The sequence below is a fragment of the Ranitomeya variabilis genome, chromosome 4, assembly GCF_051348905.1.
Source record: "Ranitomeya variabilis isolate aRanVar5 chromosome 4, aRanVar5.hap1, whole genome shotgun sequence".
In the NCBI taxonomy this organism is placed as follows: Eukaryota; Metazoa; Chordata; class Amphibia; order Anura; family Dendrobatidae; genus Ranitomeya; species Ranitomeya variabilis.
Genome location: NC_135235.1, coordinates 407,403,628 through 407,475,716, shown reverse-complemented (window position 1 = coordinate 407,475,716; position 72,089 = coordinate 407,403,628). Strand labels below are relative to the sequence as shown.

The 72,089-nt window shown below is 45.0% G+C and overlaps 1 protein-coding gene across 2 annotated transcripts; it reads left to right on the top strand.

Moving 5' to 3' along the window:
• Positions 1-25,472: 25,472 nt before the first annotated feature.
• On the top strand, positions 25,473-64,257 carry LOC143764970 (uncharacterized). Of its 2 annotated transcripts, none has more exons than XM_077251135.1 (7): positions 25,473-25,625; positions 36,353-36,592; positions 44,951-45,064; positions 45,934-45,990; positions 46,743-46,982; positions 53,078-53,194; positions 62,823-64,257. In XM_077251135.1, the coding sequence occupies exons 1-7, from the start codon at positions 25,527-25,529 to the stop codon at positions 62,883-62,885; spliced, it is 930 nt and encodes a 309-aa protein (XP_077107250.1). In that variant the 5' UTR covers positions 25,473-25,526; the 3' UTR covers positions 62,886-64,257. The 2 variants fall into 2 exon arrangements, with proteins under 2 accessions (XP_077107250.1, XP_077107251.1); XM_077251136.1 differs by lacking the exon at positions 25,473-25,625 and adding an exon at positions 31,275-31,348.
• Positions 64,258-72,089: the final 7,832 nt, after the last annotated feature.

Sequence of the window (72,089 nt, the reverse complement as noted above, 5' to 3'; positions counted from 1 at the left end):
TGGTATATGCAACTCTTCTCTTCTGCTTTATTTATATCCTAGAATATAACACCCCCCCCCCCCTTTTTTTCAGACACTAATTAATAGGGTATGGGGTGTATGTATATTCTGTGTAGATCAAACCATAATGGTGGGTACTTAGATAACATCCCCCATATTTATGTATATGCTGTTAAGTCCTTTTCAGTCCCTGGCTTACTGGAGGTAAGCTTCCAGGTAAATGACACGCAAACAAAGTATTGTGTGATCATAACAGGGAAAGCTCAGGAGCCCGTCTGACTCACCGGGTGCTCACCCATCCTTTATACAGAAAAGAGTTATACATTTTAAGACATGCGCACAAGCGCTCATATTCTCTTACAAAGCTTATCTATACTGTGAAATTTACGACCTCTAGTATGTAGGTACAAGGTTACAGCAAAGAAGAGGAATGCGTTCATAAAAGGAAATGTCAACTTGCTCAAGTTTCTTGATATGAGCCAGATGAGTCCAGGAGAAAGATACAATGGATTCTTTCAGTCTAATCTCTACAATTCCCCCCTTTGACATATTCCTTTTATTTATTACCATAGGGCTAAAGACAAAGCCTTTATTTTTGGTATTACACATGTACACGCTTATATTATCAAATCTAGTATTAATTCTTCTATTGCAAATTATTTTCTTCTTTAGCAGTATACTAAAATATAAAAACAAAAATTAGTACAGTAATATTAATTAGAATCACTAGAGGATAACATAAGAATAAAGAAGAAAATTTATACTCTTGCATCTATTACACAAAGTTTATCTGTGCATACTGAGATACCCTTGAGCACAATCTGGAATAGTACGTATATGACTACAATAATCATAACTATATGTATTATGCTCTGCATGATCCCAGCAACCCACCCACCGATTCCTCTGAACCAGTTGGCTGGGTTAAGAAAAGAAAAGGTATCTGACCACCAGCTATCCTTATTCTGGTCATTATCTTTGTCATACTGATCTCTGAGTCGTTGTACGTCCTTTAATTTAAATGTCATGTACTAATTTTCTATGATGTTGTACGAATCTATTGTTCAAAGGGGTTAGAGAATTTAGTCTATCCCATGCCTCCGTTGAGGTTAACACTATTAACATCAATATTCTGAGTTTTATACTGCTCTTTTGCAATGGCTTGCATGTATCCATGATGCCTTTCCTTCAAGCTTGACTGATGTAGGTGTTGTCAACAGGACTTGGAAGGGTCCGTCAAATCTTGGTTCAAGAGCCTTTCTGGTGTGTCTTTTTACATAGACTTGATCACCTGGTTCCAACTTGTGACTTCCTTCAATGTTGTCAGGATCTGGAAGAGAAGCAAAAACTTGTGCATGCACCTTAGTTAATTGTTTCTGAAGATTTTGCACATAAGAAGTCAATGACTCAATATTTAACACAAGTTGCTGTGGAAAATAACATCCTAAATTGGCAGTCCTGCCAAACAAAATTTCATATGGAGACAGTTTAGTCTTACCCCTTGGGGTATTGCGTATTGAGTAAAGGGCCAGTGGAAGGCATTCTGTCCAAGGCTTTCCTGTTTCAGCCATGGCTTTCTGTATTTTTAATTTTAAAGTTCCATTCATGCGTTCCACCTTACCAGAACTTTGAGGATGGTACGGAGTGTGTAACTGACTTTCAACACCCAACATTTTCAGTACATTTTGAAATATTTCTCCAGTGAAATGAGTACCCCTATCTGACTCGATCACTTCAGGGAGACCGTAACGGGGTATCAGTTCGGCAACTAGCTTTACAGCAGTGTTTTTAGCTGAAGCCTTCCGAACTGGATAGGCCTCTGGCCACCCTGAGAACATGTCCACACACACCAACACATACTCATACCCATTACTTTTTGGCAGCTGGATAAAGTCTATTTGTAATCGCTGAAACGGATAGAGAGGTCGGACGTGGTGCTTCATAGGGGTCTTTGTTGTCTGTCCGGGATTATGTGTTAGGCATATAACGCATGCAGCACAATAGTCTCTTGCGTAGTTGCCAAAACCTGGAGCCAACCAGACTTGCTTTGCCAGTAGTGTCATTGCATTTGCAGACACATGAGTAGGGTGGTGTAGTCCACCAACTACAATAGGGTACCAGGCTCTAGGTAGACATATTAGTCCATCTTTCTTCCAAATTCCTGCTTGTTCTTCTGCCCCTTCCTTTTTCCACCTGTCCCTCTCCTCTTCTCCTGCATCTTCCTGTGCTTGTCTCAGTCTATCTTCAGTATTTTCTGTGGGGTTTACAGTATGAACCTGCTGTAAGGGTTTGACTGCTGCTGCTTTGGCTGCTTTGTCAGCCCTATCATTTCCCCTAGATTCCCTAGTGTCGAGTCTCACATGTGCAGCTACCTTAATTACTGCTACTTCTTTTGTTTCTTGTGCAGCCTCTAAGATCTGTTTGATCAGAGAAGCATGTTTTACAGGTTGTCCTGACGCTGTCATGTAACCTCTAGCTCTCCAGATTACTCCAAAATCAAACACAATACCATGTGCATACCTAGAATCAGTGTATATATTAGCTGTCTGATTCTCAGCTATTTTTAGCGCTTCAATCAATGCTGTTAGTTCTGCTTCTTGTGCAGACTGTTTCGGTGGAAGTGGCTCAGCTTTGAGAGTTTCAGATTCTGACACAACTGCATACCCTATATGGAAGTTACCTGTGTCATCTGCAAACCTACTACCATCTATAAACAGCTCTAAATCTGGATTTTGAAGTGGTGTTTCGGATACATTGGGTAAGCCTGCTGTTTCTTGTAAAATGAGCTCTGTACAATCATGTGTGTCTGTAGGGAAAAAATTTGCGTGTGGATCAGTGTCCTTATTCCCCCCTTCAGACTCGAGAGGTAGCAGTGTTGCTAAATTGAGAGTCTGAAGCCTAGCAAATGTGATAGTAGAGGGGAGCAGCAAAGAACACTGTAGCTGCAAATGTCTGGCCATGGAAATGTGTTTTGGTTGGACCTGGTTTAATATCCCATAAACATCATGTGTAGTTTGAACTGTGAGTGGATGCTCTAGGACAATTTCTGATGCTTTGTCCAACAATAGTGAGACAGCAACAACTACACGTACACAGGTTGGCGCTGCTCTAGCTACGGGATCTAACCTTGCTGAAAGATATGCAATTGGTCTTTGTTTCCCTGCATGCTTCTGGGTAAGAACTCCTGTAGCATGAGAATCAACTTCTGCAGCCATAAGCTGAAATGGTTTGGTGTAGTCTGGTAGCCCTAACGCTGGAGCTGAAACAAGGGCATCTTTTAATTGTTGGAACAAAATCTGACCTTCTTTTGTCAACAAATAAGGTTCACTTTTTACACAGTCATACAGTGGTTGCATTAGTTGACTGGCATGTATAATCCATTGTCTACAATGAGACACTATTCCTAAAAATGCTCGTAGCTGTTTATGATTTCTAGGCTCATTCATCTGTCTTATTGCTTCAGTTCTTTGAGGTGTAAGATGCTTTTTACCTTGAGAAATGCAATGACCTAGAAAGACCACTTTGGTCTGACAAACTTGTAGCTTTTGTCTATTCACTTTACACCCTTCTTTTCCTAGAAAACATAGTAAACTTACAGTGGACCTTTCTGCAGTTTCTAGATCTGGGCAGCAAAGTAGTAGGTCATCCACATACTGCAAAATTACTACCTGTGATTCAGGTTCAAACCTTTGAAGAACTGTTTGTAGGGCATTTGAATAAAGAGTAGGGGAGTGTATCATTCCCTGTGGAAGGCGTGTCCACGCCAACTGTTTGCCCTTAAATGTAAATGCAAACAAATGCCAACTATCTTGGTGTAAAGGAACCGAGAAAAATGCATTCGAAAGATCTATTACAGTAAATATTTGAGAACTAGCTGGTATCTGTGATAATAACGTATGAGGATTGGGTACAACTGGGGTGATTGGATCTAGAACTTTGTTTATTTCTCTTAGATCATGTACCATACGATATTTGGGCATAGAACTAAAAGAGTTCTCTTCTTGACTGGATACAGAGGAGTGTTAGCAGGTGATTGTATCTCTACCAAAACTCCTTTCTCTCTATATCCCTCTATCTGTTTTGTAATCGCTAATTCCTGCTGGGCACTCACAGGGTATTGTCTGAGCTGTGGGAGAACAGTTCCTGGTTGCACAGATAATTTTACAGGAGAGATATGCAATAATCCCACATCAGTGTCACCCTGTGCCCACAGTGTTTCTGGGATCATTGAGAGGTCTAGATCTGTGGTGTACTCTTTTTCTTCAGCATAATCCTCAAAAGCCTGAATTCTGACATATTGTTCTAATGATTCTGCATCATCAGGGATAGTCAGCATAACTGTGCCATCTTCCCTAAATTTGATGTTAGCTTCTAATTTCTTTAGTACATCAGTTCCTAACAGACATGTTGGGGCACCTCTGGCATACAAAAATCTGGATGCAAAACATTTAGGTCCTAATGAGACCTCTAGGGGCACAGTATATGGCAGTGTTCGAATTACCCCATCATAACCCTCAGCAAAAGTTGTTTGTTCTGAAATATCTTCCGGATTCGGAAGAAAATCTTGATTCAAAATTGAGGAAGTTGCACCTGTATCTATCAAAAATGGAATCTCTCTCCCCCCCACATTCACCTGAATCATAGGTCTTCTAGCTGGTAGGGAAGTTTGTAACACATCGAGTCAATCTGAATCTGGTATGGGACCATCTATGATGGTAGATTTCTGCTGATTGTCCGTTTGGAGAGGGTTATTTCTGGGAACAAATTTGCCTGACTTTATATCTGCCAACTTTTTCCTGCACTCTCTTTGGAAATGACCTGGCTTTTTACAGTAGTGGCAAGGAAAATTGTGTCTCACTCTTCCTCCTGTATTAGCTTGTGCTATTCTAACAGGCTTATGATTCTCTCTCATATCCATGGCTATTCCTAAACATCGTTGTTTCACAATATTTGGTTGTTCAATTGTTCTCCAATCTGGAGTAGAGGATTTAAATTTTTCTCTGATTTTCGGATCTAGCCCCTCTATTAATTGTTTTGTAAAAAGTCTCCTTACTGAAGCATCAGTCATATCCAATCCTTCATCCCTAAAGCTATTTTCTAGTTCTTGACTATATTCTTCAATACTTTGCCCAAATTTCTGCATAATCACACCTGTAGACCCCCTTTCCCTCTGTTTTCCTCTCATGAAAATTATTAATGCCTCTGTGAACTGGGTACCTGATGCTTCTGTCTGTAAGGCACCCCCTTCTGCCACTGGTCTATTGGGCTGTAAGTGTGTCAATAATTCCTGAAAAAGTCCGGGGGACATTTTCATTCTACATAATTCTTCCCCGTCCGCCCAGACCCCAGCATGAGTCTGCATGATTTGTTGTATATATTGTGCAAATCTAACTGGAAACTGGACAGGATCTGGTGCGTTATGTAAGAGGGACATACCCTCGGCAGGGGACCAAGGGAAGTATTGCCGTGTGTTATGGTAGTGGGTTGCCATTACTCCATTGGCGCCAGCTTCTCTAAAAGGTCTAGGCACTACCCTAACAGGGGCAAGTACAGCGCCATATCTAGGTGTACCACAGGCTAGGCAATCATTTCTCCAATCTGGATTTTGTTGTCCACAGTGTGAACATTCCCATCCTCCTACCCCACCAAGATTGGGATACAAGGCTGGAAATTGTTTTCCTCCTTCTGCTCTTCCAGATGGTACAAATGATTGGGCTTTTGGATCTAGGTAAGGTGGTGGGATTATATCACAACTTTTTCCCTTTCCCATGATCCATTTGGAAGTGTCTGGATCATACTTCCAATTCTCCTCTTTAGCTGTTTTTGAGACCTCTATCATACAATGTATGATTTCTTCCCACCCATTGTCTTTGATAATTCCACCTCGTTCTTTACTCAGTCTTTCCCATTCTGTACTGAACATAAGTGCTTCTGAAATTCCCAATTTTCCTCTTACCCTTCTAATCTGCTTTCTGACTGCCTTTCCACATCTTTCCTGTATGATATCTGCTGCTTCCACTTGTCCTAAGACAGTTTTGGTCTGTTTATTTCCCATTTTTCTTTTTCAATATTAGCTATGACTACCCTAGGTGACGTTTGGACAATCACTCACTCCATGGTGATGTCTCGTTGCCTTCTCTCCTAGGGAGCTAAAATATTGAAAGGCTCGTCTGCTCCGTTTCTTCTAATATGCAGGACGTACTTAAGTGCTATTATGCACACAGACCCAGCAACACCATACAGATCACAAAACTTTCTGTGTCAGTTAGCATACTTGTCCCAGGCTCATGAAAACCGCGTCCTGGGCTCATTCTATCACACCTTATCCAGGGAATGTAGAAACAAGTTCTATAGGAGAGTCAAGCATGGGCAGAGGTCTCCCCAAAAGGACGCAAACACATGACCCAGTTAGGCTGACTTCACCAATAACCTTGTTCTAACAATCGTGGCTTATTGTTCTACGTACTTCTATTCTTCTTTCACAACATGTCACAACCTTCACACTGCTCACACACTGTTCACACACTGTTCACACACTGCCAGGGACAGGACTCATAAGTCTATACAATATGGTAACCCGAGTTTTATAGGTATCTACTCACTACTAGACTAACCCAGCGTGACACGGCTCATAGAGATCTTTCGGATAATACAGGGCAGATAAAAGAGAACTAATAATGTCTCTTACCTGGCCAGGTATTTCAGTTCATTTGCCGTCCATTATCCCAGATCTCCGTTGTCCGTATCCGCAGGTGAATCTTGAGTAAATACTCTCGTCTCGGGTCCCTGTTCGGGCGCCAAGAAATGTTAAGTCCTTTTCAGTCCCTGGCTTACTGGAGGTAAGCTTCCAGGTAAATGACACGCAAACAAAGTATTGTGTGATCATAACAGGGAAAGCTCAGGAGCCCGTCTGACTCACCGGGTGCTCACCCATCCTTTATACAGAAAAGAGTTATACATTTTAAGACATGCGCACAAGCGCTCATATTCTCTTACAAAGCTTATCTATACTGTGAAATTTACGACCTCTAGTATGTAGGTACAAGGTTACAGCAAAGAAGAGGAATGCGTTCATAAAAGGAAATGTCAACTTGCTCAAGTTTCTTGATATGAGCCAGATGAGTCCAGGAGAAAGATACAATGGATTCTTTCAGTCTAATCTCTACAATGCAAAGAGAAAAAAATTGCGGCAGCACTCACCAGGTGGCGTGGTTCATTCCTTTATTGAAGATACGAATTCCATTAGAGTAAATGCACGGCTCGGGGGAGTGCGGACATGGTGGAAGTGAGCAGGGAAGGACAACAGCTGTTTCGCGCTATACCAGCGCTTCTACAGATCCCCCATATTTATACTACCTCGATATAAAGAATAGTCAAAAAGCACTCACTACTGCATAAAATTGGTATGTATATCACAGAGCCATATTGTTTATCTAGGAGTGCGACTCTTTATGGTTTAGGGACCTTAAACATCTCTTTGGTCCAACATTACTCCACAAACAAGACCCTATCAACCAGCCAATATCGGGGTCCGGAAGAAAACTGGGTCCACAAGTGTTACATGTGCCAAACCTAGGGACGGTACTACTCAGTAATGTCACTCTTTCAGAGTCTATATACCTCTTGCAATAGCTACCATCTTTCCCTTTATTTTAAATCATATATAGATCAAGGGGTTGGCACATGGAACAATGCGCATCTTATAGGCAAAATTGGAAAGGTGTCACCCGCATTCATGTCACCACGGACATAACCTTCATCTGAAATGTGCTGGCGGACCACTTCATAAGCCCCCCACCCGACGCGTTTCGCTACTGCTCTTCAGGGGATATATTGGGTTCAAGCATACTCATGCCGTAAAACAGACGCTGTCATAGTGTGTGGGCAAATGAAAGTTATCCAAACTTATAGTCGCACCCTGCAATCAAAAACCGCCGCCTCACCTCCGGTCATTACGTCACGTCCGCTCTCTGGATCCGGCGCAGATACCGGAAGTGCTCTGTATGGAGCGCAGACCCTCCCCGGAAGCAAAAGACCATGTTTCCGGGTCCGTCGTATCGTGCAAGCGCTGCATGGAATGCAAGCTCTATCGGTATACTCATGCATGCGTAGAGTACATACCGCTCCTTGTAAGAGCCGCTCACCAGGCCGAGCGGCCCGCTGCCCGCCATCTCATCAGCTGTCAGGTATAAATCTACTGCGAACCTAAACAAATATCGATCCGCATCAGTACCACTTAAACAGATGTACAGGTTTCAATCCTAGGAAGTCTAGCACCAAGCACCTTTTTCAGGACTATTTGTTGATTAACGGCTATATTAAAGGTTACTTTTTATCCAAGATTAGATTTATATGTTACGAGAGTTGGATTTCACCACTAGTGCTTAGTTATCAGCAGAGTCCTAGCCTTTTCACAGAACTGCACCTGCTCCATGCCGGCTTGTAACCATGGCAACTGGGCCCCAGCATCTGATATCATCAGACAAATGCGCCAGACTGGGCAGTCCCGTGTACGGTCCCCAGAAGCATGTCATGACAGGGCCCGTGTTCTACAGTATGAGGCCGCCCTACTCTGCGGCACAACAATGGCAGGCCGTGCATGGAATGACTAGTACGGAGAGTGATAACCTCCGCCGTCCGCACGTACCCACCGCTACCTCCTCACCTCATTCAGCACTGCAGGGTAAATGCTAGAGTGTATCGGCGCCTTCCAGGTGTGACGTCATTTCCGGGGGCGTGTCCTATCGGGAGGGGGGCGTGTTCTCTATTTACCAAGGCGGCAAAGGAAAGCAGCACGATAGCTTGTGGACGCCATGGAGGTTAGTGGTTTCAGGGTGAAAAAATGCTACTTGCTGATGTTTATTGGGGGGAGGCCCTGTGGTGGGCGACCTACTTGTCTGTGTGGGGAGCGACCTGTGGTGGGATTTTGGGGGGCTCCGCTGCTGGCTGGCTATTGTGGGGGACCCCGTGGTGGGATTTTGGGGGGGCTCCGCTGCTGCTGGCTATTGTGGGGGACCCCTGCTGTGGGATTTTGGGGGCTCCGCTGCTGCTGGCTATTGTGGAGGACCCCTGTGGTGGGATTTTGGGGGGCTCCGCTGCTGCTGGCTATTGTGGGGGACCCCTGTGGTGGGATTTTGGGGGGCTCCGCTGCTGCTGGCTATATTGTGGGGGACCCCTGTGGTGGGATTTTGGGGGGCTCCGCTGCTGCTGGCTATATTGTGTGGGACCCCTGCGGTGGGATTTTGGGGGGGCTCCGCTGCTGCTGGCTATATTGTGGGGGACCCCTGTGGTGGGATTTTGGGGGGCTCCGCTGCTGCTGGCTATATTGTGGGGGACCCCTGTGGTGGGATTTTGGGGGGCTCCGCTGCTGCTGGCTATTGTGGGGGACCCCTGTGGTGGGATTTTGGGGGGCTCCGCTGCTGCTGGCTATATTGTGGTGGACCCCTGCGGTGGGATTTTGGGGGGGCTCCGCTGCTGGCTATATTGTGGTGGACCCCTGCAGTGGAATTTTGGGGGGCTCCGCTGCTGCTGGCTATTGTGGGGGACCCTTGTGGTGTGATTTGGGGGACCTGCTGCTGGCTGTTGTGGGGGACCCCTGTGGTGGGATTTTTTGGGGGACTGCTGCAGCTGGCTGTTGTGGGGGACCCCTGTGGTGGGATTTTGGGGGGAACCCCTGTGGTGGGATTTTGGTGGAGGCTGCTACTGGATGTTGTGGGGGACCCCTGTGGTGGGATTTCGGGGGGGCACCTGATGCTGGCTATTGTGGGGGACCAATGTGGTGGGATTTTGGGGGGGCTCCGCTGCTGCTGGCTATTGTGGGGGACCGCTGCGGTGGGATTTGGGGGGCTCCGCTGCTGCTGGCTATATTGTGGGGGACCCCTGTGGTGGGATTTTGGGGGCTCCGCTGCAGCTGGCTGTTGTGGGGAACCCTGTGGTGGGATTTTGGGGGGAACCCCTGTGGTGGAATTTTGGTGGGGGCTGCTACTGGCTGTTGTGGGGGACCCCTGTGGTGGGATTTCGGGGGGGCACCTGATGCTGGCTATTGTGGGGGACCCCTGCGGTGGGATTTTGGGGGCTCCGCTGCTGCTGGCTATTGTGGGGCCCCCCTGCGGTGGGATTTTGGGGGGCTCCGCTGCTGCTGGCTGTTGGGGACCCCTGTGGTGGGATTTTTGGGGGGACTGCTGCAGCTGGCTGTTGTGGGGGACCCCTGTGGTGGAATTTTGGTGGGTGCGGCTACTGGCTGTTGTGGGGGACCCCTGTGGTGGGATTTGGGGGGGCACCTGATGCTGGCTATTGTGGGGGACCGCTGTGGTGGGATTTTGGGGGGACCTGCTGCTGCTGGCTATTGTGGGATTTTGTGGGGGGGGGGACTGCTGCTGGCTGTTGTGGTGGACCCCTGTGGTATGCGACCTGCTTGTGTGAGGGGGGCGACCTGCATGCTATTGGGGGACCCCTGACCTGCTTGTGGGTGGCGACCTGCATGCTATTGGGGGTGACCCATTTTAGTGGGGGGGCGACCTGCTTGTGGGGGGGGGGGTGACCTGCTGCTGGCAATTGGGGGGGACCCCTGTGGTGGGATTTAGGGGTGACCTGCTGCTTATGGGGTGACCTGTTTGGGGTGGGAGACCTGCTGCTGGCTATTGGGGTGACCCCTATGGTGGGACCCTTGTGGTGTGATTTGGGGGCGACCTGCCTGTGGGGGACCCCTTTTAGTGAGGGTGACCTGCTTATGGCTGGGTTTGGGGAGGCGACCTGCTTGTTGCGGGACCCCTTTTAGTGGGGGCGACCTGCTTGTGGAGGGGTGACCTGCTGATGGCTATTGATGGGCCCCTGTGGTAGGGTTTGGGGGTGACCTGCTGGCTATTGGGGGGGACCCCTGTGGTGGGGTTTGGAAGTGACGTGCTGCTTACAGGGTGGACCCCTTTTAGTGGGGGCGACCTGCTGCTGTCTATTGGGGAGACCCTGGTGGTGGGGTTTGAGGGCGACATGCTTGTGGTTGGGTTTTGGGAGGGCGTGACCTGCTGTCTATTGCGGGGGACCCTTGTGGTGGATGTGGGGGGAGACCTGCTGCAAGTTATTGGGGGACCCCTGTGGCGGGATGTGGGGGTGACCTCCTTGTGGTGGGATGTGGGGAGGGGACCTGCATGTGAGGGGTGACCTGCTGTAGGCTATTGGGGGGACCCCTGTGGTGAGATTTGAGGGTGACCTGCTTGTGGGGAGGCGACCTGCTTGTCGTTGAATGTGGGGAGGCGACCTGCTTGTCGTTGAATGTGGGGAGGCGACCTGCTTGTCGTTGAATGTGGGGAGGCGACCTGCTTGTCGTTGAATGTGGGGAGGCGACCTGCTTGTCGTTGAATGTGGGGAGGCGACCTGCTTGTCGTTGAATGTGGGGAGGCGACCTGCTTGTCGTTGAATGTGGGGAGGCGACCTGCTTGTCGTTGAATGTGGGGAGGCGACCTGCTTGTCGTTGAATGTGGGGAGGCGACCTGCTGCTGGATATTGGGGGGGATCCTGTGGTGGGATTTGGGGACGACCTGCTGCTTACGGATGGAACCCTTTTATTGGGGGGTGACCTGCTGCTTACTGGGGGATCCCTTTTATTGGGGGGCTACCTGCTTATGGGTTGGGTTTGGGGGGGGCTGAAGAGGGTTTAAGCTGGGTGGGGGGTGGACATCGAAGGGGGGGTGTGCTGGGTGGGGGGGGTTGGACGTCCGATGGGGGTTTGTGGGGGTTGGACGTCCGAAGGGGGGGGTGCTGGATTGGGGGGGTCCACGTCTGATGGGGGTTTGTGCTGGGTGGGGGGGTCTGCATCTGGGGGTTCCACGTCCGGTGGGGGTTGGATGTCCGATGGGGGTTTGTGGGGGTTGGACGTCCGATGGGGGTTTGTGGGGGTTGTACATCTGATGAGAGTTTAAGCTGGGGTGGCGTTCGATTGGGGGGGGTGTCTGATGGGATTTATGGTTGGGGCAGGGGGCGTCATATTTGGATTTACGCTTGAGGGGAGGGAATGTCTGGTGGGCTTTGGATTTATCCTGTGTGGCCCGCTGGTTAATGTGACGTGGAGGTTTCTGACTGGGGGAGCAAGGTTATGCTGTGTGGCCATCTGGTTGATGTGGGGGGGCTAATGCTTCAATGGGGTACACAAAAAAAATATGGGTGTATGCTGCTTATGCTATGCAAAAAAAAAAAATTTAGGTATTTCCCTGTAGAGTAGGCTACACCACCAACTGGCAGGAAGCTAATCCTTTTTAGCTTAATGTCAGTAGGAGGCAGACATGGGTCTGGACCACCCAGCCCAGTTTCTGACTTAGGTTTTGGGGGTTTTTTTATTAACAATTTTCCTTTTTCTTTTTAATTTTTTTTTTTCAGATACGGCTTTTGAGGGCGACAGTGGAATTGTCACTCTAATCTCCCACCTAGAATTGTCATTACCGTATCATCTGTGGTCTACGAGGCAAGGCCCTAACACATCAAGAGTGTTTGTGGTTCCCCAGAGGACGGTCCATGCCACGAATCCCCCTACCCTCTGGCCCCCCCAGAGCCAGATAGAGTAGGGAGGGAAGACGAATCCGTTATGTGCCAGCCGCCGAAAGGTCTGCGTCCAGGTTATTCCATGCCCATCTTCATCATCGGTCTGCGAAGAATGATGTGTGATCTTCAGGACAGGTATATCCTACCAGGCAGTGAGGGGGCTACTTTAAAAAAAAAAAAAATGGAATGGACAGGACTTTGCCCCTGAGCAATATGGACATCTCCTGGGAAACCTTCCTATTCATGCAGCCTCCATGTTTTCCAGAGGCTCCTGTGACCCTGCTCTTAAAATATCCAGGCTTCGGTCTAGGCCCTCTCTGGTGGCCGGTCCACACCGCCAGTGCCATGAACAATCATGCACGCCAACTTTCTAGTGCGTCCTACTCTGTGCCTATCAGTTTGAGTACTTCGCTTCTGCAACAGAGGATTAAAGTCTGCCTCCCAAGAGATCTGCTGTTCAATTTTGGTTGTTTTGGAAATGTTCTGTCCAAAAAACCGACGGGACAACTCTCCGACCCGCCAGGAAAAGACGAGACCTTACTTTAGGTCAACCCCCTCCTGGCATCCATGAACCCACCAGCACTGGTCTGCTAGGCCTGGATCTAGCAGACTCTCTTCGACATGATGGGGCGTTCCCACCTTGGATGTTTCTCAGGGTTGGCTGCCGTGTCCTTCACTATTCAAGGCCGTTATTATGATCTCTGGTCCGGGACACCGAAACCTCAGACACCGGAGGCAGGCCTGGGGGGGTGGGGGCAGAGCCACATACCAAACAGACAGTCCTGCCCGCATGCACCAACAGCATATTACAGTTTTACAATACTTTAGAAATGCATAAAATGAAACAAGCAAAGGCATACAGTTATTCAATGCAAAAAAAGGCAGTTTTATAAAATTAGAAATGTTTCTGTATCTAATGCTAAAATGATATTTATCCAGTATTTCTATAAGTAAAAGTCTGAGATTTGTGGGAAATGGTAATTTGTTCCTCTTAAACCAGTTCTGAATGTAAATAAAACATTGCTCTGATGAAGTCTCCACATTGTATTTTAGCCTTTCATTTCATGCGTAGGGCAGGACAAGCCCATGATGTATCTGTGTAACACATGTAAGGTGCTATAATAACAGCCTTAGGCTGGTTTCACACCAACGTTCGGCAGGGCTGCGGATGGCAGCCTTCTTCCTCCGTTAAGGCTACCTTCACATTAGCGTCATGTGACGCACGTCTCAATGCGTCGTTTTGGAGAAAAAGCGCATCCTGCAAAGTTGCCCGCAGGATGTTTTTTTTTTTTTTTCTCCATAGACTTTCATTAGCGACGCATTGCCACACGTCGCATCCGTCGTGTTTTGGCGGACCGTCGGCACAAAAAAACGTTCCATGTAACTTTTTTTGTGCATCGAGTCCGCCATTTTCAACAGTGCATGCACGACCGAAACTCCGCCCCCCCCTCCCCGAAACTCACAATGGGCCACAGATGCGTTGTAAAACTGCATCCGCTGCCCACGTTGTGCTACATAAAACACACTGTCCGTCGGGCCGACGGTTTGCGACAGCCCGTACCGAAGGACTAGTGTGAAAGTAGCCTAAGCCCCGCTCACTGCCACAACTCTTCATTCAGTTCCGCCTACGTCTGCATGCGTCCTGCATACCCTATCTTTAACATTGGGTACGCAGGCCAAGCGGATGCCTCCGCATGCGTTGTTTTAACGCTGCGCCGACCGCAATAAAATGCAACATGTTGCGTTCGACGCAGTTCAGCGCATCGTCAAAATGAGGCATGCCTGCGTACCCAATGTTAAAGATAGGGGACACATGCAGACTTAGGCGGAGCTGAAGGAAGAGGCGCAGCAGTGGGCGGGGCTTAACGGAGGAAGAAGGCTGCCGAACGCTGGTGTGAAACCTGCCTTAGACAGGCAAACCACTTTTGAAACAATGTTCACTTGTACAAGCACTTAGCCCCCTTAGTGGCGGGGCCAATTTTTTAAAATCTGACCAGTGTCACTTTATATAGTAATAACTCTGGAATGCTTCAACATCCCATTGATTTTGAGATTTTTTTTTTTTTTTTTCCTGACATATTAGATTTTATGATAATGGTAAACTTGGGTTGATATGTTTTGCTTTATTTTGTAAAAAAATCAAATTTTACAAATTTAAAAAACAAAAAATTTTGAATGATTTTCCCTTTAAGGCCGGAGTCACACTAGAGAGGAATACGGACGAGTGCTATGCGAGAAAAAAAATCGCATAGCACTCAGACCAATGTTAATCTACCATCGCTTTTTTTATTTTTTTTTCACGGCCATATTATATGTGCGAGTGAAATTGCAGTATGCTGTGATTTGCACCATATATCAGCCGAGACTCGCCAATGAAAGTCTATTTGTGCAAGAAAAACTCGCACCACACGGGCCATCAGTGTGACTTGTGAGAAATACACAACGGTGTCCTTTGAAAGGCCGACAATTCAGGTGCAGTGTACAGTAAAATCACACTGACAGGTTACAATAGAATAGATATATACACACAGTATAGGTGTATATAAAATCTAAAGAGATACACTACAGACCAAAAGTTCTGTGCTTTGGTCAGATGAGTCCAAATTTGAGATCTTTGGTTCCAACCACCGTGTCTTTGTGCGACGCAGAAAAGGTGAACGGATGGACTCTATATGCCTGGTTCCCCCGTGAAGCATGGAGGAGGAGGTGTGATGGTGCTTTGCTGGTGACACTGTTGGGGATTTATTCAAAATTGAAGGCATACTGAACCAGCATGGCTACCACAGCATCTTGCAGCGGCATGCTATTCCATCCGGTTTGCGTTTAGTTGGACCATCATTTATTTTTCAACAGGACAATGACCCCAAACACACCTCCAGGCTGTGTAAGGGCTATTTGACCAAGGAGAGTGATGCGGTGCTACGCCAGATGACCTGGCCTCCACAGTCACCAGACCTGAACCCAAACCAGATGGTTTGGGGTGAGCTGGACCGCAGAGTGAAGGCAAAAGGGCCAACAAGTGCTAAGCATCTCTGGGAACACCTTCAAGATTGTTGGAAGACCATTCCCGGTGACTACCTCAAGAGTGTGCAAAGCAGTCATCAAAGCAAAAGGTGGCTACTTTGAAGAACCTAGAATATAAGACATAACAAAAAAAGTGTAAGACAACTGAAATTAAGTATATAATTCCACATAGTTTTGATGCCTTCAGTGTGAATGTACAATTTTCATAGTCATGAAAATACAGAAAAATCTTTAAATGAGGTGTGTCCAAACATTTGGTCTGTACTGTGTGTGTGTATGTGCATATGATGACACAGATATATACAGGGGAGATGACACAGATATATACTATATACAGGAGGAGATGACATAAAGGTATATACAGGGGAGATGACACACATGTACTATATACAGGAGGAGATGACTCACAGGTATATACTATATACAGGAGGAGATGACTTACAGGTATATACTGTATACAGGAGGAGATGACATACAGTTATATACTATATATAGGAGGAGTTATATACTATATATAGGAGGAGATGACATACAGGTATATACTATATATAGGAGGAGATGACATACAGGTATATACTATATACAGGAGGAGATGACATGTATATACTATATACAGGAGGAGATGACATACAGCAGGTATATACTATATAAAAGAGGAGATGACTCCGGTATATAGAGGAGGCGATGACTATATGACACACAGATATATACAGGAGAGATGACACACATATATACTATATACAGGGGAGATGACATACAGGTATATACTATATATAGGAGGAGATGACATACAGGTATATACAGAAGAGATGACACAGGTATATACTATATACAGGAGGAGATGACACAGGTATATGCAATATACAGGAGGAGATGACATACAGCAGGTACAGTCATGGCCAAAAGTATTCACACCCCTGCAATTCTGTCAGATAATACTCAGTTTCTTCCTGAAAATGATTGCAAACACAAATTCTTTGGTATTATCTTCATTTAATTTGTCTTAAATGAAAAAACACAAAAGAGAATGAAGCAAAATGCAAAACATTGATCATTTCACAGTCATTTCACACAAAACTCCAAAAATGGCCCAGACAAAAGTATTGGCACCCTCAGCCTAATATTTGGTTGCACAACCTTTAGCCAAAATAACTGACCAACCGCTTCCAGTAACCATCTATGAGTTTCTTACAATGCTCTGCTGGAATTTTAGACCATTCTTCTTTGGCAAACTGCTCCAGGTCCCTGATATTTGAAGAGTGCCTTCTCCAAACTGCCATTTTTAGATCTCTCCACAGGTGTTCTATGGGATTCAGGTCTGGACTCATTACTGGCCACCTTAGAAGTCTCCAGTGCTTTCTCTCAAACCATTTTCTAGTGCTTTTTGAAGTGTGTTTTGGGTCATTGTCCATGACCTCTGAGGGCGACCCAGCTTTCTCACACTGGGCCCTACATTATGCTGCAAAATTTGTTGGTAGTCTTCAGACTTCATAATGCCATGCACACGGTCAAGCAGTCCAGTGCCAGAGGCAGCAAAGCCACCCCAAAACATCAGGGAACCTCCGCCATGTTTGACTGTAGGGACCATGTTCTTTTCTTTGAATGCCTCTTTTTTTCTCCTGTAAACTCTATGTTGATGCCTTTGCCCAAAAAGCTCTACTTTTGTCTCATCAGACCAGAGAACATTCTTCCAAAACGTTTTAGGCTTTTTCAGGTAAATTTTGGCAAACTCCAGCCAGGCTTTTTTATGTCTCGGGGTAAGAAGTGGGGTCTTCCTGGGTCTCCTACCATGCAGTCCCTTTTCATTCAGACGCCGACGGATAGTAAGGGTTGACACTGTTGTACCCTCGGACTGCAGGGCAGCTTGAACTTGTTTGGATGTTAGTCGAGGTTCTTTATCTAACATCCGCACAATCTTGTGTTGAAATATCTTGTCAATTTTTCTTTTCTGTCCACATCTTGGGTGGTTAGCCACAGTGCCATGGGCTTTAAACTTCTTGATGACACTGCGCACGATAGACGCAGGAACATTCAGGTCTTTGGAGATGGACTTGTAGCCTTGAGATTGCTCATGCTTCCTCACAATTTGGTTTCTCAAGTCCTCAGACAGTTCTTTGGTCTTCTTTCTTTTCTCCATGCTCAATGTGGTACACACAAGGACACAGGACAGAGGTTGAGTCAACTTTAATCCATGTCAACTGGCTGCAAGTGTGATTTAGTTATTGCCAACACCTGTTAGGTGCCACAGGTAAGTTACAGGTGCTGTTAATTACACTAATTAGAGAAGCATCACATGATTTTTTTATGTTTGGTGTGGAATTATATCCAATTTGGCTTTAGAACAATTCTTTTTGTGTTTTTTCATTTACGACAAATTAAATGAAGATAATAATACCAAAGAATTTGTGTTTGCAATCATTTTCCGGAAGAAACTGAGTATTATCTGACAGAATTGCAGGGGTGTGAATAGTTTTGGCCATGACTGTATATACTATTTACAGGGGAGATGACATGCAGGTATATACTATATACAGGGGAGATGACATACAGGTGTATACTATATATAAGGGATATGACAAACATGTATATACTGAGAGGAAAATGAGGTGTGAGGTGAAAATGAAAAGGTGTGAGTGCAAAATGAGAGGAGTGAGGGAAAATAGTGGAGTGATCAGAAAATGACAGATGTGAGGTCGAAATGACAAGTGTTCTTGGGGAATGAGAGGAGTGAGGGGAAAATGAAAGATGTGAGGGGGAAAATGAGAGAAGTGAGGTGCTATAACCACAGATATTTACTATGCCCAGGCAACGCCGGGCTCTTCAGCTAGTAATATATATACCTGACAGGGGCCCATACATTCTGATATCATCACTAATATATACCTGACAGGAGCCCGTACAGTCTATCTACAGTAATATATACCTGACAGGAGCCCTGTACAGTCTGTATCTACAATAATATACACCTGACAGGAGCCCGTACAGTCTATACCTACAATAATATACACCTGACAGGAGCCCATACAGTCTATATCTACAATACTATATACCTGACAGGAGCCTGTACCGTCTGTATCTACAATAATTATACCTGACAGGAGCCCATACAGTCTGTATCTACAATAATATATACCTGACAGGAGCCTGTACCGTCTATCTACAATAATATATACCTGACAGGAGCCCGTACAGTCTATATCTACAATAATATATACCTGACAGGAGCCCGTACAGTCTATATCTACAATAATATATACCTGACAGGAGCCCGTACAGTCTATATCTACAGTAATATATACCTGACAGGAGTCTGTACAGTCTATATCTACAATAATATATACCTGACAGGAGCCCGTACAGTCTATATCTACAATAATATATACCTGACAGGCAGAGGCGTAGCTGGGGGTTCAGCTCAGGGGGGGTGAAACATGTGAGTGGGCCCCTAACAGCCGGACATATCATAAGTGCAAACTATGCGGCAGCACATGGGCCGAAGAGTTAAGGGGGCCCATTTCTACCTCTAAATAAGGTGCAATTTTGTATTTTTAGAAGTTCTTGGGCTGCAAAGGGCCCATATATTGTTCTTGCACATGGGCCCTTTTCTGTCTGTGTCCACCTGTGGCCCTTAACCAGGTAACCATGATTGTAACTACGGTGGGTATAGGGGAACCTCAGGAGATGACCGCACTGTTATTGAAAATAAACCTCTATACAATAACCAGCACTGATATTACCGCCATACGGTGACATATAGTGGTAGATACCAGTCCTGCATGACACACAGTTATAGATGGTGACTTACAGAGGACGTTCTTTCCGGTGGAGCCATTCACTTTTCCCATCTTTCCCACCTGGCCCAGACTGACAAGCTGTGTATACTATTACTTCAACATTTTTCAGTCACCGCTCTGTGTATAGAGAGTGGCGGCTGTAACTGATACCCCGGGACAGACTGACAGCCGGTACAGCACTACCTGCCACCTAGTAGTTAGGCTTCAATGCTTTGTAAGTGCCTACTTAATATTTAGGAGTCCCCCTATGTACAGTAATAATGGCCCCAGCATCACTGATGAGAGCAGGAGGTCATGTGACGATTTTCTTCTATTGAGAGAAGTCAAACTTGTCTAGTCAACATGTGCAAATAGCAAACGTGGTCGCATGACCGCCTGATCACAACAGTGGTCTTGGGGTCTCATGATGGCAGGTGCACCCCATCATGATTTGGCAGTCTGTAGAGTGACTGCAGACACTTATCCCAAGCCTTTAATAACTTAAAGGGAACCTGTCACCCCCCCCCCCCCAGGGCCTATTAAGGTAAAAGAGCCCCCTTCTTCAGCACTAAGGCTGCATTCTGTGAAGGTGGCTCTTATGATTTTTATCCCTAATAACGCTGAAATATTCACTTTTATAAATTGTGCGCCATATCTGTATTGAGTCCGGGGGGTAAAGTCTTTTCCCCCTGACTCAGCCGCCTCGCAGCCGTTCATCCTCCCACCGAGCACCGCCTCCTTCCTTGTCTTGTGCCGTCACCAGCGCTCTGCAATTATTTCTTGGGCATGCGCAGTGTGCGCTGCCCTGGAACTTATATCAAGTGATGTAAGTAGATCGCACCTGCGCACAGCGCCAGATTCCCAGCCCCGCAGTGTGAATAAATCATAACACACGGCGGGGCGGGATCTCGGTCCTCCGCTACACGCAGGCGCGATATCAGTACATCAGCTGATGTGCGTTCCAGGGCAGCGCACATAACCCATGCCCGAAAAATGAGAGCACAGCGCAGGCATCGGCGCCCAGTAGGATGATGGACGGCTGGGAGGTGGTTGTGCCGGGGACAAAAGACGTGCCGGGGACAAAAGACGTACCCCCCAGACTCAATACAGGTATGGCACGCAATTTATAAAAGTGAATATTTCAGAGTTATTAGGGATCAAAAACATAAGGGCCACCTTCACAGAATGCAGCCTTAGTGCTGCTGAAGGTGGCTGGCTCTATTACTTTAATAGGCCCTGGGGGGGGTGACAGGTTCCCATTAATAATTTAATTATAAGCAATTTATTCTTATAACATAGAATGCAGCCCGTGGTTACTGTATTGTTATGCTTGTTAGGGGGCAGACAGACGGACGTATTTCTCATGTGAGGATCGCATCGCAGTCCTCGGACTGACCGTCGGCTCTCCTGACCTGAGGCTGACAGTTGCATAGCAATTTATCGCGCTGTCAAGCTTATGTCAGGAGAGGTGTCAGGGCCAGTCCGAGGAATGCAATGCGATCATCGCATGAGTTATACAGTGTCTGTCTGCGCCCTTATGCTAATACTTATCCTTGTTATAGTAATATTAATCTTCTTTGCTATGCTTGTTTTACTAATACTTACGCGGCCATCTTCCTGAGGCCGCGCGTTCGCAGATGGAGCTCTAGTGCCCGGGGCTTCAGGAAAATGGCCGCCGCGATCCCCATCTGCGCACGCGCGGCATCTCGCGGCCATTTTCCTAAAGCCCCGGGCACTAGAGCTCCATCTGCGAACGCGCGGCCTCAGGAAGATGGCCGCGCGCACCGATAACAACAGGATTCACCCGGCTCTGTGCATTACCGGGGCTGCAGCATCAACTCACCGGGGAAAGGGACCCCGCTCACTGCGCCTCCTCATCTCCACCGCCACACCTCTGCCGCCGCACCTCTGCCGCCGCACCTCTGCCGCCACGGTCCACGGTAAGCCTGCATTGCGCATATAAGACGCACCCCCCATTTTCCCCCCTTTTTTTGGGGGGAAAAAGTGCGTCTTATATGCCAAAAAATACGGTATTGCTTGGGTTTTTGCTGGGGATTGGACGCTGTGTACATCCGCAGCGTCGAAACCGCAGCTTCCAGATGTTACAGCATAGTGGAGGGGATTTTATGAAATCCCATCTCCACTATGTGTACATAGACGCAGGTGGCAGACCTGCGTAACCGGACATGTGGCGCGTCTTTCTAGATAGCAGCGTGTCTATTTATCTTGTGGAGATGCTCCTTCTCCACAAGATAAATAAAACAGTCTATGAATAGGATGCGGTGATTCCACCTGTGTTCAATGAATATATGCGGAATCACCGCGCGTACAACAGGGGGCAGCGCTTTGGCCGGAGCGGGGTATCTGCTGCGTCCAAAGCGCTGCCAATACACCTCGAGGGCACATACCTTCACATATGATGGAGTGAATATGTCAGAACATTAAACAGCATAATAATAAACAGCCCCCAGTGCCCCCTCACCCACGTCAGCCCTCACAATACCCTCAAACTCTCCCATTCACTCCCAGTACCCTGTCGCCCTCCCACAATACCACCATCCTCTCATTCACCCCCACAGTGCCCTGTCCCCCTGCACACCCACAATAACCCCCATCATTTCACATTTACCCCACAGTGCCCTGTCCTCCTCTCCCACTTCAGCCCCTACAATACCACAATCCTCTCATTCAACCCCACAGTGACCATGATATGCCTGAATTACTCTAATAAATTCCATCCCCACTAACTGATGTTTTCAGGCAGGCAGTGATGAGAACCAGGAAGTGAGTGTGACCAGACAGATGCAGGGAGGGCACTAGGACCCAGCGTGCCTCAGCCAAACCAAGCGTGCACACACTGCACAGCCAGAAAGTACCTGCAGCTGCTGCTGCCAGCCAGGAACAGACTCCTCCGGTGATACCACACTGCACTCAGCATGGAGGGAGGCTCTGCAGCCGGCATTGTGCTGCTCTCTCCCTGACACCTCAGACTCGGCAGTGGATCTCCCGGAGGGCCCCTTCAGGTGACTGGGCCCGGGGCAACGGCCCCCTCTGCCCCCCCAGTAGCTACGCTACTGCTGACAGGAGTCTGTACAGTCTGTATCTACAATAATATATACCTGACAGGAGCCCGTACAGTCTGTATCTACAATAATATATACCTGACAGGAGCCCGTACAGTCTGTATCTACAATAATATATACCTGACAGGAGCCTGTACAGTCTATATCTACAATAATATATACCTGACAGGAGTCCGTACAGTCTGTATCTACAATAATATATACCTGACAGGAGCCCGTACAGTCTGTATCTACAATAATATATACCTGACAGGAGCCCGTACAGTCTGTATCTACAATAATATATACCTGACAGGAGCCCGTACAGTCTGTATCTACAATAATATATATCTGACAGGAGCCTGTACAGTCTATATCTACAATAATATATACCTGACAGGAGCCCGTACAGTCTATATCTACAATAATATATACCTGACAGGAGCCCGTACAGTCTGTATCTACAATAATATATACCTGACAGGAGCCCGTACAGTCTGTATCTACAATAATATATATCTGACAGGAGCCTGTACAGTCTATATCTACAATAATATATACCTGACAGGAGCCCGTACAGTCTATATCTACAATAATATATACCTGACAGGAGCCTGTACAGTCTGTATCTACAATAATATGTACCTGACAGGAGCCCGTACAGTCTGTATCTACAATAATATGTACCTGACAGGAGCCCGTACAGTCTATATCTACAATAATATTTACCTGACAGGAGCCCGTACAGTCTATATCTACAATAATATATGCCTGACAGGAGCCCGTACAGTCTGTAGCTACAATAATATATACCTGACAGGAGCCCGTACAGTCTGTATCTACAATAATATATACCTGACAGGAGCCCGTACAGTCTATATCTACAATAATGTATACCTGACAGGAGCCTGTACAGTCTGTATCTACAATAATATATACCTGACAGGAGCCCGTACAGTCTATATCTACAATAATATATGCCTGACAGGAGCCCGTACAGTCTATATCTACAATAATATATACCTGACAGGAGCCCGTACAGTCTATATCTACAATAATATATACCTGACAGGAGTCCGTACAGTCTATATCTACAATAATATATACCTGACAGGAGCCTGTACAGTCTGTATCTACAATAATATATACCTGACAGGAGCCCGTACAGTCTATATCTACAATAATGTATACCTGACAGGAGCCTGTACCGTCTGTATCTACAATAATGTATACCTGACAGGAGCCTGTACCGTCTGTATCTACAATAATATATACCTGACAGGAGCCCGTACAGTCTATATCTACAATAATGTATACCTGACAGGAGCCCGTACAGTCTATATCTACAATAATGTATACCTGACAGGAGCCTGTACCGTCTGTATCTACAATAATGTATACCTGACAGGAGCCCGTACCGTCTGTATCTACAATAATATATACCTGACAGGAGCCCGTACAGTCTGTATCTACAATACTATATACCTGACAGGAGCCCGTACAGTCTGTATCTACAATAATATATACCTGACAGGAGTCCGTACAGTCTGTATCTACAATAATGTATACCTGACAGGAGCCTGTACTGTCTGTATCTACAATAATATATACCTGACAGGAGCCTGTACCGTCTGTATCTACAATAATATATACCTGACAGGAGCCCGTACAGTCTGTATCTACAATAATATATACCTGACAGGAGCCTGTACAGTCTATATCTACAATAATATATACCTGACAGGAGCCCGTACAGTCTATATCTACAATAATATATACCTGACAGGAGCCCGTACAGTCTATATCTACAATAATATATACCTGACAGGAGCCCGTACAGTCTGTATCTACAATAATATATATCTGACAGGAGTCTGTACAGTCTATATCTACAATAATATATATACCTGACAGGAGCCCGTACAGTCTGTATCTACAATAATATATACCTGACAGGAGCCCGTACAGTCTGTATCTACAATAATATATACCTGACAGGAGTCCGTACAGTCTGTATCTACAATAATATACACCTGACAGGAGCCCGTACAGTCTGTATCTACAATAATATATGCCTGACAGGAGCCCGTACAGTCTGTATCTACAATAATATATACCTGACAGGAGCCCGTACAGTCTGTATCTACAATAATATACACCTGACAGGAGCCCGTACAGTCTGTATCTACAATAATATATGCCTGACAGGAGTCCGTACAGTCTGTATCTACAATAATATATACCTGACAGGAGTCCGTACAGTCTGTATCTACAATAATATATACCTGACAGGAGTCCGTACAGTCTGTATCTACAATAATATATACCTGACAGGAGCCCGTACAGTCTATATCTACAATAATATATACCTGACAGGAGTCCGTACAGTCTATATCTACAATATTATATACCTGACAGGAGCCCGTACAGTCTATATCTACAATAATATATACCTGACAGGAGCCCGTACAGTCTATATCTACAATAATATATATCTGACAGGAGCCCGTACAGTCTGTATCTACAATAATATATGCCTGACAGGAGCCCATACAGTCTGTATCTACAATAATATATACCTGACAGGAGCCCGTACAGTCTGTATCTACAATAATATATACCTGGAAGGAGCCCATACAGTCTAGTGTCTTCACCAGTGAGCTGGCTAGACTGTATGGGCTGCAGTCAGGACCTGGCAGGAGCCCATATATTCTGCTGGCTTTAATAATTTATACCTTAAAGGAGCACATACATTCTTGTGTTATGTATGGGCTGCAGCCAGGGCCAGGCAGCAGCCCATAAAATCTGCTATCTTCAAAAATATATACCTAGAAGGAGCCCGTACAGTCTAGCATCTTCAGCAGTGAGCCGGCTAGAGTGTATGGGCTGCAGTCAGGACCTGGAAGGAGCCCATACACTCTAGGCTCAACCCATTCAGCAGCCTCTCTCCGGTAACTTCCGCTTTCTGCTGTCACGTGGGGCAGGAGCCAATCATCGAGCGTCGTGTCACTCCATTTCTGTCTCAAGGCGTAATACAAGACATATCCGCTAGGGGTCGCTAAGAATACATTCTCAGAGACGATTTCTGATAAAAAAAAAAATGTCCCGGGAAATTCCCTGATAACTCCGCCCCAATATGTCACTGAGTCATGTGACCCAGGACTATATAGACCGCTGCACAGGATGTTTAGTCGTTGCGCAGTTTTGTGAAGAAGAAGAGAGGGCGAGTTGGCAGGTACTGAGGCGCCATAGCGGGGGGCCCATCTGTACAGTGTGGGCTGGAGGGAGGGCAGGTGTTCAGCTCCATGGCTGCGAGTGGAGTTAAAGGGGTTGTCTATTATTAGGGTGAAATCAGAACAGCAGCTAGTCCTCTGCATGGCTCTGTCTCCTGGTGCTTGTCACATTCTGTTACGTTAACGCTGCAGCCAGTCATGGTCACTGACAGGCTGCAGCTCATCAATACTTGTCAGAATAGATGTTCTCTCTAAATGGGGTCTGCAGCCCATCCCTGGCCACTGATCGTTGTCATGTGAGCGCCACGGGCAATGCAGTCAACATGGCCGGGGCGAGGGAGTGTAATGTGGGTGGTTGTAATCTTACAGAAATGGGGTCTGCAGCCCATCCCTGGCCACTGATCGTTGTCATGTGAGCGCCATGGGCAATGCAGCCAACATGGCCGGGGCGAGGGAGTGTAATGTGGGGGGTGTAATCTTACAAAAATGGGGTCTGCAGCCCATCCCTGGCCACTGATCGTTGTCATGTGAGCGCCACGGGCAATGCAGTCAACATGGCCGGGGCGAGGGAGTGTAATGTGGGTGGTTGTAATCTTACAGAAATGGGGTCTGCAGCCCATCCCTGGCCACTGATCGTTGTCATGTGAGCGCCACGGGCAATGCAGCCAACATGGCCGGGGCGAGGGAGTGTAATGTGGGGGGTGTAATCTTACAAAAATGGGGTCTGCAGCCCATCCCTGGCCACTGATCGTTGTCATGTGAGCGCCATGGGCAATGCAGCCAACATGGCCGGGGCGAGGGAGTGTAATGTGGGGGGTGTAATCTTACAAAAATGGGGTCTGCAGCCCATCCCTGGCCACTGATCGTTGTCATGTGAGCGCCACGGGCAATGCAGCCAACATGGCCGGGGTGAGGGAGGTTAATGTGGGGGGTGTAATCTTACAAAAATGGGGTCTGCAGCCCATCCCTGGCCACTGATCGTTGTCATGTGAGCGCCATGGGCAATGCAGCCAACATAGCCGGGGCGAGGGAGTGTAATCTTACAAATGTGACACTGCTTACCAAAGCTGTATTAGGCAGCGCACCCGCAGTCAGTATTACTGGTGGACGATCGCAGCGTCCATAACGCTACATTGCACAGTGGATGGGATTATTAGGAATCCATGCCCAGTCTGTTTCCTTTTTACGCTGCATAAAATCTCCTGTGGTGCGAGTTTCCGAGCAGCAGTAGCAGCTCAACTTCTCTTGTGAGAACGCTCGGTCTTCTGTGCAGATACCAGGCGTCGGGAAGAGGCGGGCAAAGGGCCAGAATTGGTGCATCTGATGTGGGGCGGCGGCCGGCTGGGAAGGACCCAATGACCATAGACCTTTCCAACCTGATAATATAAGCCCCCAGCTGTGTGCTTTACCTTGGCTGGTTGTCAAGAATAGATCATTTATTGGGTTAATACAAGTATGTAAGGCACTAATTAATCTCACAAATATCTATCTATACTTTACAAAAACACAAGTGAGCGGAGGTGCCCTTATTCTCATTGCTGTCCTTTCAGGAAATGTTCACGAGTCTGATTATCACCCGAGGCAGCATTACAGGAAGGTAATGTTCATTAGACAGGATCCAGCAGTGATGTCACTGGGGTGCGGACTCCACTCCCCCTCCCGTCACAATGACCTTTGCCCAGGCTCAATATACACTGCAATATAAAAGATGGTGTCAGAGTCTGCATTATTGCTCTGTGCGTGTGCTGTAACCGGAGTAAAACAATAAGTCATTGATTACACAGTTCCCTTTTAATTTCCCTACTTCCTTGATGAATATATTGATAAAGCCGGAGGGAGCGGCCCAGATGCCAATAAAAAAGGTTTTTCATTGTTGAACAACCATTAATTTTTCAAAGGGAGCGGCAGCTGCACCCATAAAATGAAGCTACAGATCGTAAGGGTAGAACCAAACATGTGGTTGGGAAAAAACAAATGTCCCATTAGGGCGACTGGTGCAGATCTCCATGGTCAGCTCCTTACCAAAAAAAAGTTATCACCTATTAAGTGGATAGGTGAAACATTTCCTGAAACTGGAATACCCCTGTAAATGCTTCTGCACCATAATAATAAGAATTTGAACTTAGATGTTGTGATGCCAAATACGCACACACCCACAATTGTGCTGAAGCGATGGTGAAGGACACCTCTGTCTGACTACTTGCATGTCATGCTCCTTGTTCAGCTTGGCATCCAGTGTGTTAAACTGCAGCGATCTGCACCAGCTCCAATCTTAAACAGTGGTACATGTCTGGTGTAGGAGCTGGGAGCCAGCCTTAATGTCTGGTGTAGGAGCTGGGAGCCAGCCTTAATGTCTGGTGTAGGAGCTGGGAGCCAGCCTTAATGTCTGGTGTAGGAGCTGGGAGCCAGCCTTAATGTCTGGTGTAGGAGCTGGGAGCCAGCCTTAATGTCTGGTGTAGGAGCTGGGAGCCAGCCTTAATGTCTGGTGTAGGAGCTGGGAGCCAGCCTTAATGTCTGGTGTAGGAGCTGGGAGCCAGCCTTAATGCCTGGTGTAGGAGCTGGGAGCCAGCCTTAATGCCTGGTGTAGGAGCTGGGAGCCAGCCTTAATGCCTGGTGTAGGAGCTGGGAGCCAGCCCTAATGCCTGGTGTAGGAGCTGGGAGCCAGCCCTAATGCCTGGTGTAGGAGCTGGGAGCCAGCCCTAATGCCTGGTGTAGGAGCTGGGAGCCAGCCCTAATGCCTGGTGTAGGAGCTGGGAGCCAGCCCTAATGCCTGGTGTAGGAGCTGGGAGCCAGCCCTAATGCCTGGTGTAGGAGCTGGGAGCCAGCCCTAATGCCTGGTGTAGGAGCTGGGAGCCAGCCCTAATGCCTGGTGTAGGAGCTGGGAGCCAGCCCTAATGCCTGGTGTAGGAGCTGGGAGCCAGCCCTAATGCCTGGTGTAGGAGCTGGGAGCCAGCCCTAATGCCTGGTGTAGGAGCTGGGAGCCAGCCCTAATGCCTGGTGTAGGAGCTGGGAGCCAGCCCTAATGCCTGGTGTAGGAGCTGGGAGCCAGCCCTAATGCCTGGTGTAGGAGCTGGGAGCCAGCCCTAATGCCTGGTGTAGGAGCTGGGAGCCAGCCCTAATGCCTGGTGTAGGAGCTGGGAGCCAGCCCTAATGCCTGGTGTAGGAGCTGGGAGCCAGCCTTAATGTCTGGTGTAGGAGCTGGGAGCCAGCCCTAATGCCTGGTGTAGGAGCTGGGAGCCAGCCCTAATGCCTGGTGTAGGAGCTGGGAGCCAGCCTTAATGCCTGGTGTAGGAGCTGGGAGCCAGCCCTAATGCCTGGTGTAGGAGCTGGGAGCCAGCCCTAATGCCTGGTGTAGGAGCTGGGAGCCAGCCTTAATGTCTGGTTCCTGCTGGAACCGTCATGATCGGAGAACTCTGTAACCCCTTAAATCCTGTTTTCACTAGTGTCTGTAGCGTTTTGGTGGTCTTAGTAAGGAGAGGGCTATGGCTGATTCCATTCAAGGGGTTTTTCTTGTTTGTTTTAGGAGCACACCGCCCCCAGCCTCACGGCTTCCTGCTTGCCAGGGGGGCAGTGTGCTCCTGATTAATGGTTTTCTCTAGCTCGATCTTTGCCCAAACTGTGAACTATGCATCTGCCGCGTCGGAGTAGTGGAGTAGCACTGAAGCTTGCCAGATCCAGTCAGCTACAGAGCAGCTCTTACAAGCTCTACAGCAAAGATCTTGTAAGCGCCGGACTTCTTGCCTAGGGGATCAGCCACAGCTGATGGATTGTATTGGTGGCCGGTAACCTAGGCAACCAGCAATAATGAAAAATACTTATGTTCTTAAAAGCACTGAGAATTTTTATTATCAGGGAAACTGAAAAGTTGATTCTTTTTACAAGCACATTGCAGTTTTACCCCTGTGGCACCACAGAGAAAGCCTGATCCAAAAATGATTCGGTGCCTAACAATTAGCATTAAAATAGAATTTTTTGCTTAAAAGGGGTTGTCCACTACTCAGATAACATTTTTCTTAATTACTATATTCTACCTTGTAAAATGAAATCGCCTTCTACTCACCTCCCATACCAGTGCCATTCCTGCAGTATCTGCTCCGGTTCTCCTGAGACTTGCGTGATGTTACACCATATAAGCCCTGCAGCCAAACAGTCAGTGGCCGCCGATGGGCTGCAGTGCTCACACCTTCCTGGTTAGTCTATAGGAAGTGGATATAGCAGCCCAATACCGGCTGCTGATTGGCTGCAGGGCTCGCGTAGCATAATGATGTCACGCAAGCCTCGGGAGGTTTGCTGACGTCAATGGGACAGCGCTGGGATGGGAGGTGTTTTAGTGGATCGTCCCTTTGCCTGTAAAAATTTTAAAAAAAATGTAAATCTGCCCATAATTGGTAAAGGTCAGGTCAGTAATGACCTGAACTATAAGAAAAAAAAAAATACAATGTTATTTGCTCATGTTGACCATCGCTAAGAAAAAAAAAATAGTATTTTTTTTTTTTTTTGTTCAAATAGGGGAACATAGCAAATAGATAATGGCTGCACTCAATTTTACTGTGCTAAAGCAAGGAAATGTGCGATACATGAAATGTGAATAGCATAATGGCTTGTGAAATTACCTTGACGTTTGGTGGATGGGCTCACAATTTTTGGCCAAATCTTGTGCTATGCATCTCGTGTTTTTTCATAGATTTCACAAGCCATTATGCTATTCACATTTCATGTATCGCACATTTCCAAATAGGGGAACAAGTAGTCTGTAAAACATCAGACTGAACTTCTGTGTCTGTGGCACGTTCAGACATGTCTCCACATGCACAGAAAGCTCATCTCTCTAAGCGCTCATGCTCATCTGCAAGGAATGCTGAGGAGTGCAGTCCGAGAAATCAGATTGCTCCATGGCCAATGTTAACCCCTTCATGAACCCAACTTTTTTCGCTCCCCTCCTTCCCAGAGCCATATCTTTTTTATTTCTCAATCAATATGGCCATGTAAGGGCTTGTTTTTTGCAGGACGAGTTGTACTTTTGAGGCACATCATTGGTTTTACCATGTCATGTACTAGAAAACGGGAAAAAAATTCCAAGTGCAGTGAAATTGCTAAAAAAGTGCAATCCCACAGTTGTTTTTTGGTTGGCTTTTTCGCTAGGTTCACTAAATGCTAAAACTGACCTGCCATTTTGATTCTCCAGGTCATTACGAGTTCATAGACACCTAACATGTTTGTTATTTTTTTATCTAAGTGGTAAAAACAAATTCCAAACTTTGCTTAAAAAAAAAAAAAATTGCGCAATTTTCCGATACCCGTAGTGTCTCCATTTTTCGTGATCTGGGGTTAGGTGAGGGCTTATTTTTTGCACGCCGAGCTGACGTTTTTAATGATACCTTTTTGGTGCAGATACGTTTTTGATCGCTTGTTATTGCAATTTTAACCCCTTTCTACCATTGGACGTACTATTCCGTCCATGTAACCCGGGCCCTAATTCCCATGAATGGAATAGTACGTCCAGTGGTAGAAAGCGATTAAAACAACGTATCTCTAAAAATATATATATATAATTTTTAATCAGATCATTTTTATTGATTGATTTTATAAACAGTTACATACATTATAGTACAAACACAATAAGTTTAACCCTTAAATTTTATATAGTTCTATACCTGCCAAGGTCGTCATTGCCAAACAGTTATCAATCTTGAAGATTTTCCCAAAGACACATTATTAAATACAGGTATTGTACCAAAACTAGTATTGGTTGTATGTTTACTAACAAAATGTTTACTGACAGAAAATAATTGGTATCTATATGTCCTCAACATACCATATTTAAAAAGCCGAAATAGCCAAATGGTCTAGTACAGTTATTGTGAGTAGGTCCGCAGATGCCACTCCGGGGGTGACCAGACACCATTCCCATATATTTCTAAATGTTTTTGAGTTCCTGTTAATGCAAGTACCTCTCTCCAGGCATATAGTATCATTCATTTTAATTTTCAATAACTCCAATGTTGGGAGATTACAATCTAATCAGTGCAGTTTTTACTATTTCCTGGCCAGAAACAGCAGGCTGATATTAACCCCTTCACCACCAAGGGTGGTTTGCACGTTAATGACCAGGCCAATTTTTACAATTCTGACCACTGTCCCTTTATGAGGTTATAACTCTAGAACGCTTCAACGGATCTTGGCGATTCTGACATTGTTTTCTCGTGACATATTGTACTTTATGATAGTGGTAAAATTTCTTCGATATAACTTGCATTTATTTGTTAAAAATACGGATATTTGGCAAAAATTTTGAAAATTTCGCAATTTTCCAACTTTGAATTTTTATGCCCTTAAATCACAGACATATGTCACGCAAAATACTTAATAAGTAACATTTCCCACATGTCTACTTTACATCAGCACAATTTTGGAACCAATTTTTTTTTTTTTTGTTATTGAGTTATAAGGGTTAAAAATTGACCAGCAATTTCTCATTTTTACAACACCATTTTTTTTCAGGGACCACATCTCATTTGAAGTCATTTTGAGGGGTCTATATGACAGAAAATACCCAAGTGTGACACCATTCTAAAAACTGCACCCCTCAAGGTGCTCAAAACCACATTCAAGAAATTTATTAACCCTTCAGGTGTTTCACAGGAATTTTTGGAATGTTTGAAAAAAAGTTAAATGTTCATTTTTATTTACACAAAATTTATTTCAGCTCCAATTTGTTTTATTTTACCAAGGGTAACAGGAGAAAATGGACCCCAAAAGTTGTTGTACAATTTGTCCTGAGTACGCTGATACCCCATATGTGGGGGTAAACCACTGTTTGGGCGCATGGCAGAGCTCGGAAGGGAAGGAGCGCCAGTTGACTTTTCAATGCAAAATTGACTGGAATTGAGATGGGACGCCATGTTGCGTTTGGAGAGCCCCCGATGTGCCGAAACATTAAAACCCCCCACAAGTGACACCATTTTGGAAAGTAGACCCCCTAAGGAACTTATCTAGATGTGTTTTGAGAGCTTTGAACCCCCAAGTGTTTCACTACAGTTTATAACGCAGAGCTGTGAAAATAAAAATTCCTCTTTTTTTTTCACAGAAATGATTTTTTAGCCCCCAGCTTTGTATTTTTACAAGGGTAACATAATAAATTGGACCCCAAAAGTTGTTGTCCAATTTGTCCTGAGTACGCTGATACCCCATATGTGGGGGGGAAGCACTGTTTGGGCGCATGACAGAGCTCGGAAGGGAAGGAGCGCCATTTGGAATGCAGACTTAAATGGATTGTTCTGCAGGCGTCACGTTGCATTTGCAGAGCCCCTGATGTACCTAAACAGTAGAAACCCCCCACAAGTGACCCCATATTGGAAACTAGACCCCCCACGGAACTTATCTAGATGTGTTGTGAGAACTTTGAACCCCCAAGTGTTTCACTACAGTTTACAACGCAGAGCCGTGAAAATAAAAAATCTTTTTTTTCCCACAAAACTTTTTTTTAGCCCCCAGTTTCGTATTTTCCCAAGGGTAACAGGAGAAATTGGACCCCAAAAGATGTTGTCCAATTTGTCCTGAGTACGCCGATACCCCATATGTTGGGGTAAACCCCTGTTTGGGTACACGGGAGAGCTCTGAAGGGAAGGAGCACTGTTTTACTGTTTCAACGCAGAATTGTCTGGAATTGAGATCGGATGCCATGTCCCGTTTGGAGAGCCCCTGATGTGCCTGAACAGTGGAAACCCCCCAATTATAACTGAAACCCTAATCCAAACACACCCCTTACCCTAATCCAAATGGTAACCCTAACCACACCCCTAACCCTGACACACCCCTAACCCTAATCCCAACCCTATTCCCAACCGTAAATGTAATCCTAACCCTAACCCTAGCCCTAACCCTAACCCTAGCCCTAACCCTAACCCTAATGGGAAAATGGAAATAAATACATTTTTTTTATTTTTCCCTAACTAAGGGGTGATGAAGGGGGGTTTGATTTACTTTTATAGCGGGTTATTTAGCGGATTTTTAAGATTGGCAGCCATCACACACTGAAAGACGCTTTTTATTGCAAAAAATATTTTTTGCGTTACCACATTTTGAAAGCTATAATTTTTCCATATTTGAGTCCACAGAGTCATGTGAGGTCTTGTTTTTTTGCGGGACGAGTTGACGTTTTTATTGGCAACATTTTCGGGCACATGACATTTTTTGATCGCTTTTTATTCCGATTTTTGTGAGGCAGAATGATCAAAAACCAGCTATTCATGAATTTCTTTTGGGGGGAGGCGTTTATACCATTCCGCGTTTGGTAAAATTGATAAAGCAGTTTTATTCTTCGGGTCAGTACGATTACAGCGATACCTCATTTATATCATTTTTTTATGTTTTGGCACTTTTATAGGATAAAAGCTATTTTATAGAAAAAATAATTATTTTGGTATCGCTTTATTCTCAGGACTATAACTTTTTTATTTTTTTGCTGATGATGCTGTATGGCGGCTCGTTTTTTGCGGGACAAGATGACGTTTTCAGCGGTACCATGGTTATTTATATCTGTCTTTTTGATCGCGTGTTATTCCACTTTTTGTTCGGCGGTATGGTAATAAAGCGTTGTTTTTTGCCTCGTTTTTTTTTTTTTCTTCTCACGGTGTTTACTGAAGGGGTTAACTAGTGGGACAGTTTTATAGGTTGGGTCGTTACGGACGCGGCGATACTAAATATGTGTACTTTTATTGGTTTTTTTTATTTAGATAATTAAATGTATTTATGGGAATAATATTTTTTTTTTTCTTTATTTAGGAATTTATTTTTTATTTATTTTTTTTACACATGTGGAAAAAATGTTTTTTAACTTTTTTACTTTGTCCCGGGGGGGGACATTACAGATCGGTGATCTGACAGTGTGCACAGCACTCTGTCAGATCGGCGATCTGCTGTGCAGGGCTGCAGGCTTACCAGCGCCTGCTCTGAGCAGGCACTCGGTAAGCCACCTCCCTCCCTGCAGGACCCGGATGCCGCGGCCATCTTGGATCCGGGACCTGCGGTGAGGAGGGAGGTAGGAGACCCTCGGAGCAATGCGATCACATCGCGTTGCTGCGGGGGTCTCGGGGAAGCCCGCAGGGAGCCCCCTCCCTGCGCGATGCTTCCCTATACCGCCGGTACACCGCGATCATGTTTGATCGCGGTGTGCCGGGGGTTAATGTGCCGGGGGCGGTCCGTGACCGCTCCTGGCACATAGTGCCGGATGTCAGCTGCGATATGCAGCTGACACTCGGCCGCGCTCCCCCCGTGAGCGCGGCCGATCGCGTATGACGTACTATCCCGTCGGTGGTCATACGGGCCCACCCCACCTCGACGGGATAGTACGTCAGATGTCAGAAAGGGGTTAATAGCCTAGGAAGGGGGCATAGGTTTTGGCCCCCTCTCAGACTAAAAAACATCAGCTCTCAGCCACCCCAGAAAAGGCACACCCATAAGATGCGCCAATTTTGGCACTTAGACTCTCTTCTCACTTGACCTGTTGGGGTGATAGTTGGGGGGTTGATGTCACTATGGTATGTCAGGTGACATCAAGCCCAGGAGTTAGTAATGGAGAGGCGTCTATAAGACTCCCCCATTATGAATACCATAGTTATATTAGAAAAAAAAACTCACAACCCTGAATAAAGTCATTTATTTGAAATAATGACACTCTCTTTAATTAATCTACATTTACCAAAAACCTTTTATACTTGCATCAACACCCAATCTACTGAAGCCAATGTCTCCTGTAACAGAATTAAAATAATAACCATATTCCTCACCTGTCGGAGGAGAAGATAGTAATGCATTTTTCCTGTGATGCATATAGCTCTGCAACATCTAGATGGCAATATGCATGGTTGCATGATGCTAATATACAGCCTGCCATCTAGCAGAGACTCTGAGCTGCGCTGCGCAGTCGTTTTTCTCTTAGATGCCATTCTGAAGGATGTAGTAGTTACATGACCTTGTTTATGCATGGGGACAGAGGGCTCAGAGTATAGACGTAGAGCTGGGAGATAAGTACCTTATTTTTCGGAATATAAGACAACCTTTTTTCACCAACATTTTTGGAGAAAATGGGGGTGCATCTTATAGTCCAAATGTAGCTTACTGAGGGGACTGCGGCAGAAGTCAGCTGATGCTGCAAGTCCCAGGCTGGTAGGAGGGGGTGTATGGCAGTGCAGGGACTCAAGCGTCACAGCCTCATAGAGAGAAGTGATGCTCGGGTTGGATGAGCTGCGGCCAGTTCGTACATTGCGGACCAATTTACAAGGACATCTGAATGTGCCTTAAGGCCATGTGCACACAATGCGTGTCTGGACGTTTTTTGTTTTTTTTACCTCCATATTTGTAGCCAAAACCAGGAGTGGGTGATAAATACAGAAGTGGTGACGTGTTTCTATTATACTTTTCCTCTGTAAGCCAAAACGAGGAGTGGAACAATCAAATTCTGAGATAAAATACTGAACGTGGCCCAAGTTGGCCTTCCAGAACATTGAGGGATCACATTACCGCTGTCTATCAGTCTTTGGGTGGGGAAGGTAGTTATTTGCCACATACCAGCTCAGAGAGAACTGAAAGGTAGTGTTGGAGCCTACAGAGGCGCTTAGTGAGGAGTGCAGGATACAAGTCACACTAGAGATGTAATTGGTGTTATTCATCATGTGCGCACTCAGTTTTTCTAAAAGGTTACCTGAAATATATATATTTTATTTTGCAGTCTCCCCATAAGTCTGACACCATGAATATCAACACCGTAAAGACTGAAAATGGAAAAGTCTCCTGTGAGACCGCAGAGGGAACTGTGGTGCACATTAATATTAACCAACGATCTTCCTTGGACTGCTTGCTGGATGCCTTCCGTTTCTTCCGGAATATGAGGATTAGTGGAGAAAAGACCAATCCCTCCAGCTCCAATCCCTCCAGTACACCTGCTTCTGCAGCACCCCTAGGGTTTGGGGTAAAGAGTCTGTTTTTGTTATACTACTGTTATAGTCGGTTTTCTCCAAATTGTTACCTACATGGTTCTTGGTTTATGGCTTGTAATAAACTGTACTATAGTCCACTGTATTATTCTAATAGCATTTGCTATACAGGATTAAAATGGAGACAATAAATCTTGTAAATTTCTCTGTCCCCCGTGACGGCACCACGGAGAGAGGGGATCCACCCACCAAGGACAGGAAACCTACAGATAAAAAGGCGGTACCTCTCTCCCGCATCAGTTTGGTTTCCTGTCCTTGATGGGAGACCAACAGAAGACCATACCTCGTCGCAGGAATTCCGGGCCCAATCAGTCCAACTCAGACAGCGGGGGTACCCCTGTCTCGGCTGGTGTGGTGTCCCGAGGTGCCACTGCTGGGGTCAGGGGCCTCTAGGGTATGCGGGGAGAGGCGGCAAGGAGGAGCGCGGCCGCCTCTCTGGGTAAGAAAGAAATGCAGCAGCAGCATCCCAGGGGGGTCCCTCTGTGGAGCAGGAGGCAACGCTAGTGCGGCCTCCCAGCGTTAGCCTGCATGGCTGGAGCACTCGGGGGTTCCGGGAACCAGCGCTCACGCGCGGCGCCATCTTGTAGGCGGTCCCGCTGGAAATCTATTCTCGGCGGCACTGCGCATGCGTGTAAATTCGGGCGCGATCTGGCGCAATGCACGCCTGGGAAAACCAGACACCGCGCATGCGCCGGCGTTTTACACAGCGCAGATGCCGGGAACAAAGTGGCCACTATATAGAGGAAGCAGCCCAAGTCAAAACGCTTCCTATGGAGCTCAACCAGCATTCCCCTGCCACCATGAGCGACCTGGAGGGATCACCCCTATCCAGATCCACATCGCAGCCGATGTCGCAACAGCAGCAGCAAAAACGGAGGCCTCAAAGGACACCAGGATACAACCGGTAAACGACGCTCGGGATCAATGCACAGCAAGGAGTCCAGCGCAGCGTCCAGTATAAAGGATAAACCTATGCCAGATCCCCAGCCGGTACTTATGGGTCCTTCAGGTGGTGAGTGATCTTCGTGAATGTTAGGAATTAATAGGGGCCTATATTTGTCTCTTTTTCCTAGGGGAAGAAAAGTTCTTGTAAATCCAAGCAGAAAGTATGTGCCCTCTGAAGGGAGGATCTCCTCCACACCTGGGAGAAGAGACTATGTAGCTCGTGCATCCAGCAGACAGTATACGAAGGGCTTCCCGGGTTCGCCACAGACCTCAGAACCGTGATAAAAAACCAGGTGGAAGATACCTTTTAAAACCCTACAGGGGGGGAAAAAATGGAGAAAGATCAGGCACAGATCCCCTACACCAGAATCCAATGACTCAGCTAGCGAAGAAGGGGACTCGGATACTTCTAGTTCTTCTTCCACCTCATCTTCTTCATCTTCCACCAGTGGTCGTAGCTGCTTTCCCATAGAAGAAACTGATAGCCTTATTAAAGCAGTCAGAAACACTATGGGGTTAACCGAGCCTCATCCAAAAAGGTCAGTACAGGACATCCTGTTTGGGGGTCTTGAGCAAAAGAGAAGAAGGGCCTTTCCGCTTAACGGAAAAATCCAGGCTCTGATTAAAAAAGAGTGGAAAAATTCCATAAGGAAAGCTCTACTCACACCAAAAAAGAAATACCCCTTTGATGACCAATCCTGCTCTTTCTGGGATAAAGCTCCCAAGCTAGATGTCGCTATAGCCAAAGCATCAAAAAAGTACGCCCTGCCATTCAAATCAGGACTGAAACTGCGTTTCCACAAAATTCCTCATCCCTCCTACATGACGTCTTTCAGATCATCGACAGAGGAACAACTCGCGCTAGAGCAGGAAATAATGACGCTAGCAGACAAAGCTGTTTTTCTGCAAGTTCCCCCCCAAGAAAGAGGGGAAGGATTCTATTCCCCCCCCCTCTTCCTGAGGAAAAAAACAGATGGGTCCTACAGGACTATTATAAATCTGAAAAGCCTAAACAAGTACCTAAATGTACAGACCTTCAAGATGGAAACAGTAAAAACATCAATAAAAATGTTGTTCCCACTTTGTTTTATGGCAGTTCTAGACTTTAAGGACGCATATTACCACGTCCCTATTCACAAAGACCATCAAAAATTCCTCAGAATTGCGGTCCACATCTTGGGGGTGTTAAGACATTTCCAATTTGCAGCCCTTCCATTCGGGCTAGCCATAGCGCCTCGCGTTTTTACCAAGCTGATGGCGGAAGTGATGGCTCACCTAAGGGAGCAGGACACCTTAATAGTGCCATATCTCGATGATCTCCTGGTAATCGGCAACTCCCAACAACATTGCGAGAGACAGCTAAAAGAGACTAAGCAGTCTCTAGAGAACCTGGGCTGGCTGGTGAACTTGGCAAAGTCCAAGTTAATACCATGCCAAGTCCAGGAATATCTGGGCGTCACATTGGATTCTGTCAGGCAAGATTGCCGCCTTCCTTGCGAGAAAGTTCAAAAAATGATCAGCTTAGTCTCCAGAATGAGGGATCTCCCCTGCGTCAAGCAATGTCCCTCCTGGGGTCTATGACGGCTTGCATCCCTGCAGTTCAATGGGCTGAACTCCATTCGAGGGATCTTCAATGGCAAATTTTGTCAGAAGTTTCTCTAGGAGGAAATTTAGAAAATCTGTTCAAGTTTGTCACCAAACACAATACTCTCCCTAGATTGGTGGACGTCATGGGACAATCTGTCATGTGGAATCCCCCGGGGTAACCCCAGTCTCAAAAATAGTGACCACAGATGCAAGTCCCAGCGGGTGGGGGGCCCACCTGGACGATCTCATAGCTCGGGGTCTGGTCAGACAGCTTAAAGAGTGTATTTTCCAACATGAAGGAACTTCTCGCAGTCAAGTTCGCCCTCTTTGACATGCTGGGAGTGAAGGGGATTTATGCATTCTGTCATGTCAGACAACAGAGTGGTGGTAGTATATCTGAATCATCAGGGGGGTACCCGTTCCTGTCCCCTAATGGAGGTGGCAAAATCAATCTTCCAGATGGCAGAAAAAAATATTGACAGGCCTCCACATAAAAGGAGTGGACAATCACAGAGCGGACTTCCGGAGTCGGTCCCGCCTGAAACAAGGGGAATGGGAACTAAATCAGGCCATATTCAACCAGATCTCGGAAAGATGGGGAATACCTCATATAGACCTCTTTGCAAACTATCTGAACAAAAAGGTAGACACATTTTGCTCCATAACTCCTCTGGGGAACCCAGTAGCATTGAACGCATTCCTGATCCCCCTGGGACCACCAACTAGCTTATGCTTTTCCCCCACTAGTCCTAATTCCAGCAGTCCTGAGGAAAATTCGGGAAGACAGAGCTCGTGTAATACTGATAGATCCATTTTGGACAAAAAGACCATGGTTTGCTTGGATGAGGAGGATGTCCGTCTCCATCCCCTGGGTACTTCCAGATATTCCGGATCTCCTCATTCAGGGACCAGTACAACACCCTCAGGCTGCAAATTTACCCTTGACAGCCTGGAATTTGAAAGGGGGCTATTAGAGCACATAGGGTTTTCATCAGGGCTATTATCTACCCTACTACAAAGTAGAAAACCTGTAACAACTAAACAATATGGGAAAATCTGGAAAAAATTCCTTTCATCCTCAGGCGCCACAATAAGTGAAGAAATTCCCCTGAATGCCATTCTGGAGTTCCTACAAAAGGGGTTAGAAAGGGGTCTGGCCATGAGCACCCTAAAAGTACATATAGCAGCTTTGGGGGTGCCGTTCAGCTACGACTTGGCAGGGAACCGTTGGGTTTCTAGGTTTGTCAGAGCAGCAGAGAGGTCAAGACCTCTGACCTCGCTCAGTATCCCTCAGTGGGATCTAAATCTAGTCCTTACGGCCCTGACTAAACCTCCCTTCGAACCCTTAGCAGATATCCCATTGAAAACCTTATCTCTTAAAACTTCACTATTGGTCTCACTCACCTCAGCACTTAGGGTTAGTGACATGCAAGCTTTATCTGTCAACCCTCCTTTCACTCAAATCCTGGACGACAGGATCGTCCTCAAAACTGATCCAGCCTACCTCCCAAAAGTTGCTTCCCGATTCCATAGAGCTCGGGAGATATCACTTCCTTCCTTTTACCCTAACCCCAAAAACGAGCAGGAAGAATCCTTACACACATTGGACGTTAGGAGATGCTTGATACACTACATGAAAGCCACTAGGGAGTGTAGGGAGGATGGATCTCCTTTTATCTGTTTCCAGGGTCCCCGAAAGGAGGAGAAAGCCTCAAAAAGCACCATAGCAAGATGGATCAGATATGCCATCAGCCTATCGTACTCATCAAGTGGGGTACCAATTCCAGGAGAAATCAGAGCACACTCAACGAGAGCCATAGCGACCTGGGCAGAGAGGGCCGGTGCTTCAATTGATCAGATATGTAGAGCTGCTACCTGGTCTTCACCCTCAACATTCTATAAGCACTATAGATTGGACCTTATCTCTTCCTCAGATCTTGCCTTTGGGAAAAGGGTTCTGGAAGCTGTGGTCCCTCCCTAAATGTACAGTCTCTGCAATTCTCTCCGTGGTGCGTCATGGGGGACAGAGAAAATTGTAGTTACTTACCGATAACGGTATTTCTCTGAGCCCATGACGGCACCTGTACATTCCCTCCCTTCACATAAGAGTGCGCACATTGATAGAATGTACCTATGCTAAACACTTAAGTAAATAGTCGCGCGGTATCTCGGCTAAAGTCTTCAAGTAACGTTGATCTAGATTCTGTTTTAACTTAAGCTCCCATCATGCTCTGTAAACAGCTGATGTGAGAGAGGTGTACCACCTTTTTATCTGTAGTTTTCCTGTCCTTGGTGGGCGGAACCCCTCTCTCCGTGGTGCCGTCATGGGCTCAGAGAAATACCGTTATCGGTAAGTAACTACAATTTTCTCTTCAGACTGCTCAAGTAGCTTCTACAAGTAGATACGATCTTCACTTTTATCAGTGAGGCCATCTTTGATGAGAACAGTAGGTTCACTAATCAACCTTGGCCATTAACGGAATGTGTCGTGAAAATATATATATATTTAATTTTCTAGGGCACATTCCCTCTAATGGCTAAGGTTGATTAGTGAGCCTACTGTTCTCACCAAAGATGGCCTCCCTGATAAGCTTGAAAGTAGGTGGCTGCCCAGGTGACAACTGGAGGAAATCACAATCCAGGAGATGCAGTTGGATATGTACAGTGTTAAGGTGTGTAAGTGTTGTACTCATACAATTAAACACCAGCAAATGAAAATTGCAGCCCCCAGTGGATGAAGAAAAAATAAATAAATACAACATTAAATGCAATGGTTTACATTTTATTTTTTTATTTATTTTTTATTAAAAATAATTGATTTACATAGGGTAATTAATAATACAAAATTCATCCGATGGTGTGCTTGTTGGGGTGCGTGGATGAGATTGGAGTGGATAACAACCTGAAGACAGCTATTGCCAGATTGCTGTATATGGCCCGGAAGGTAATAGCGTGAAATTGGATTAAGGACGAGCTGCCTTCAAGAAGAGAATTACTCCAATATGTGAAGCAGGGCCTGAAACTGGAAAAGGGGTTTTATCAGAAAAGAGGGAAAATTGAAATTTTCGATAAGCTGTGGTCTCCGTGGCTTGCCATGGGATAGGTTTGTTATAGAGACCGGGTGAATCAAGACCCTGAATTGGTGAAAACATAACACGTGGCCTATGGTCCTAACTGAAGGGATAGTCATCCTATAGATTTGAGTGTGGAGCTATTACACAAGTTGGGCTGTCTTATTGGGGTGGGGGGGCGGGATAAGTTGGGATTGCGGGGTTCGTTTGGGGGGAAAACTTTGTACTGAAAAAAGAATGTAACATGTCAATTGTAATGTTATTCTTAATAAAAATTTATTTGAGTTAAAAAAGAAAAAAAAAATACAAAATTCATGGTACCTACCCCTTTCCGACATTGGGCATAATAGTAAGCCCATGTAGAAATCCCTCCATTTGATGTTGGCTCTGGCGCTAAGCCCACATCTTTCCCGGCACATGTCAGCTGTTTTGAACAGCTGACATGTGCCTCTAACAGCTGCGAGTGGAATGGCAATCCACCTGCGGCATTTAACTCTCGCTTTTCGGAAGTGTGCGGGAAATCCCGCCCATCGGTGACAATGTCACATGATCACGGGTCACTGATGGGTCGGCATGACAACCAGAGGTCTCCAGCAGACCTCTATGGTTGCCATTGCCAAATTGCTATGAGCATCGCCAGGTGGTCAGCTCTCATAGCAAGTGAGCATTTCTGCTACATTCAGGCGATCCGATCATCTCCTGTATGTAGCAGAGCCGATCAAAGTACTGCAGCTTCTAGTCTCCCATGGGGACTATTGAAGAGTGCCAAAAGTTAAAAAAAAAAAAAAAAAATTTAAATATAAAAGTTCAAATTGCCCCCCTTTCACCCCATTCAAAGCAAAACATTAAAAAAAATCAAACGTAACGAGAAAAAAAATTAAAAATGCCAGAATTACTTTTTTTTGTTCCTGCTACATTGCAATAAAATGCAATAATGGGCAATCAAAAGATCGTATCTGCACCAAAATGGTATCCATAAAAACATCAGAAAATAAGCCCTCATCCAACCTGAGATCATGAAAAATGGAGACGCTACATATCTTGGAAAATGGCACTTAGTCTACGTTCACATTTGCGGTCGGCGCCGCATCGTCGGGCGCCGCAGCGTCGCCGCATGCGTCATGCGCCCCTATATTTAACATGGGGGCGCATGGACATGCGTTGCACTTGCGTTTTGCGACGCATGCGTCACTGCGGCGCACGCGTCCGGGCGCAGAGGACGCAGCAAGTTGCATTTTTGCTGCGTCCAAAATCAACCAAAAAAAGGACGCATGCGTCGCAAAACGCAGCGTTTTGCTGCGTTTTTGTTTGCGTTGTGCGTTGCGTCGCCGACGCTGCGGCGCACAACGCAAGTGTGAACGTAGCCTTATTTATTTTTATTTTTTTCTTTTTACCCAATTTTGAATTTATTTTTTCACTACTTTAAATAAAAAAAGACCCTAGACTTATTTGGTGTCTATGAACTCGTAATGACCTGGAGAATCATAATGGCAGGTCAGTTTAGCATTTAGTGAATATGGTAAAAACAACTGTGGGATTGCACTTTTTTGCAACTTAAAAGAAAATTTTTCCCGTTTTCCAGTACACGATATGTTAAAACTAATGATGAGCTAGTATACTCGTTTCTCGGGTTTTCCAGAGCACGCTCAGGTGGTCTCCGAGTATTTGTGACTGCTCAGATTTAGTTTTCATCCCCGCAGCTGAATGATTTACAGCTAGTAGCCAGGCTGAGTACATGTGGGGGTTGCCTGGTTGCTAGGGAATTCCCACATGTAATCAAGCTGTCTAGTAGCTGTAAATCATTCAGCTGCGGCGATGAAAACTGCTGCAATGAAAGCACTCGCAAATACTCGGAGACCACCCGAGCGTGCTCTGGAAAACCCAAGCAACGAGTATACTAGCTCATCACTAGTTAAAACCAATGGTGTAGTTCAAAAGTACAACTCGTCCCGCCAAAAAACAAGTCCTCACATGGCCATATTGACCAAAAAATAAAAAAGTTATGGCTCTGAGAAGGGGAGCAAAAATCAAAAATGCTAAAACTAAAATGCCTCCGGTCGTTGAGGGGTTAAAAGAAACTTGGAGAATTTGAACCAACAAAGAGTCAGTAGCCCAGAAAGTCATAAAACAGATGGGTGCGTCCAGTGTAAATGATAGAAATCTAATTCAGCGAATAGCTGACATATATTTCCGCTTCTCCTGCAGATCTTTGCCGTGCCCAGGTCATCAAGAGGCATGTGTCTTTTATTGCATCTTGCTCCTCTTAAAGGGATATTAATGGTCCATCCCCTGCACATGTGATTGGTGGCACTTCCTATCAGCTGTAAACGGTCATTTCACTATTCACTGTGTAGTGGTTGATCTCGGGTGTTGCTGCTCTGCTTCCGTTCACTTCAACAGGAGCTGACAACAGACATCGTGTGCAGAGCAGTGCATTCCCGGCCCCATACATTGTACCTCAGGCCACTGCGGGTGATCATAGGGGTTGGCGAGACCCTCACCCAGTTCATATTGATAAACCAGCGTAATGATAGAAATTCAATATCTGAGCCCTTGAAAACCCCTTTAAGATTGCTGTAAATTGTTGAACTGAAATAACGGCACCAGATTTGCCTATGGTTCAGTCCAGTTTGGTACTAAGCCCCCATCCGCAAGTGAACCAAGTGACCATGTATGATCAGGCTGATCTAGCACATATAAATATGTAACTGTGTGTTCCTTTTCATCTAGGCTGCCTATATTTCTTTGGGTGTGGTCTCTGTCATGTTGGCCATTATTTTCTGTGTTGTTCGGATAGGATTTGCGATCTTCTACAGTGGAGCCCACTTCTGGGTGGGATTTCCGGTAAGTATCACTAAATGTCCACCTGTGGCTTTCCTGGATCTGGCCTGACCTCTATCGGGGTTGGGACTATGAATGTTGAAATCCTCTTTCCCTAATTTGTCCCTGTAGTTCACAAAGAAAATTTCATATCATCGCGGTAGGATTCTTTATTCCTTTTTGTAAACTTTACATGGACAGGAAAAACTTGAGCTCGTGGTACAAGTAGGTTATATTAGACTATAACAGTGGCCTCCTACAATAACTTTGCCTAAAATCTTTTACAATGAGGGGATGTGCTTCTCTTAGCAGCCAAATTGTAACTTTCATCACCTTGGCTTTTTTTTTTCTGATTTCTTATTCAGATAGGCGTACTGCAGTGGCCACTGCCGGGGTTCTTGGCCATTCTTAAATCAACCCAAACTCTTTTAAGAGGTTATCCCATCAAAGACAACCCTTAGCCATTTGCCGCAGCAGGGTCAATCTGAAGACTGCTCTAGTCTGCCAGAAGTAGAGCTGGTCTTATGGGTCCTCCTCTATAACATCGGACACGAGGACAGGGCCATAATCCCTTTAAGGGACAACCTTTTGGTATAGAAAATGTGAAACCTTCTTTTACTGACTTCATTTTCACTATGCCACCATTAACTACCATATTATGCCCACCGTGCCCTAATAACATGAGACAGCCACAATATCATTCTGATGCCCAGGTTATAGTATTTAACATCTACTGTCTCCCAGGATGGTAGATGGTATCACTCTATTAAATTTTCTTTCCAAGTTTTGTGTTTCCTACTGAAAAAAAAAATAGATCTTGGAACTCTTATTTCCTAACTTGTCGACTTGGAAAATCCTAAAAACTAATTTTCCTATCTTCTATTTCTTCACAGTTCATTGTATCTGGGATACTGAATCTTGTAGCTTATAAGTTTCCAAAAAAATTCTGGGTAAGTCTGTGACTAGAACATCCCCTGCCTTAGCCAATGATGTAGAGCGTCTTTATGGAGCGGGCTCAGGAGCGGAGTCCGCTCCACACAAGGCTGGTGCCAGATGTGTTACACAGCCGGCATCTGCCTCTAATGGCAGTGGCCGGGATGAGCTGCTGTTAACCCATTTATATGTTGCTGTAAATCACTGATGGCGGCATTTAAGCTGCATGATTCTGCCTGGCGTCTGTTTCTGGGTACCCATGGTGTGACAAAAGGTTGTCTTGGCAGCCAAGGGACTTGTTGAGACCAATATTTGGACTATATTTTGTTAGACTGCAGATTACGTGTTCAAGGGGAACATCAGTCACCCTGTTACCCAGCTACAAAAAAATACACTTGTTTCAGTGTTCATAAAAGTCTAATCTATCAATATATAGACCTGTTTATCCTTTTCAGTAAATGTTGTAAAGGAATACAAATTATATATAATATACATTTTTTTTTTTTTTAATTTGTCCAATGGTTTTAATCAATAATTCGTTTGGCAAACAGCCCTCAACACAGTTATGTCACAGGAGAAATAAAAAGGTGTATGAATGTATAGATTTTTGATGACAATGGAGGGGGTTGGTCGGTAGGGAGTTAAAAGCACCAAAATTGTCTGTGCCTTTAAGGGGTTAGCGTTTTCCTGAATGCATTAAGTTGGATGCCCCTTTCTTATTGTATGTTCTAATACTGACTACTTGATCTTTTCTCATCTACCCATATAGAAGACCGTTGCCTTTATTTCCATTCTGGTCAACTTTGGTGTGTCTATTGGTGGCATGGTGGTGGCAGTTGGTGATATACAACGTTTACACTGGTTTGGGAATGAACGAGTCTGCGACAATCTGCTTAAGGGATCTACTGACTACTACTATAGAGCAACACAGCCTCCAAGATACTACGATGGATACAATTCCTATAACTATGACCTGAGCACATGCAAAGATACATTCCAAAGATTCAAGGCAAGTGCTTGTTTTTGGTTAATACCATATTTTTTGCTTTATAGAACGCGCCTAGATTTTAGAGAAGAAAATAAGAGAAAAAATATTTTGAGCCAAATAGTGTGCAGACACCTTTAATAAAATACAAAAATATCTGTGGATGACTCTCTGTTATGGGGGATCTGTGAATTACAGTACAGTGCCTGCAGTACTGTATATTGTAACAACCACCCCCCTCATCCTCAGGAATACACCCACTTAGGCTACTTTCACACTGGCGTTAACTGCATTACGTCGCAATGCGTCGTTTTGACGAAAAAACGCATCCTGCAAAAGTGCTTGCAGAATGCGTTTTTTCTGCATTGACTAACATTAGCGACGCATTTGCGACGCAATGACACACGTCGCAACCGTCGTGCTACGGTTGCGCCGTGCTGTGGCGGATTGTCGGGAGCAAAAAACGTTACATGTAACGTTTTTTGCTCCCGACGGTCCGCTTTTTCCGACCGCGCATGCGCGGCCGGAACTCCGCCCCCACCTCCCCGCACTTCCCCGCACCTCACAATGGGGCAGCGGATGCGCTGGAAAATGCATCCGCTGCCCCCGTTGTGCGGCGGAGACAACGCTAGCGTCGGGGACCTCGGCCCGACGCTAGTGTGAAAGTAGCCTTACTGTATACATGGATGTATTCTGAAAGATGAGGGAGGTGGCAGACACATTTACAATAAACACCTTGGACACAACATTACAGTGGATATTCACAGTAAATATGGCTAGAACCCCCATCTTATATACCCATTGATACAGTATATTCTGAAGGATGATGGGGGTTGTTTGCTCACCTTTCCTAAAAGGATATTGGTCTTGTGAGTACCGTAGTTGCAACATTAAATAGTGTGCAGAGACAGATGCTTGATTGGTGGAGGCAGCTCAGCATTAGGGTTCTTTCACACATCTGTGTCTCCGGTACATGTGGTGACAGTTTCCACACGTACCGGAGACACTGACATCGTAGACCCAATCAAATGAATGGGTCTGTGCTCATGTCAGTGTGTTTCCATGGACCTTGTGTCTGTGTGCCCCACACGTAAACATGTCCGTTTTTTACCGTCAGCATGAGCGGCAAAACATCCCACACACTGAGAACACACATGGATGTCATCCATGTGACACGCATCGGCGTCAGAAGAAGCACTACAGTAATTGCTGTTCCCTGGGGCCAGGTGCTGATGACTGCTGTCATCATACTCCCCTGCTGTGGCGGCGATCGGCGCAAGCAGAGGAGAATGATGAGTTCTAGTCAAGTCAGAACAATGACGGCAGATGGGACTATTACTCCCATCAACCTACACCTGCTGCCGCTAATAAATGACAGCAGGAGCTGATGATGGGGTATTCCTCACCCGCCGCCTGCGATAGAATTAAATAAATTAATGAAAATCCCGGCGTGGGCTCCCCCGTATTTTCTATAACCAGCCAGCCAAAACTCACAGCTGGGGGCTGCAACCCTCAGTTGTCAGCTTCAGCAAGGCTGGTTATCAAGAATAGAGGGGTCCCCACGCCTTATTTTTATTTAATTAAATTATTTAAAAAAACTGCATGGGGTCCCCCCATTTTTGGCAACCAGACTTTCTAAAGCTCACAGCTGGGGGCTGGTGTTCTCAGGCTGATAAAGGGCCATTGATCAAGGCCCCCTCAGCCTAAAATTATCAGCCTACAGCTGCCAGAATAGGCGCATCTATTAGATGCACCAATTCTTGCGCTTTGCCCCTGCTCTTTCCACATGCCCTGTAGCAGTTGGCAAGTGGGGTTGATGTCACCTTTGTTTTGTCAGGTGACATCAAGCCCACGGCTCAGTAATAGAGATGTGTCTATAAGACACCTATCCATTACCAATCCTATAGTTGTATTGTAAATAAAGACACAGCCAAAATAAAGTCTTTTATTAGAAATAAAACAAAACACAGTTGTAATTTTTATTTAAAAATAACAAACACAGTTACGGTATACTCGCCTAACGCCTAATTCCCCGATGCCCTCGATCTCCTGTAATAAAAATAAAATAAAAAAGCAATATACCCTACCTATACCTTCTGTCCCATGCCGTAATCTATGTCTGGGGGAGAAACCGTTTTCAGCGTGGACGGTACCAAGATGTGACCAACCAGGCTGAAAACCATTGGTGAATGAGCTGCTGCGAGCACCGCATCAGTGACCGGAGATAACTTCATCGAGGCCAGGCCGAGAGCTCCATCTGCGCCGCATCCGCAGCCATTTTCCTGAAGACATCGCGTAGAGGCAGGCACAGATGGAGATTTCAGCTTTCCTCCATCTGCGCCGAGTGAGAAGCCGGACCCCGGATGAAGAATGGCAGCTGCCATATAGGGCCGCCGCACCACCACCGCAACGCCCACAGCTCTGGGCCTGCAGCATTGACACCTTGGTAAGAACAGTGTTCGGTTTATAAGACGCACCCCCATTTTCCCCCTAATTTTGATGATCCAAAAAGTGCATTTTATAATCCGAAAAATACGGTACTTCTGATATTCACAAGAGTGCTGCTGTATTATATCTGCTTGGAAATGTCGAAAAATGTATAACTATTTTTTGCTAAACAGCATATTGTTATCTGAATTTCACACCCAATTAAGTAATTATTTTGACCTATATCCTATTGACTATGTTCTGTATTTCCAATATATTATGCAGTGCTGTTAAGAGTGATACTATTCTCATCTCTTACAAACGCATATGAGGCCAAATATTATAGAAAGCAAATTAACACATTAGTTGTTTTTACGTTGGGGAGACCCTCACAAATGCAAGAAAGCCTTTAAACTGTGCTAACCACTGAGCCATCACGAGGCCCATAAATATGAGCGTGTCAAAAAGTATCTACAAGTGCTCAAATACGTGATGGTCTCACCCAGCAACTGGGTTCACATGCATGCTCAATGTTGTCAGCAGTCTTGGGCAGGGGTCCGGCACCTTCTTCATCGCTGCCACTTGTAACCTTCCTTGATTTTCTCCATTCACACACACTTCTTCACAACAAAACACTTCTCTCCATACTGTGTACAACGTCTCCGATAAATTGTTGGCACTGCTCACCCTTAGGCCGGCCTCACACTGGGCGTAAGACAATACGCCACGTATTATACGTCCGTACTACGGCCGTAATACGGAGAAATGTTCCCAAAATATTGATCCGTAGTCAGGGTGTGTCAGCGTATTTTGCGCATGGCATCCTCCGTATGTAATCCGTATGGCATCCGTACTGCGAGATTTTCGCGCAGGCTTGCAAAACCGACATCTAATGGATTTATGTGCTCAAATGTTCGGGAAAACATATATACAGTATATATACAGTATATATATATATATATATATATATATATATATATATATATATATATATATATATATATATATATATGTCATTGAGACACATATATATATATTCTGTATTTAGATTTCATTCAGCGCGATATGTGTTAAAAGCCGGTAATTCAATTGCCGGCTTCTCATTTCTCCTGCACAAACCCGACAGGATATGAAACATGGTTTACATACAGTAAACCATCTCCTATCCCCATATTTTTTTTTGCATATTCCACACTACTAATGTTAGTAGTGTGTATGTGCAAAATTTCAGCGCTGTAGCTGCTGAAATAAAGGGTTAAATTGCGGAAAAAATTGGCGTGGGCTCCCGCGCAATTTTCTCCGCCAGAATGGTAAAGCCAGTGACTGAGGGCAGATATTAATAGCCAGGAGAGGGTCCATGGTTATTGGCCCCCCCCTGGCTACAAACATCTGCCCCCAGCCACCCCAGAAAAGGCACATCTGGAAGATGCGCCTATTCTGGCACTTGGCCACTCTCTTCCCACTCCCTGTAGCGGTGGGATATGGGGTAATGAAGGGTTAATGCCACCTTGCTATTGGAAGGTGACATTAAGCCAGATTAATAATGGAGAGGTGTCAATTATGTCACCTATCCATTATTAATCCAATTGTTGGAAAGGGTTAAAAAACACACATGATTTAAAAGTAGTTTAATGAAATAAACACAGCGGTTGTTGTAATAATTTATTGCTCTCTCAATCCATCAGCAACACCCTCGCTTGGAAAAATAATAAACGCACAAGATACATACCTTCTGGTGAACCGTCTCGTCCCACGAAGTAATCCATCTGAAGGGGTTAACTAATATTACAGGCAGGAGCCCTGCAAATGCAGCTGTGCTCCGTGCCTGTAATCCCCGGCGAATGAATGAAATGTAGGTCATTGACCTACATTTCCTTCAGTCGCGGTGAGGCGCCCCCTGGTGGATGTCCTCATATGAACTGGAGCGTGGGAAAAAGTTCCCAGGCTGCAGTTCATGAGAACATCCACCAGAGGGCGCCTCACCGCGACTGAATGTAAGTACAGATCTAGCTTTCCTTTCAGCACCCGGGGATTACAGGAACGAGCGAGTGGTTTATCGCAGCTCGTGCCTGTAATTTTAGTTAAGGCTAAGTTCACACTAGCGTTGTGCGCCGCTGCGTCGGCGACGCAACGCACGCAAAAACGCGGCAAAACGCACGCAAAAACGCTGCGTTTTGCGACGCATGCGTCGGTTTTTGCCGAAAATCGGACGCAAGAAAAATGCAACTTGTTGCGTTTTCTTGGTCCGACGCTTGCGGCAAAAAAGACGCATGTGTGGCACAACGCAACAAAAAAAAACGCATGCGTCCCCCATGTTAAGTATAGGGGGCGCATGACGCATGCGTCGCCGCTGCGTCGCCGACGCAAACCCGACGCACATTAGCTTAACGCTAATGTGAACGTAGCCTAACCCCTTCAGATGGATTACTTCGTGGGACGAGACGGTTCACCAGAAGGTATGTATCTTGTGCGTTTATTATTTTTCCAAGCGAGGGTGTTCCTGATGGATTGAGAGAACAATAAATTATTACAACAACCGCTGTGTTTATTTCATTAAAATCCTTTTTAATCTCGTGTGTGTGTGTTTTTTAACCCTTTCCAACAATTGGATTAATAATGGATAGGTGTCATAATTGACGCCTCTCCATTATTAATCTGGCTTAATGTCACCTTCCAATAGCAAGGTGGCATTAACCCTTCATTACACCATATCCCACCGCTACAGGGAGTGGGAAGAGAGTGGCCAAGTGCCAGAATAGGCGCATCTTCCAGATGTGCCTTTTCTGGGGTGGCTGGGGGCAGATGTTTGTAGCCACGGGGGGGCCAATAACCATGGACCCTCTCCTGGCTATTAATATCTGCCCTCAGTCACTGGCTTTACCATTCTGGCGGAGAAAATTGCGCGGGAGCCCACGCCAATTTTTTCCGCCATTTAACCCTTTATTTCAGCAGCTACAGCGCTGAAATTTTGCACATACACACTACTAACATTAGTAGTGTGGAATATGCAAAAAAAAAGGGGATATGAGATGGTTTACTGTATGTAAACCATGTCTCATATCCTGTCGGGTTTGTGCAGGAGAAATGAAAAGCCGGCAATTGAATTACTGACTTTTCACTAACACTAACACCGTGTGGAATCCGTATTTTTCTCGCCCCCATAGACTTTCATTAGCGATTTTTTTGCGCAATACGCTGACAAACGCAGCATGCTGCGATTTTGTACGGCCGTAGAAAGCCGTATAATACTGAACCGTAATATACGGCTAATAGGAGCAGCCCCATTGAGAATAATTGTGCCGTTTATTTTGCGAGTTTTACGGACGTAATTTCTGCGCTCTTACGTCCGTAAAACTCGCTAGTGTGAGGCTGGCCTTAGACCCTCCAAAAATTACTGCACGCTGCTGGTTTGTGCAAATCACATGTGGGGCAGCCACACAAATGTACTGTTCCGGTAACCTGTCCTAACCTGCACCGCAGGGTTGGAGTAATGTTCACAACCGTGCACCCCAGAGATGCGCCATAATCCCCATTATACATTGAGGCCTTCACATGAAATCCCCCCCCCATACGCCATAATTCTTCCCAAGTATAACACAGCAGGAAGCCATTCCTTTCCATGATCATTTATGATGTCATGTTTCAGAAAACGGTTAAGACGTTTCTCATATAGTTTTGTTTTTCCTCTCCAGCTATTACAAAGTTGCCTGATCTATATGAGCTTGCTGATTATGATCTGGGGTCACTGCCTCGCCATTCTCTATATGGCCTGTAAAGTAAAATCATGTTGGCGTTCCTGTAAACTGGAGGTAAGTCATCTAATGTCTCCTTGCTACTGTGTGCGATATTCCTGCAAATAGCAGATTGTTCTTTTTCAAATAATTTTATTAACATTTTTAAACATTTATATTACCTTTATTAATCGGTTGAAATGCTTCAACTATGGGGGGAGGGAAGGTAATGGGAAGGGGAAGGGAGGGCGAAATAGGGAAGCAAATAACAAGTAAACGTTAACATAGCAGATTGTTCTAACCTGCTGTAGGACTCAGATGCCGAACATAAAAATCTCTAACGTGGTGGGGGGCAATATCAATATAAATGAGTACTTTGTCAATATATAGATATATAGCAACCAACTGTAGACAAAGTGCTGTAGAGCTTGTGCAAATAATCTAACTGGGTGCAATAGGGTATATGACCCAGGCAAGGAAGGAAGCGTAAGGGAAATCGGATAACTAGGAACCCGCATTTCTACCAAGGTCACCAGTCCTAGAAATGGGATAATACTATGAGAATACAAAAAAACCTTATAGCTACCAGATCACCACCACCTTGACGTGTTTCTCCATCATCCTTCTTGTTCATATGAAAGTGTATACAGGGTGTTCCATCATGTAAACCTTATCAGGGTGGTGACACATGAATGTCTGCAGTTGGTCACTATATATTGACAAGGTACCTATAGTGTTTTATCTGCTTGGGGTTTTTTGTTTTGTTTTTTTTTTAAATCCGGTTATTATTGAACCAGATGGAGGCCCGATGCTATCACATCGGGAGGGCGGTAATGTCACGATGGGGGCAGGTTTGCAGCGTTGAGAATCTCCCCCCTACCCCCCCCCCCCCCTCCCTCCCATGTGCTCACAGCTGCTGGGCGGGGGGGGAGCAAAAGACAATACTGACATTACAGCAGCAGATGGCAGAGGACACATTCTGTGAGGTAAAATATTTTATAAAAACAGTCAGTGAAATATTTTACCTCACAAAATGAATCCACTGTGATCCCCTGCAGTAATGTCAGTATTGTCTTTTGCTTCCTCCCCTGCCCAGGAGATGTGGTATGCTCCGTACACGGTCAGACAGTCAATTTTTAAAGTGAACTTTCGTTTGTGGGAAAACCCCTTTAATGTGACCAGCTTCCTCTGCCAGTAGACACGTCACGCATCTGCCGCCGGGATCAGACGAATGATTCACTGCACCTGCTCGTAATTCACGCAGGCGCAGTAAATCGGACCACGGCCATGTTTGTGCAGACAGATAGTGGCGGTCACATTAAGTTTGCGCATGCGCCCCTCCTGTACAATGATGGCTCCAGTCAGTGAATAATTCGTCTGATCCCAGTGGCAGCGTGTTCGCAACGGTGTTCCGCTGGTGATACCGCGCAAGAGGCTGCGTGAGTACGTACGTACGTACGTACGTACGTACGTACGTACGTGTGTGTGTGTGTGTGGTGCGATAGTGTTCTGCTGGTGGTACCGCTCAATAGGTTGGTACCAGCAGCAGTTTCCATATTGAGACACCCATCACTTGGGTGTCCCAATATAGCGGTCGGTGAACTTCCTCCGCTTGGAATTCTGGGATACGGTGACATCTGGACAGAACAGGAAATAAAAATATTACAAGGCAATTATATAAAAAGACTAGATGGTGGCCCGATTCTAACGCATTGGGTATTCTAGAACATGTATGTATGTCGCGCTGTGAGTGGGGGTTAAACTCCGCGCCAATATCGCAGATTGGTCGCACCTGGCTGGCCGATCAGCAAAGCGTGGTTCAAATCTGGCGCTAATTCGCGGCCGGACTGCACCTGTCGCTGATTGGTCGCGGTTGGCTGGGCACGACCAATGACCGAAGCGGTGTTTAAATACCGCGCCAATATCGCTGATTGGTCGTGCCCGGCCAGCCGCGACTAATCACCGAAGCGTGGTTCAAATCCCCCACCAATTCACGGTCGGACTGCGCCTGTCGCTGATTGGTCGCTGGATGTCAGGGGTTCGGGGCGCAGGACATAGTACAGCCACGTAGTATATAGCAGCCACATAGTATATATCACAGCCCACTAACACAGACAGCCACGTAGTATATAACACAGCCCACGTAGTATATAACGCAGCCCACGTACTATATAGCAGTGTGGGCACCATATCCCTGTTAAAAAAAAAAAAAAAAAGAATTAAAATAAAAAATCGTGCTATTCTCATCTGGGTAATTTCGCAATGCATCACTGTGAACGGAAGCTGGAGGCAGCATCGCGTGCATCGGTGGACGACGGAAGGTGAGAATAGCACAATTTATTTATAATTTTTTTTATTTTTAACATATCTTTTTACTATTGATGCTGCATCAATAGTAAAAAGTTGGTCCGGGATGGGGTGACACACTGGCACTGACTGGAGGGGAGTAGGGAGGGGCCAATTCGCGGCTGGACTAAGCCTGTCGCTGATTGGTCGTGGCCTGCCGGCCGCGACCAAACAGCGACGCAGGATTTCCCAGACAGACAGAAGTACCCCTTAGATGATTATATACTGTGTGTATATATAGATTTCCCAAAATACTACAAAGAGACAAGCGTAGCACTCAATGTCCACCCACCCTGAACAAAACAATTCTCGGTAGAATAGGTTTCATAGCGCACAAACTAGTATATTTCAGATGAGTTTTACCAAAGATGACTGACTCTGCTTTACAACGCCAACCTCTAGTTCTAATAAGCTGTGAATTGTCGACCAATAGCATTCCCTTCACCAAATATTACAATAATCTTGCATGTTTAGAGAGCCATGCATTTTTTATTTTTATTTTTTTTTAAAGTACGGTACAATTTAAAAATAGATTGCATTAAAATGATCCTATTTATATGCTCATAGAAAAATGTTAGGAGGACTATTTCTCAAAAGATGCTAATCCTAAGGCCGAAGCCACACTAAACATGAAAAATTGGTCCAAGTCTCCCCTCTGAGAGTCGCATGAGCCATCAAATAGGTAATAGGTAAAAAAAAAAAAACTTTCAGCCCCCCCCCCCGCCCATTTTAACCCCTTCCTGACATCCGACGTACTATCCCGTCGAGGTGGGGTGGGCCCCCATGACCGCCGACGGGATAGTACGTCATAGCCGATCGGCCGCGCTCACGGGGGGAGCGCGGCCGATCGCGGCCGGGTGTCGGCTGCATATCGCAGCTGACATCCGGCACTATGTGCCAGGAGCGGTCACGGACCGCCCCCGGCACATTAACCCCCGGCACACCGCGATCAAACATGATCGCGATGTGCCGGCGGTGCAGGGAAGCATCGCGCAGGGAGGGGGCTCCCTGCGGGCTTCCCTGAGCCCCCCGCAGCAACGCGATGTGATCGCGTTGCTGCGAGGGTCTTACCTCCCTCCCTGCCTGCTCCAGACTCGGATCCAAGATGGCCGCGGATCCGGGTCCTGCAGGGAGGGAGGTGGCTTCACAGACGCCTGCTCAGAGCAGGCACTGTGAAGCAGCCTGCACCTCTCGCAGATCGGTGATCTGTCAGAGTGCTATGCAAACTGACAGATCACCGATCTGTATTGTCCCCCCCTGGGGCAAAGTAAAAAAGTAAAAAAAAAAATTTCCAAATGTGTAAAAAAAAATTAAAAAAAATATTCCAAAATAATGAAAAAAAAAATATATATATTATTCCCATAAATACATTTCTTTATCTAAATAAAAAAAAAAACAATAAAAGTACACATGTTTAGTATCGCCGCGTCCGTAACGACCCCACCTATAAAACTGCCCCACTAGTTAACCCCTTCAGTAAACACCGTAAGAGAAAAAAAAAAAAAACGAGGCAAAAAACAACGCTTTATTACCATACCGCCGAACAAAAAGTGGAATAACACGCGATCAAAAAGACATATATAAATAACCATGGTACCACTGAAAACGTCATCTTGTCCTGCAAAAAACAAGCCGCCACACAGCATCATCAGCAAAAAAATAAAAAAGTTATAGTCCTGAGAATAAAGCGATACCAAAATAATTATTTTTTCTATAAAATAGTTTTTATCGTATAAAAGCGCCAAAACATAAAAAAATGATATAAATGAGATATCGCTGTAATCGTACTGACCCGAAGAATAAAACTGCTTTATCAATTTTACCAAACGCGGAACGGTATAAACGCCTCTCCCAAAAGAAATTCAGGAATTGCTGGTTTTTGGTCATTCTGCCTCACAAAAATCGGAATAAAAAGCGATCAAAAACGGTCACGTGTCCGAAAATGTTACCAATAAAAACGTCAACTCGTCCCGCAAAAAACAAGACCTCACATGACTCTGTGGAGCAAAATGTGGAAAAATTATAGCTCTCAAAATGTGGAGACGCAAAAACTTTTTTGCTATAAAAAGCGTCGCTGGTTTCACACTTGCGTTTTTGTCTGCAGCGTTTTTTGCACAAAAAAACGCATGCGTTTTTTCCCTATATTTAACATTGAAAACGCATGCGTTTTTTTTGTACACGTTTGGTCGCGTTTTCAAACGCATGCGGTTTTTTTCTGCATGCGTTAATTTTCAGAAATACAACCTGCAGTATTTTCTTGCGTTTTTAAGCACATGCGTTTGTTTGCGTTAAAAACGCATGCATTTTTATCGAAAAAAAAACAGAAAACACACTGAAAAGCCACCCACCACCATCATTGTGATAAAGGGATCCAAACCCTAACCCTAACTCTACCCCTAACCTCACCCCTAACCGTTTAATGAACATTTTCTGACAGTCATAGTGCCACGTATTTCAGTGCCACGTATTTCAGTGCCACGTATTTCAGTGCCACGTATTTCAGTGCCACGTATTTCAGTGCCATGTATTTCAGGGCAACGTATCACATATTTCAGTGCCACGTGTTTCAGTGCCACGTATTTCAGTGCCACGTATCACGTATTTCAGTGCCACATATTTCAGTTGCACGTGTTTCAGTGCCACGTATTTCAGTGCCACGTATTTCAGTGCCACGTATTTCAGTGCCATGTATCACGTATTTCAGTGCCACGTGTTTCAGTGCCACGTATTTAAGTGCCACGTATCACATATTTCAGTGCCACGTATTTCAGTGCCACGTATTTCAGTGCCACGTATTTCAGTGCCACGTATTTCAGTGCCACGTATTTCAGTGCCACGTATTTCAGTCACGTTTAGGGTTAGGGGTAGGGGTAGGGTTAGGGCTAGGGTTGGGGCTAAAGTTAGGGTTGGGGCTAAAGTTAGGGTTGGGGCTAAAGTTAGGGTTGGGGCTAAAGTTAGGGTTGGGGCTAAAGTTAGGGTTGGGGCTAAAGTTAAGGTTGGGGCTAAAGTTAGGGTTAGGGTTTGGATTACATTTACGTTTGGATTAGGGTTGGGATTAGAATTATGGGTGTGTCAGGGCTAGGGGTGTGGTTAGGGTTACCGTTGGGATTAGGGTTAGGGGTGTGTTTGGGTTAGGGTTTCAGGTAGAATTGGGGAGTTTCCACTGTCCAGGCACATCAGGGGCTCTCCAAGCGCGACATGGCGTCCAATCTCAATTCCAGCCAATTCTGCGTTGAAAAAGTAAAACAGTGCTCCTTCCCTTCCGAGCTCTCCCGTGCGCCCAAAAAGGGGTTTACCCCAACATATGTGTTATCAGCGTACTCGGGACAAATTGAACAACAACTTCTGGGGTCCAAGCTCTCTTGTTATCCTTAGGAAAATAAAAATTTGGGGGGCTAAAAATCATTTTTGTGGGAAAAAAAAGATGTTTTATTTTCACGGCTCTGCATTATAAACTGTAGTGAAACACTTGGGGGTTCAAAGTTCTCACAACACATCTAGATAAGTTCCTTGGGAGGTCTAGTTTCCAATATGGGGTCACTTGTGGGGGGTTTGTACTGTTTGGGTACATCAGGGGCTCTGCAAATGCAACGTGACGGCTGCTGACCAATCCATTTAAGTCTGCATTCCAAATGGCGCTCCTTCCCTTCCGAGCTCTGTCATGCGCCCAAACAGTGGTTCCCCCCCACATATGGGGTATCAGCGTACTCAGGACAAATTGGAAAACAAATTTTGGGGTCCAATTTATTCTGTTACCCTTGTAAAAATACAAAGCTGGGGGCTAAAAAATCATTTTTGAGAAAAAAAAAAAAAAAATTATTTTCACGGCTCTGCGTTATAATCTGTAGTGAAACACTTGGGGGTTCAAAGCTCTCAAAACACATCTAGATAAGTTCCTTAGGGGGTCTACTTTCCAAAATGGTGTCACTTGTAGGGAGTTTCAATGTTTAGGCACATCAGGGGCTCTCCAAACGCAACATGGCGTCCCATCTCAATTCCAGTCAATTTTGCATTGAAAAGTCAAATGGCGCTCCTTCCCTTCCAAGCTCTGCCATGCGCCCAAACAATGGTTTACACCCACATATGGGGTATCAGCGTACTCAGAACAAATTGCACAACATTTTTTGCGGTCCAATTTCTTCTCTTACCCTTGGGAAAATAAAAAATTGGGGGCGAAAAGATCATTTTTGTGAAAAAATATGATTTTTTATTTTTACGGCTCTGCATTATAAACTTCTGTGAAGCACTTGGTGGGTCAAAGTGCTCACCACACATCTAGATAAGTTCCTTAGGGGGTCTACTTTCCAAAATGGTGTCACTTGTAGGGAGTTTCAATGTTTAGGCACATCAGGGGCTCTCCAAACGCAACATGGCGTCCCATCTCAATTCCAGTCAATTTTGCATTGAAAAGTCAAATGGCGCTCCTTCCCTTCCAAGCTCTGCCATGCGCCCAAACAATGGTTTACACCCACATATGGGGTATCAGCGTACTCAGGACAAATTGCACAACATTTTTTGGGGTCCAATTTCTTCTCTTACCCTTGGGAAAATAAAAAATTGGGGGCGAAAAGATCATTTTTGTGAAAAAATATGATTTTTTATTTTTACGGCTCTGCATTATAAACTTCTGTGAAGCACTTGGTGGGTCAAAGTGCTCACCACACATCTAGATAAGTTCCTTAGGGGGTCTACTTTCCAAAATGGTGTCACTTGTAGGGAGTTTCAATGTTTAGGCACATCAGGGGCTCTCCAAACGCAACATGGCGTCCCATCTCAATTCCAGTCAATTTTGCATTGAAAAGTCAAATGGCGCTCCTTCCCTTCCAAGCTCTGCCATGCGCCCAAACAATGGTTTACCCCCACATATGGGGTATCAGCGTACTCAGGACAAATTATACAACAACTTTGGGGGTCCATTTTCTCCTGTTACCCTTGGTAAAATAAAACAAATTGGAGCTGAAATAAATTTTGTGTGAAAAAAAGTTAAATGTTCATTTTTATTTAAACATTCCAAAAATTCCTGTGAAACACCTGAAGGGTTAATAAACTTCTTGAATGTGGTTTTGAGCACCTTGAGGGGTGCAGTTTTTAGAATGGTGTCACACTTGAGTATTTTCTATCATATAGACCCCTCAAAATGACTTCAAATGAGATGTGGTCCCTAAAAAAAAAATGGTGTTGTAAAAATGAGAAATTGCTGGTCAACTTTTAACCCTTATAACTCCGTCACCAAAAAAAATTTTGGTTCCAAAATTGTACTGATGTAAAGTAGACATGTGGGAAATGTTACTTATTAAGTATTTTGCGTGACATATGTCTGTGATTTAAGGGCATAAAAATTCAAAGTTGGAAAATTGCAAAATTTTCATAATTTTCGCCAAATTTCCATTTTTTTCACAAATAAACGCAAGTTATATCGAATAAATTTTACCACTAACATGAAGTACAATATGTCACGAGAAAACAATGTCAGAATCGCCAAGATCCGTCAAAGCGTTCCAGAGTTATAGCCTCATAAAGGGACAGTGGTCAGAATTGTAAAAATTGGCCCGGTCATTAACGTGCAAACCACCCTTGGGGGTGAAGGGGTTAAAAGCCAGTAAACGCGAAGTATACAGTCGTGAGATGATATTAATAAGCTGTGAACCTTCATGGGTATTAACCCCCTCCCAGGCTACAAACATCGGCCCCCCCAGCCTTCGACTTTCCGTCTGCTGGTTACTAAAGTTGCCCACGCCATTTTTACGGGGACCGTAGGAGGGCAACAGCACTGCCAGAGCCCTGCAAAATGACCTTTAGCAGGCCACAAATGTGCATGTGTCTGCACAAACGGTTAGAAACCGACTCCATGAGGATGGTCTGAGTGCCCGATGTCCACAGATGAAGGTAGTGCTCACAGCCGAACAACATGCAGGATGCTTGGCATTTGCCACAGAACACCAGGATTGGCAAATTCGCCACTGGCGCCCTGTGCTCTTCACAGATGAAAGCAGGTTCACACTGAGCACATGTGACAGACGTGAGTCTGTAGATGCTGTGGAGAGCAATCTGCCTGCAACATCCTTCAGCATGACCGGTTTGGCAGTGGGTCAGTAATGGTGTGGGGTGGCATTTCTTTGGAGGGCCGCACAGCCCTCCATGTGCTCGCCAGAGGTAGCCTGACTGCTATTAAGTACCGTGATGAGATCCTCAGACCTCTTGTGAGACCATATGCTGGTGCGGTTGGCCCTGGGTTCCTCCTAATGCAGGATAATGCCAGACTCTTGTGGCTGGAGTGTGTCAGCAGTTCCTGCAAGATGAAGGCATTGAAGCTATGGACTGGCCCTCCTGTTCCCCAGACCTGAATCCGATTGAACACATCTGGGACATCATGTCTCGGATGCTTTAGTCCAGGTCGGGGAGGAGATCCCTCAGGAGACCATCCACCATCTCATCAGGAGCCTGTCCAGGCGTTGTAGGGAGATCATACAGGCATGTGGAGGCCACACACACTACTAAGCATCATTTCCTTGTCGTGAGGCATTTCCTTGTCGTGAGGCATTTCCACTGAAGTTGGATCAGCCTGTAACTTAATTTTCCACTTTGATTTTGAGCATCATTCCAACTCCAGACCTCCGTTGGATATTAGTTGCGATTTTACGTTGATAGTTTTTAGGTTTTATTGTTCTCAACACATTCCATTATGTATTGAATAAAGATTTACAACTGGAACATTTCATTCAGTGATATCTAGAATGTGGGATTTTAGTGTTCCCTTTAAATTTTTTTTGGAGCAGTGTACATATATACATGTGTTTCACGGACGTCTATATATCTGTGTATATATGTTCTATTCTAACCTGTCATTCTGTGATTTTACTGTACGCAGCACATGCCGGCTTTTCAAAGGACACCAGTGAGTAAAAAAATCGGTCAGCACTCGCATGGTCCGAGTGCTGTGCAATTTTTTTTTTTCTTTTTCTCGCACCCATTTGGCAAATCTTGGATTATATATGCATACAATGCCAGCATGCTGCGATTTTTACATGGACGCTAAATACGCCCAAGAAAATAAACAGTGATGTGAGCTGCCCCATAGATTAACACTGGGCCGAGTGCTATGCGATGTTTTCTCACATAGCACTCACCCGTATTCTATGGTTGTGTGACGCTGGTAGTACTTATTTTGGGGGGGGTGCTGATGAGCATCACATTTACTATTTGCAAATCAAATGCCACAGGGCAGATGTTATATAATTGGTGAGGCAAAAGGAAAAAAGTCTGAGTATTTAAGAGGGGTGTTCATACTCTGTTCTTGTACATATATGTAACATGAGCTTACCACAATAATGAAATCTAATACGTGCTCTTGCTTTTTCAGATGGTTGAGAAGGACGATGAACTGCTAAAACCGGATCCATCTGATGACATCATCATTGCCTAAGGAGGAGATCCTCTTCTGCACAGATTCTACTAATCATGGGCTAGATGGGTTTCATTACTTCTGATAGTGTACCTCTTTTACAGCCATTTACCCACCACTCCTGTCATGAGTCATTTCATTGGTGTAATATTTCTTTAGTTTTCTAGATGTATGTGATAAAAGTAATCACTGGCTGCCATACATCTGAAATACCTTGGATTTCCAATAATCCAACACCCAGAGGTTCAAGAATCCTGATAATCCCATACATGGAAAAAAAACACATACATGCCAGATAATCCTAAAATAATGTGATATTCCAGTCCTTAGGCAACCCCCGAGAAAGCCTCAGTTTGTAGCATTGATGTGCTTGTTATAATTGGCTTCTTGAACATTGACTACTGATGTAACTTTATACCCTTTATTCAGTATGGTTTAAACACTGACTGATGTTGGTAGGTCTGTCTCATAGAATTGGTACCTATTTCTTCAAATGTTGCACCTACTTGTGTTCTTAAATTTTGAAAAATGTTATCTCTTCCTGGTACACTGTATTGTTTTGAGTGTGCCTCCGCTCAATCCCCATGACTTTCCTCTAATTTACTTAGTTCTTTACTTATCGATGATTTTATAGTGCCTTTCTGATATCTTTTTGTGTTTGGTTCGGGAAGTAGTTAAATGTATAATCAGACCCTACAAACAAATTCTGTAAGGCTATGTGCCCACAATGAGTTTTGGTTGTGTATATTGCGTTGTGTCAAACGCAATGTCTTGCAGTTCCAGCAAAATTGATGGGATTTATCGAAAGCTCATGCCCACTGTGATGAAAATATACATCATTTTTTTTTTTTTTTTTTTAACTGACAAAAACCCAATGAAAGAAAATGCAAGTAACCTAATATTTAGTTAATCGATGCAGAAAATCTACAATATCAAAAGGTCGTTGTGGGAACAAAGCCTTATGGTATGAAATCTCAATCCAACAGTACATGGCCTACAAGGATGCATTTTACATGTAGGTGCTGGTGTTTCTAAAGAGAAATGGTGAACATTGCCGTCGTTGCATTAACAGCGGCATATCTATGTCAGCCTAAACAACATTCAGTACATGATTCCCAACATAAAAATCTAAACCATTGCTTCCTTACAGTCTACAGAATATGACCGTCTGCCACCAGTGACACCTACATCCTGTCATGGAATCTGACAGCCTACCCTCTGTAAAGGAGAAGAACCGTAGTTTCTGATGATATATAATATATATAATCTCTTCTGATCTGTCACAATTATCAATCATATATATCGGCACTTGTTATTTACCGCTTGTTACGATTTTGTACTGCTGTGTAAGGGACATGTAATTGCAATATGAAATAAAAGGCACCATATCACACACCCTTGTCATTGTGTAATTTATTTAAAGAACCAACTAATTGCAATCAGGATGATTAACGGATATGTAGAGATGAGCAAACATCTTAAAATTCCAATTTGCCAATCTTTATTTTTTTCTTCGCCACAACAGCACCCACTGAGAGAGGGGATCCGCCACTAGGAACAGGAAACCTACAGAGAGATAAAAGGGGCGGCCCCCTTCGCTCCTCAGTTGGTTTCCTGTTCCTAGAAGGGAACATACAGAGAAGATTCTCTGAAGATTTTATGAGAAGAGGAACACCCATCTGGATGCCGCCTGTGCAGTTTCTGGTAGAGCGGCAGGGGCTCCAGTGCGGGTGGTAGGGTCGGGGGAATGTTCCTGCTGGCTCCCAACTCCTTTGTGACATGGGATCATGATGTCAGCTAACATAGAAAAACTCAAAAAAAAAAAAAAAAAAAACACAACATGAAGAGCAGACTCTCCAAAGCCATGTCAGATGACAAATGCACTCGCAGGGTGCAGCAGGCCCCCGATAATAAATGCTAAGCAGCACAGGTGCAAGCTACTGATGAGAGCAACCATCCACTCGCCCAAACATTAGAGGAGTTGGCTGCCTAGTAGCAAAAATGCACACAGGTATGGCTTGTATAAGACACTATTCACACAGATAAATGTGATGCACAGTGTCTGGACAACCTATTAATCACGCCCATAGCATTAGCAGGCGGGCCGTCCAGCACTATATATATATATATATATATATATATATATACACATGCAACACACAAGAAACAACATAAAGGGACCTTGCCGCACCCTGCAAAATGATAAAAAGTGCAAAAAAGATGAAAAATTAAATAATGTATGACAGAGCGAGCCTATCCTGAGGAGGGGCATTCGTATTCCAGTAAAAAAAAAAAAAAGTGTGTGTGTGTGTGTGATAGCCTGCCTCTATAACTATATAAGACACTAAGTAAGGTGGTTGTATGTGCGCCAATATGTCATCCCCATGTGACAATACCACGCGCCCACTGGAGGAGCTAATGTTACCAGTACGTGACAGTTAGCAAGAAAGGTAGTGGACACTCTAAAGTGAGTGATTCCACTGACAAAACGGGAAAGGACAGCAGATCAACCCGGTCGACACCCCAGGCTAAGCAAACATCCTTGCAGCCGGTATTTTTTTCCAGGTTATTTATCAGGGTGAGTTTGTGTTAAAATTGCATTGAACTGACGGTCGTCTATATTTTTTTTTTTTTTTTTTTTTTTTATATAGGCCAAAAAAAACTGCGAAGACCAAATATAAGCAATGTGCGTTATGTTCTGATCCCCTGCCAGATACTTATCCCAAAAGATTATGCCAGTTTTGTATAGTACCTTACAGGAGGAGGGGTCAGTCAAAATGGAGGACATTCCCTTAATGATCCGACAGGAATTGCAGTCCTTTAGTGGACCATCTACTAATATAGAAAAGTCCAGCAAAAAATTACCCTCACCCAGAGTGGACACATCTTCTGAGAGTGGGGAGATAGATTCAGATATTTCACAAGCATCTGTCTCCTCAGATGAAGAGGACTATGTCTGTTTTCCAACAGACGGTATTAATAATCTAATCAAATCTGTAAGAGACACAATGGGTTTATCAGAATCCAAAGAGCCCCAAACTCTGCAGGAGGTTATGTTCACTGGTCTCTCCCAGCGAAAAGGTCGTGTTTTTCCAGTAATTCAGACCATTAAAGATCTGGTTAAAAAAGAGTGGAAGAAACAAGGGCAAAAAGGGTTTGTGCCCATAGCATCTAAAAGACGCTACCCATTTGATGACGAGGACCTAGCTTCTTGGGCTAAAGTACCTAAGGTGGACGCTGCTGTAGCCTCTACTTCTCGTTGTTCCTCCTTGCTGGTAGAGGACGCTGGAAGCCTATCTGATCCAATGGATCGAAAATCTGATGTACTTTTAAAATGATCCTGGGGAAGCTTGCATAGCGGCATTCAAGCCAGCAATCTCGGCTACATGCATGGGGAGGTCCATTCTTATTTAGCTTGATCAGCTAGACCAGAATATAAAAAAATGGAATATCTAGAGATAAATTACGCTCCACTATTCCCTTGGTTAAAGGTGCTACGGCTTTTTTGTCAGACGCATCCACAGACTCTCTCGGTTTGGTAGCTAGAGTAGCTAATTTAACTAATACAGCTCGCAGAGCGTTATGGTTAAAAAATTGGAAAGGTGATGCCGAATCCAGATCTAAGCTTTGTGCGATACCCTGTCAGGGTGAGTACCTCTTTGGGACAGTGCTAGACTATATCCTGACTAAAGCGGGTGAGAGGAAAAAAGGGTTTCCTAATCCATTCATTCCCTCCTACAGAAGAACATTCAGGAAGCCGGCATTTGGCAGGAGGAAAGACTATATAGTCCGCTGGATCAATAAAGATTTCAGACAGAAGGGAAACCGATTTCACAGACATCCCTTCAAACCGGCTGATAGATCCCGTTAGTTCTTCCCTGCCAGTAGGGGATAACTGCTACATTTTGGTCACCAATGGAGAAAAATAACTACTAATTCCTGGGCCATTGATATAGTAACATCTGGTCTAGCCTTAGACCTTATCCTGAATCCTCGGGATTCTTTCCTATTGACTTCCTTAAAATCTCGGCCACAGCAGGAAGCATTAGAGCTAAGACTCTTACTATCTAAACAGGTGTTAGCAGAAGTCCCAGCATACCAAAGAGGGAAAGGCTTTTACTCTCCTTTGTTTCTAATACCCAAGCCTGATGGTTCATTTAGGACCATAATTAATTTAAGGAAATTAAATACCTTTTTGAGATCTAAAACCTTCAAAATGGAGTATATACGTTCAGCTATTAAGATTTTGTTTCCTGTCTGTTACATGGCGGTTTTGCATCTTAGAGATGCGTATTACCATCTGCCTATACGTCACTCACATCAACAGTTCCTTCGAGTAGCCGTTACACTAGAAGGTCAAGTTTGTCATCTACAATTTAGAGCAATGCCCTTTGGGTTGTCTATGGCTCCCCGGGTCTTTACTAAGTTATTATTAGAGGTAATGTCATATTTATGGGTTAAAGACACCCTTATTATTCCATACCTAGATGACCTCCTAATAGGAAGATCCCCCCCCCCCCCCCCTTCAATGTGAGCAGAGGCTAGGGGAAGTAGTTTCTTCTTTGCAATCACTTGGCTGGATTATCAACTGGGAAAAATCCAGACTCAAACCGGTGACCTGTCAAAGATTCCTGGGGCATCTTCTAGACTCAGTAAGCCAGAAATGTCTGCTTCCTGATGCTAAAAGGACATCCATAATTAATAAAGTAACATTGACGGGTGTAGTATGTCTTTAAGAAAAGCCATGTCTTTGCTGGGTTCATTAACCTTGTGTATTCTTGCGGTACAGTGTGCGCAACTACATACTAGGAAACTACAAAAATTCGTGTTACAGGAAGATAGCAGGCAGCAGGGACATTTAGAATGCACATTATTCCTACCATCAGATATAGCTCACTCCTTTAGATGGTGGTTAAATCCGGTTAATCTCTCAGGCGGAGTTCCTTGGGTGGTGGTTCCTTCAAACATCATTACCACAAATGCTAGTCCTTGGGGCTGGGGTGCACATTTTAATGAGGTAGTTCAAGGTCAATGGTCTAGAGCAGAAACTAGTGACTCCTCTAATGTGAAGGAATTGAGGGCAATATATTATGCCATACTTAACTTTCTTCCGTAGCTACGAGGCTCCCATACAAGAATTCTTTCCGACAACACTACCTCAGTAGCTTACCTAAACCATCAAGGAGGTACGCGGTCAAACAACCTCATGAGCATTACTACAAGCATCATGAATCTAGCTGAGAAACATCTTTTTGTCCCTGTCAGCTGTGCATATCAGGGGTATAGACAACTTTCGTGCAGATTTTCTCAGCCGCCACACCCTTCATAAGGGAGAATGGATGCTCAGAAGACGGATCTTCAGGATGATAACTATCCGATGGGGAGTACCTCAGATAGATTTGTTTGCAAATCTTATATGTAAGGCAGCAACCTGGTCTTCGCCTTCTACCTTTTATAGGCACTATAGGCTAGACCTGTCATCTTCCTCTGACTTAGCCTTTGGAGTATCAGTTCTTGACACGGTGGTCCCACCCAGGTGATTGCCTCTGTAAATCTCTCAGTGGGTGCTGTCGTGGCGAAGAGAAAAAAGCGGATTACTTACCGGTCATACTCTTTTATAGAGCCCATGACCGCACCCACTCACATCCCTCCCTTATTATAGTAACACGTGGTACTTTGGTGGTGAGGAGTTAATGGTAAACTGTAAATAATAAGAAATTGTAAATATGTATATATAATTATTATGGAGCTTATTGACTAAAACGTGGTGGCGGTTCCTCCCATTCTCTGTAATACAACTGAGGAGCGAGGGGGGCCGCTCCTTTTATCTCTCTGTAGGTTTCCTATTCCTAGGGGCGGATCCCCACTCAGTGGGTGCTGTCGTGGGCTCTATAAAAGAGCATTACCGGTAAGTAATCCGTTTTTTTTTTTGGGGGGGGGGGATTTTCAGCAGATTGATGCTCCTAAAATTGTATCAGAACGCTTTCAATCTCTTAACGCAAATCGCATTCGGCCAGCCATGAACCTTAGATGATTTTTGACCTTTCATTCTGGCAACCTGCTTCTCTCTGGGAGAACAAAGCGATCCGTCCAATTGACCTCTTGCCAGTCATTTGTTCGATACCCTCATAAACATTTGATTGTTGGTTGAGGCAGGTACAGCCAACACTAGTCTGTGTAGTGGGGGGGTGAAGTGAATTTGACAACACATCTGTCTGTAGTAGTAAACTACTACCCGACAGTCTGTTTTTATAATCGACTGCATTGTTGCACTTTCTGCTTTTTAAAATGAAAAGAATGGTCCAAAAATTATCATTTGTGGGCAGTAAATACAGGAGAAGTCATGGCCTTTTGATAAGGGATAGTCCAATAATAATTCCTAAAAAGGGATAAACCACGTTGTTGAGAAAATGAACAAGCAATAGATTTTTATCGGTCAGTCCCAGCAGCAGCACAGTACAAATGTAACATGGAATGGTAGGAGATGTTTGGCACTGAAGGCAGCAGAACAGTATAGAACTCAATATACAGATGGGCCCATGCTATTGCTGATGTATTCATTGGCATCGCTGGTGGTCTGACCACGGGCCCCAGCGCCTCTGAGATCAGGACTCGGCAGCCTAATCTTGAGTGAAGCGGAATTGTGCATGCTTGACCTCCCCTAAATTCATTATCTATGGATTTCCCAGAGGAAGGCTGTACTAGGCTATTTCTTATGATCCCATTGACAGTAAGTGGAGCAGATGCTGAGCGTACGAAGACTGGATTGCAGAGCCATGATCTCTGTGATTCGAGAGCCCCCACCTTTTTTAAAGGGACTCTGTCGGCACAGATTGACTGCAAACGAAGAACATGCACTCTGTGCACCACGGTGTGGCCAATCATTGAACTGCACCTTCTCACCTTCTTGTTTTCTAATTCTTCCTCCCCTTTTCTGACAGCTCTGAAGTTTATAGAGCTAGTGAAGGGCAGAGATGGAAACCAAGCAGGTGGGAAGGTGTATATAGGATGGCCCTGGTGTGGTGCACTGAGCACCTGTAGTTGGTGTGAACAGTAGTGATGAGCAAGTATACTCGTTACTTGAGATTTCCCGAGCACGCTTGGGTGACCGCTGAGTTTTTTTAAGTGCTCAAAGATTGTTTTCATCGCTGCAGCTGAATGATTTACAGCTACTATCCAGGTTGAGTACATGTGGGGGTTGCCTGGCTGCTAGGGAATCCCCACTTGTAATCAAGCTGGCTAATAGCTGTAAATCATTCAGCTGAGGCGATGAAAACTAAATCTCCGAGCACTAACAAATACTCGGAGGACCCCTGAGCATGCTCGGAAAATCTCGAGTAACTCGAGTATACTCGCTCATCACTAGTGAACAGTCATTCTGTGCTCACAGTCCATTTAAGGATAAGTTAATGCAATGCTTCATCAAGCAAGCACACTTTAGATGGTTGTATACTTTCAACTTTGTAGCAACCACTTTGTTTCGAGTTTTGTTTTGTTTTTATAAATATAAATCATTTCCAATAAAGTTTTCTTTTTTATCTAATTGAATAGTATAAGACTAAAAGCTTATGATAATGACCTTTGCTATACACCTTTTTTTTTTTTTGTATGTCAGACCAATTTATCAGCCTCCTCAAATTGAAGACCTTATGTGCAGTGTTTTTCAATTGGAGGAGAAGGGACCGTTGTGGTCTCATGATCCTCCATCAGCAGCCATTTTGTCAACAGAATTATGTACAGTAGTTTGTGAGGAAGGCTGTACTAACAAGTGGGCAGCTCATCACAAAGAAGAACCTCTGATACATTTAACCTGATTGTTTAGAATACCAAAATTAACCGCTTCGCGACATGCGCCGTACTAGTACTGTGCTGCGGGAACTGAATTTGTGCCAGCCGCATTACTAGTACAGCGCCGCGATTACCTCGGTCTGAGAGCAGGCGCCGGCAAGCCTCCTTCACTGCCTGTCAGATTGCTGATCTGACACAGTGCTGTGCAAAGTGTCAGATCAGCGATCTGATGTAATATAGCGATGTCCCAACCTGGGAAAAAAAATAGAATGTGTAAAAATATTAAAAAAAAATAAAAAATCCCCAAATAAAGAAAAAAATAAATATTTTTCCAACAAATCCATTTATTTCTATAAATAAAAAAAAACAATAAGTACACATTTCCTATCGCCGCGTCTGTAACGACCCGCTCTATAAAACTGTCCCACTAGTTAACCCCTTGAGTAAACACCATAAAAAAAGGCAAAAAAAAAAAATGCTTTATCATATCGCCGAACAAAAAGTGCAATAAGGCGCCATCAAAAAGACGGATGTAAATAAAATGGTACCGCTCAAAACGTCATCTTGTCCTTCAAAAAACAAGCCACCATACAGCTCCATGAGCAGAAAAATAAAGTTATAGCTCTCAGAATAAAGCGATGCAAAAATAATTATTTTTCTATAAAAGTTATTGTATAAAGTGCCAAAAAACAAAAAATTAAATTGAGGTATCGCTGTAATCGTACTGACCTGAAGAATAAAACTGCTTCATCGATTTTACCACACACGGAACAGTGTAAACGCTCCCCCCAAAAGAAATTCAGGAATTGCTGGCTTTTGTTCATTCTGCCTCCCAGAAATCGTAATAAAAAGCGATTTAAAAAATGTCATGTGCCCGAAAATGGTGCCAATAAAAGTGTCAACTCGTCCCGCAAAAAACAAGACCTTACATGACTCTGTGGGCCAAAATATGGAAAAATTATAGCTCTCAAAAGGTGGTAATGCAAAAACAATTTTTTGCAATAAAAAGCATCTTTTAGTGTGTGACAGTTGCCAAACATAAAAACCCGCTATAAATAGTAAATCAAACCCCTCTATCACCCCCTTAGTTAGGGAAAAATAATAAAATAAAATAAAAAGTATTTATTTCCATTTTCCAATTAGGGTTGGGGCTAAAGTTAGGGTTAGGGTTGGGGCTAGAGTTGGGGTTAGGGTTTGGATTATGTTTACGGTTGGGGTTAGGGTTGAGATTAGGGTTAGGGGTGTGGTTAGGGTTGGGATTAGGGTTAGGGGTGTGTCAGGGTTAGGGGTGTGGTTAGGGTTATGGTTGGGATTAGGGTTAGGGGTGTGGTTGGGGTTAGGGGTGTGTTCGGGTTAGGGTTGGAGTTAGAATTTGGGAGTTTCCACTGTTTAGCGACATCAGGGACTCTCCAAACGCGACATTCCGTCTGATCTCAA

Coding starts and splice junctions, on each gene's coding strand:
- LOC143764970 (XM_077251135.1), top strand. CDS start 25,527: ATGTCACTGAGTCATGTGACCCAGGACTATATAGACCGCTGCACAGGA. Junction 36,593..44,950: donor CAGCACCCCTAGGGTTTGGG/GTAAAGAGTCTG, acceptor CTTTTCATCTAG/GCTGCCTATATTTCTTTGGG. Junction 53,195..62,822: donor GGCGTTCCTGTAAACTGGAG/GTAAGTCATCTA, acceptor TTGCTTTTTCAG/ATGGTTGAGAAGGACGATGA.